Source organism: Silurus aristotelis (assembly GCF_946808225.1).
Source record: "Silurus aristotelis genome assembly, chromosome: 14".
In the NCBI taxonomy this organism is placed as follows: domain Eukaryota; kingdom Metazoa; phylum Chordata; class Actinopteri; order Siluriformes; family Siluridae; genus Silurus; species Silurus aristotelis.
The window spans coordinates 6,155,585-6,227,673 of NC_139587.1; the positions used below are offsets into that span (position 1 = coordinate 6,155,585).

At 36.3% G+C, this 72,089-nt stretch overlaps 2 long non-coding RNA genes across 2 annotated transcripts; one reads left to right on the forward strand and one right to left on the reverse strand.

The window, feature by feature from the left end:
- Nucleotides 1-16,630: 16,630 nt before the first annotated feature.
- Nucleotides 16,631-21,717, reverse strand: LOC310737281. Its single transcript, XR_014536792.1, has 3 exons — nucleotides 21,440-21,717; nucleotides 18,085-18,139; nucleotides 16,631-17,985 (listed from the first exon to the last, which is right to left on the reverse strand). It is a non-coding gene; the product is annotated as an uncharacterized lncRNA (long non-coding RNA).
- Nucleotides 21,718-26,550: 4,833 nt separating this feature from the next.
- LOC310737286 lies at nucleotides 26,551-27,652 on the forward strand. The gene is made up of 3 exons (XR_014536797.1): nucleotides 26,551-26,653; nucleotides 27,118-27,164; nucleotides 27,360-27,652. It is a non-coding gene; the product is annotated as an uncharacterized lncRNA (long non-coding RNA).
- Nucleotides 27,653-72,089: the final 44,437 nt, after the last annotated feature.

Sequence of the window (72,089 nt, forward strand, 5' to 3'; positions counted from 1 at the left end):
TTTAAGCAATAGACCATGGCTGACAACAGCTGTACAGGAATCAGGATGTAGATTTTGATCTCTAATGAGCAAGCTGTGGCACCAAGATGACACAAGGAAGGAATCTCAAAGACTTAAATGGAAATCCATCTTCTTGGTGATGGCAGATGCTGGAATTATATATTATTAGTCTTCTAGAACTGTGTAACATTTACAGAAACATTCATTTATCTGGGTTAGGGCCTTGATTAAGGGCCGGAAGTGGCAGGTTGATAATAATTGAAGTAAACTCTCAACCTTCTGAGCTGAAGGGAAACTTCTTAACCACTGAGTTACCACTTCCCTTAGCAGACTGAACTATGTTTTGAGCATAATGCAGCATGCTGTGCATGAATCCAGTATGACACAAAGTGACATTGAAAGCTTAAAGTGATAAAAGGAAAGAATTAGCCATAACTTCATTTTTTTATCCCTTTTTTTTATTTTATTGAAGAGCAAATCAGTAGGGTATTAAACCTTCCATTAGGCAATGTTAAACTATCTACAGCACCCGAAAGTAAGCGACACGTACAGAAATCTTTCAGAAGTTCTAGAGCATCAGGATGAATCACAGATCTAAGCTACAGCAGTAGAACACAAGAAATAATAATATTAGAGAGTGAAGCTGCAGTAGGAGTTATAAATACACATGAATGCAATAGAGCTAATAGTTAACATCTTTACTCCTTAATATACACTATATGGAAAAACAAACTAGGACTTTTTTTTAGCCATTTGTGATACTTCCCTGAACTGTTACTGCAAAGTTGAATCATGCAGTTAATTACAATGTCTTTGTATGTGGTACCATGAAAGTTACACAACTGTATAGCAGTACATTTTCCCTTCACTTCAACAAACCCATTCCAGCATGACAATGCCCCTGTGCACAAAGCCAGTTCCATGAAAATTCCTTTGGAGTGAAAGATCTTGAGAGGCCTGCTGTAAAGTGAAACCCTATTCTGATCACATGCACATTATTAACTTGTGCTGTTAATATCATGAACAGCAGCTACGCTAATTCCTCTCCACTGCTTCTCTTTCTCTCCCCATCCCGAGACACCCTGAGGTTTGGCCAGCTCCAGTCACCTCCCACTTCGTGATGATTACGGACCTTTGAAGAAGTAGATGCCGAACTCGCAAACATCCCGAACCATCTAGAGACGTACCAGTGCCATTTGGATCCCACTACATGTGTGGTTTTGACTTTCGACCTCCTGGAGTGTTTAAAGGCTCTGGCATGGAGAAGCTGATGCTGGATCTGTGATGATCACAAATGCTGAGCTTATAAAACTAGGAGCTACTAACCATATAGACTGTATAAGACTGCAGAAAGAACATCACTTATAATCTTATACTCCAGTACTCATGTTAGTTCTCACTCTCCAGTGTTCTGTATTGTTGAAAGATTTATGATCAAACTCTTGATGTCACCCAAATGAGGATGGGTTTCCCTTTGAGTCTGGTTCCTCTCAAGGTTTCTTCCTCATAACATCTAAGGGAGCTTTTCCTTGCCACTGTCACTTGCCACGGCTTGCTCATCAGGGACAAATTCACACCATTCACCTTAACTGTTGATTTGTGTAAAGCTGCTTTAAGACAATGTCTGTTGTAAAAGGCGCTATACAAATAAACTTGACTTGACTATTCAACATCTCTGGTATGAATGTAAACACTGACAGCACCCCAGGCCTCCACACCTCACCTACATCAGTACCTGACTTTACCAAAAGCCTTGTTGCTGAATGAACACAAATCTCGACAAGCACACTCCAAAATCTAGTGGAACATCTTCCCAGAAGAGGGAAGGTTTTTATAAGAGCAAATGGGGATTCAATGTGGAATAAGATATTCGAAAAGCACATGCGTATAATATCTCGCAGTACACTCATTTTAAAATCACTAGCAATGCATATTTGCTCTATTTTTTTTTTAAGGTAAAGCTATTATTTATACAGTCAATTCTGCAACTGTAAGACATTCATTGTATGAGACTTGTAAACCAAGTCTCCATCTCAACAACTTTATCACCATCTAGTGGATCCGAGCAGTTGTTGGATCCACAAACAACAAAAACAAATAAAAAAGAAATGAATATGCATGTATTATGTCTATATATATATATATATATATACAGTACAGACCACAAGTTTGGACACACCTTCTCATTTAAAGAATTTTCTTTATTTTCATGACTATGAAAATTGTAGAGTTACACTGAAGGCATCAAGGGCTATTTGACCAAGAAGGAGAGTGATGGGGTGCTGCGCTAGATGACCTGGCCTCCACAGTCACCGGACCTGAACCCAATCGAGATGGTTTAGGGGTGAGCTGGACCGCAGAGTGAAGGCAAAAGGGCCAACAAGTGCCAAGCATCTCTCGGGGAACTCCTTCAAGACTGTTGGAAGACCATTTCAGGTGACTACCTCTTGAAGCTCATCAAGAGAATGCCAAGAGTGTGCAAAGCAGTAATCTAAGCAAAAGGTGGCTACTTTGAAGAACCTAGATTATGACATTTTTCAGTTGTTTCACACTTTTTTGTTATGTATATAATTCCATATATAATTCCACATGTGTTAATTCATAGTTTTGATGCCTTCAGTGTGAATCTACAATTTTCATAGTCATGAAAATAAAGAAAACTCTTTGAATGAGAAAGTGTGTCCAAACTTTTGATCTGTACTGTATATAGATAGATAGATAGATAGATAGATAGATAGATAGATAGATAGATAGATAGATAGATAGATAGATAGATAGATAGATAGATAGATAGATAGATAGATAGATAGAAATATAATCAGAAAACTTCTTACATAAAATAATCCTATAATCTTATAATAATTCATTTATTCATTTCTTGTAAGCACATTTTTGATACTATATATAAACACAGAAAGCACACATAAGCAGATCAAAATCTCAGAAAACTCCAGGAGGGGGATTCTCGCAGGGATACACACTAGATGAATCCACTCCATCGCTGGAACAATTTACAAACACACTTTACCCACCTAGGTGCAATTTAACATCATCACTCCAGCTACTGAAGTGTTTTTAGGACATGGAAGGAAACTGAAGCACCTTTAGAACCAAGATGAAGACACATGACAAGGAGAAATTCTACTCAGACAGAAATCTAAGCTCAGGATTAAACATGAGGCTGTGACGAACGTGCTCAGTAAAAAAAAAAGACTGTATAGAGGTCAGAATATACAGTAAATCCAACAGTTTAATGTATATTATATTTGATTATTCTAACAGGCTTTCACAAGAATTACAGGTAAAAAATGTATGACGATAATAAAGAGGCAATTAAAGAGGCAATAATTTTGAAGCAGTTCAATTCAAAGAAGGAAAAACTGAATATCACAGGTACAATACACCCACACACACACTTTGATATCTACGGCCAATGTAGCATCAGTCGAACTACTAGACTGTTTCTAGGACATGTAGACAAAATGTAGACACCTGAAAAGGAGAAAGACATTAAGCTGAGCTGTTCAATTTGTAATACACAATAGAAAAAAGGAGGTTAAACAGGTTAGGATGACATGTAACTGTGCTGAATCATCTGCCACCATCACAGGAGAGAATACAAGTTTATAAAGGGGATATTGGTGTTATAGTGGGTTTATATATGGTATTGAGAAGAGATTTCTGGATCTGTAAGAGTGTATCATGAGTGATGATAAATAAATGTAGACAGAAGGTAAGACTGTAGGATGCTTCATTCTGTAAGTTATTAGCAGTATATTCTTTGCTTCTACCATTTCTGTAATTCCAAACTGGCAAAAAAAAAAGTGTGTGTCACATTTGGCATGTGATGTAATATTAATGGCGTATCAGTTTATCACACATTCATCTGGTCGTTCATGTGCCTGCACCTGGTTATAATAAAACCCCTAATCAGTGCGTCGTTATGGGCTCTGTTACTCCCTGCAACATCTGCAAACATGATTCATTTCACAAGCTTACGGGCAAATTAGACGATCAGCTGCATGTGAAGACTAAGTGGTGACAGACGCCCACCCCTGATGTACTCCAACCACCAGTTTCCCACTCCACAAAACCCTCCAGAAACATAAAGATCGATTTACATCCATGCAAATGAGAACGCAGTGTAGTTTGACAGCTTTAAAGGCAGAGCTATTATTCAGTGTGTCACACCGCTGTATAATCTCGCACGAGAAAAGAAGCCTGCACCATTTTCAGCGACAGGACCACTGATATTTAAAGATAAAAACAAAATCACGTTCAAAATGACTCATTTTTGATCACCAGATCAGGGATGTAAGGTTCTAGACTAAAAATGTAAAGAGAAATATTATAAAGAAATGAAAGAAATTGAAGATGCTTGCATATGAATATAATACAGTAAAAATAAAACTAAATTAAAAATAAAAACAAAAATAAAGAGAAAAAAAATTAAAAAGAAAATTTAAATCAGTCATATCTGCTCATGACTTCAAATGATAAAGAGAAATAATAATAATAATAATAATAATAATAATAATAAAAAAAGACAATTAAATGAAAATAAATGAAAGATAAACATTCATTTCAAAAAGGAAAAAAAAAAAAAATCTAAATGTCAGCACATTTTTTTTTTAAAGAAAAATAAATAAAGTTAAATAAATTAGGAGAAAGAGATAAAATGCATTGAAGTCATCTGCTCCTACCTTAAAATAATGAAAAATAAATTATTTAATGAAGATGTATTAAAACCCAAATGTCATATCTGCTTAAATAATTATTTTATACCTGGTCATATTCAATTTAGACTTTTTTAATATCTTACAGTTCAATGTTTGATCATATTGACAGGTTTCCCTCCACATTTTACTGTAAAACGTGGACGACAATAATATAAAGACAATTATATTGAAATTTTAAGAAACTCATTATTAAGGTATTCTAAATATATTTGCAGTAATAAAATACAATGGTTATATTGTATTTTAGCTCTATTCTATGTCGTATGTTGTACGGCATGTCATGTGAGGTGTAAATATATGTAAAGATGCCTAAAACCCATTTAAAATGCAGTATAGATCACACTTATTCAACAGTAAAAAAAAATAAATCAATTAGTTGAATCTGTCAGCATGAAATGAGATCAGTCCAGTGAAGAGATAATTACGAGGCTCATGTTTAAATAGCATAAAGGGTATTTTAGCTTAGATGATGAGACAGAGAGCGATTAGCAGGAACGCATCCCTCGTGGAACTGTATAGCAGTAGCATTTCTTTACCTTGTATGGTTTCCCATGTTATCAAGGGCCATCAGCCATCAGTTAAACAAAAAAAATAAAAAACTTCTGATATGAAGAAACATAGATCACCACAAGGGGTCAGTGTTGTTTTTTAAATAGACCTTCCTCACACTGCAGAGAGAGAGAGAGAGAGAGAGAGAGAGAGAGAGAGCTCCCCTGCTATGCTGCCTTTTCCTCAGGCTTACCCACTTCAGGAAGCCATTCAATGATTTAGCTGCATAGTACCCAGTGTCATTCTTTCATATCAACTGATTTTGTCTCTTTCCAACGATAACTATGACGGAAATGAAAGGCATGCAGTTCTCACACGGAGGAGAGGCGAGGGTTTACAGCTCGAGGCCTGCCATTGAGGCGCAGTCATAAATTCATATATGCGAGCTCGTTTGGCAGCTCCTGACAGCATGCTTTTGTCTATGTGTTAATGTTATTGTTGAAACGGAGCTTGTGGCTACAGTTAAACATGCAAATGGACTCTTTTCCGCAGCACGATATCCATCCTAGCTTCGTTTTCTTCCTTTTTTTTTTTTTTTTTTTTTTGCAAGCAGACAAATAAGACGGGCCAAAACCTGAAACTCTTTCATACTTTGAGAGACTTAACACAAAGTAACGAGGCCTTCCAGATTGGCTCTATTTGACTAGTTTCCATGGTCACCACTTCTTTCTTTGCACTCTTTCAAAAAAAATAAAAAAATTAGAAAAAATAGAAGCTGGCTACAAATTAACATTCGCATTGTTACACCTACACGTAGGCGTCTGGGTATTTGTAAAAGTAAAAAAAAAAAAAAAAAGCAAAAATAGGGATGTGGACTAGGCAGAGATTGTCTCTTTTTTTTTAGTTGAACCAATTCTGCCGTCAGCGGAAAGCTATAACTAATTGCCCAAAGGCACCAAACGAACTGTTTCCTCATTTTGGCAAAAGAGTGAAAGGTTTTAAATGATGGCGTTTACATGGTGACAGTTTTTTTTCTTTATGCCTTCTCGAAGCATTCAGGAACGAGGAGTTAAACGTTAGACAAGCTCAGTCCAGCTGTGTGTGCAGCAGCTGATCATAGCCCTATGCCCCATGCTAGATTGCTTGAATTATGAGATGCTAGACTGCTGGCTGTAAAAACAGCACTCAAGGTTGGTATCTACGTGTTGTAGCTGTTGCCTATCAGCTGTCCTATCAGCTGCTTCCATCCCTGCTGTAAAATCCAGCTTAGTCTGACCTGCGGCCAGAAAAAAAAAAAAAAAAACATGCAGTACCGCTTAAGTTCGAAGTCCTACAACATAACACAGAAGCAACACAAAAACAGATTCATTGATCAGTTTGATTAAGTATCATCTGCGTTTTAAAATGTGTTGCATGAGGAAGAAAGTGTCTAGAAAGGAAGTGGTTATCGCAAACAATAGTGAAAAGTAACGATCAGGGATTTAATAATCGAAACAATGCTGATCACTGATCATTCAATTGCCAATGCTGATCAGTAAGAACTGGCATCAGTGATTGATCATTTGGAACAAATCCTGATCAGTCACTGGCTGTTAGAACAGTGCTAAATCAGTAATTAATCAATAGGAAAAATGGTAATGATTGGACGTTGGTAAGTTGCCGATTTTAACTCACCACTGTCCAGCTTTTCTCCTGCGAGGAAATAAATATCGACGATTAAGTATAAAGAATGTGTTTCCTTCAAAACATCTGAAGTTAGATTGAAGCTCATGGTACATCACAGGAAAGCTGAACACACTGGGCGTATTTCATAGACACAACCTCAATAATGCCCAAGATTGGCTTAGATTGTAGTGATCAACAGGGCAGAGTAAGAATTACATCCCACATGAACATGAACAACATCGACCCTTTTGCTTGTTCTTGCTCTTTTTTAAATATTTGGTCACTTACGCTGACTGCAGAGGCACCCATTCATAAACTGACTTAAAAATAATTTTGACAGTTTTATCATAAAAGGACCATTAGATGGTCAGGCTTTGGCTTGCTATCGAGTGAAAACCCTAATTTTATGCAAAGAGGAGGTTTAATTACTAACATCATCAGGTTGGCTCCAAGGCACTGCCAGAACATGAAGAGAACGGTGTTGTCATGGCAACAGGAGATGCCAATAACGCAGTGTGTGACTAAAAAGAAAAGAGAAAAAAAAGAGAGAAAATGCAGCATATAGTGGATCACATTGAACATATGTAACATCCTTTTTTTTTTTTTTTTTAAAGAAGAAACACAAGTTTTGATAGCTAAATAACAGGAACACAGTATCTGTGCAGGGCTTTCTGTGCACGAACCAAAAAGTTTAGAAGGTCAGATTTGCTACATTTTAATATTAATATTAATACTTATTTTAGTATGTAATTCATACACATTTTGAATTTTTTCATTTTTTTTTTTTTTTTTACATATAACAGACAGATTTTTCTGTTACATCGATAGTCTTTTCTCTATCTTGAATCTTCTTATCAAAACATAGCTTCTCTCCGTTTCTCTCTCCCTCTTGCTGTAGATCATCTGAAGCTCAAGTGCTTGAGTAGGGCAGAATGATAGAAGGGTTCTGGCACTGTCTGTCCTTCACTAAAGGGGCACGTCTCAAAAGCAATTTGGTTGGTTGGAGGAAGATAGGCCTTTGTCTGCCGCGCTTGATATTCTGTCTATCGAGAAGCAGCACTCCATTCACTCATCCCTCACAGGCTAGAGTTTCTCCGTGGGGGGCGGACTCCCTGCTCATGATGCTAATCGGAATAGGAACTGCATCCCAGATGTGGCCCCTCTCAGGTTCTAATTGATTGGAGTAATAAGGCCTGGGCTGTTAACTGATAGCCATCATATTAAAGTCGCATTAGGGTTACAGTAATGTAATTGCCTACAGTGGTTGATAGCAGGAAGTCATGGACTGCATTTGATATCCCACTGAAACACTTTGCAATGCTCTGTACTTATGATTAGAATGAAGCAATAGAACAAATGAAGGAGGTGATACATTTCAGGTTAAACCACACAATTTGGAAATATAATATGGAATTCAGTAAGTATTATGAGTACAAATATAATAATTGTAATACACAATAAATAAAATATATCAATTATATAGACAACAATGTATAGAAAGAATGAAATATTTTGGGAGTTATTTTTTTTCCTTCAACTGTTTTATTCCACTTACACAACAGTGATTATTATGATTCATTTAATTGATAAAGCAACATCCCCTGTTACCCCAACCTTGAAGGCACACAATTGTATAGCATTTAATTTTTTCTTCACTTGAACTCTATGAAAATATACTTTACTTCCGTCACACAAAAAAATTGAATTGCGAGGAAAAAAACGCAATGAGGCAAACCTTTTTGTGTGTGTGTGTGTGGTGAAACATCTGGCAAATGATTTAGTTTTCACAAATGTTCTTGTATGCAATTTCAGCAATGAAATTTTTCAGTTAATTAACAGGAAACAAATTACTTCATTTTATGAGATCCGTCTTATTTTCCCTTGTATATTTAGTATTTCTCTTCAATTAAAAAAGTATTTCTTATCCGATTACTCGACTAATCGATGGAATAATCAGAAGAATACTCGATTACTAAAATAATCAATAGCTACAGCCCTACTTTTATTATGTAGAGGATCGGCTAAATCAAAAGTTGTGCAATACAATACAATATATTAGATTAAGCATGTTCATGTAATCGTATGTTTTGAATTGCAGCCACAACAACTGCTTATACAAAATAAATTGCCTTCAACACATTCCAACTAATCACAATAGATATGCTTTTACAGTGTTTTTTTAACAGCAAGGTTACGTCGATTTTAAAAACCAGAACGGATCTGCATAAAAAACATTAAAATTCACATAATTTCCCACTCAGTATGTGAGGCATTTTGCTAATTTCTAGCTTGCGGAGCAGTAAAGAATGTGAGCTAGTTGTTCACAGAGTGATGCCATTGATCGCTCTCTTCATTCCCACCAGATACAGGAAAAAACAACTAGTGAAACCCCATTGCTGTGGGCTAACACTCTTTCATTTTGAATGAGATACAACTCCATTCAACACCGCTGTACTACACAGCACCCACCCAGGCAAACGAATCCTGCATGACCTTTGAAGAAGTCTTGTTTTGTCGAATTTCATTCAAAGTGAATTTTATAAGACAATCTATCACTGTGAACTTTGCCCTTTTCTGTTGTATTAGCAGTTGTTACATTTTCATGACTCAAAACGTACAACGTAGAACTTTTCCAACCCTATTGCTTTATTTAATCTAGGCTGGACATGGTTCAGATGGAATCATTCTTTTTGAAACCGAGATCGCACAGCAAGGGAGCTCGTGTTTATCAACAGAGACTTCTTTATAGTATAAGCACCAGATTCTGTTGGATGAAGGAGGAATTGTTTTGAAAAAAGTGTCTGGATTAGCCTCTGTGAGCTAGCATGCTTCACTGACAGGCTTGTCATTAGCTAAATGGGATTGAATACTGATGCGCGAGCAACGGCATTAAATGCACCATTGTTGGGTATGATTGAGATTGCTATGCCACAGTGCAAGGGATTTATTTTTAATTGTAACTGCAGGAAGTGATCCGAATTCTTTGGGAGCAGGATTAAAGAATATACTTCGTAGCAGGTGATGTAATAATAACAAACTAATAAAGAATGTCATACGAATAAAATACATTAATCCTGCTCTTTTTTTTTTTTTGCTATTTGTCTTAAACAACTGATTTAATCACCCCTCAGTGTTTAACCCCCCCCCCCCCCCCACACACACACACACACACACACACACACACAATAAATACATGACTAAATTACTATTAGTACAAAGCAATTTTTGGCCTTTTTTTTTACATTCACGTAAAGAGTATTTCTTGACTTCTTGGCTGCAGTGAAGAGCACACCAAGGCAATAAAGATTTAATTATACCTTTGACCAGAAATTACTCTTCGAAAGCACTGACAGTCGTTCCATCCCCTCTAAAAACAGATTTGGGATCTAATAATTTCCCCATAGCAAATATACAGATGGCTATGTTCCTGCAAGCAATCTCAACAGCCTGCAATGCCATCATCATCTTTGTTATGGTAATTAGCCATGCCTTGACGAAAATATCTATGTAAATGTATCTGTTTGTGCATTTTTAAAGAATGCTTCAGACCTTCTAATGAAAGCCCTTGAATATGTGGATTTCGGTCTCTGTCTCTTTTCCTCCGTCTCTTTCTCATTTCTGTTCAAACAAGGTAATTAAGAGCCTTCCATGCCAGGAGTTTTAATGAAGTCCTTTCAGAGGAAATTCTTCTGGGGAGTATGGAGACAGGTAAGAATACATAGATCACTCTGTATGCCAAGTGCACCGTTCAATCAGTATATTACCCCTACCAGGCTCTCCTTATATTAACATGTTTTTTTTTTTTTTATTAATGTAGACATCACAAAGATTTGCTAATCACAAAGCTAAATGCATTTTCTTTGCTTGTTTTTTCCCTTGTCAAAATAAAGCCAGAGATGGGTTCAAAAAAGTAATTAGAAGTTACAAGATGTTGTCATTGACTTATTTTGGTTATCTGTCCTTTGTTTTTGGGAGCAGTGGTGATCAGAGACTGGTCATTGGAAAAATGTTTGAAAGTGATGTCATTGGGAATAATGGGGACCAGTAATTTTAGTCATTTATTAACAGTAGTGGACAAAGTACACAAACCATGTTCTTGAGTTAAAGTAGAGATACACTGGGTAATATTAATTTTACTATTTATTTATGAGATCATTACATTCTGTTTGTTTGCGGGTCCCAGTCCCTGAGAAAGATCAATCAAATAACCAATCCCTTAAAAAGTCTGGTTCACCAGTCTTCATCAGTTACTTCTGTACTCAGTATTGACATGTTTAGTCTGCTTGAGCGCAAGAGTCAAATTCAGTTTGACTGAAACCCTTCTCTTTTAGATAGAAATATTCGTATTAGTGTCTTGTTTAGTCTAAATGATATTGACTAAATTACGACCTATGGGCACTGACCAGAGAAGCTTAACAAACCATGTTCTGCTCTGTAGTTTTCTACTAATCCCATTAAAAGATTTGTGCAGTTTTCCGTATTTAATAACTCACAATGCAGCCAAATAGACTCCTCTAAATTAGTTGAGGCTTGCATAAAACCACCAGGACCTTTGTGGCATGTTTCTTAATGGGTTTTTAAAATTGCCTTTTTAACTCCTTTTTGTGTTTTCTTTCCCATTGCACAAACGTCTTCTGCGGTGAATTCACTGCGAAGCAAACTGAGATTAGCACATTTTTTCCTTTTCTCGTATATTTTTGCCATTGGAGAGTTTAAATAAAATTTGTGTACGTCTTCTATAAACCAGTTTATGGATGAAAATTAGAAATTGAATTCATTCAGCTACATGCATTCATCACTGTAGTCATTCATTCATTCAATGTAGCACAAGTTAAATTTTTACTGCATATCTGCATATCATAACATCGGAATACTGCATATCATAACAGAGCATTTGCTTAACAAAGTATTCTGCAAGTTCATGAAGGTGCTTTCTGCATACTGGGTTTAAAAGGAGCATTAATGTAACACCACTTTATAGCATTTATACAAGCTTTTATAATCTTTATAGTGCTCTAATGTCTCACATTTAAACACTTCCAGAGACTTTGCTGCCATTATGTTTTCACTGAGGGCGCAAAGACAGCAGGTTTTATAAAACCATCATCAACCCCCTCAGGAATTAAAAGACTTACTCATTTGTGTTTTTTTCTGAGGATTTGGAGCTGTAAAAATGGCCACATTTCTATATAGAATTTACTGGCAAAGAAATAATATGGAGCCTTTTTCTTCGGGTGACCTCTAGAGCCTAGTGACGCAAATTATTACACCACAGGGAGTGACAATAGGAATAAATGCTATTAAGGCTCTTTAGTGTAAATTTCAACAATGGATGCAAAATGAAACAAAGTTGGGGTTATGATTATCAAAGCTTTGAACAGTGCATTGATTACTTGGTTGTGTTTCAAGATATGTGCCATTAGTATTTTCACCAAACAATTTAAATTAAATGAAGTTAGGTCATCTGTTTGGACACTATCATATGGTTCCATCCCATAATAAAATCCTTTATACTTTATAATCACTTTAGGCTATATTAAACAGCAAATGAGCGAATAGACAATATTTTTTTTTCTCAGGTTTCTTTTTATTTTACGAATATATTTTTGGTTGGTTTAATTTTATGCTTCTTCATGAAACAAAAACTAGAGCTGATGATTTTAAAAGACTGAATTATGTTCAATTCGGTTTTTGATCTTAGCATATAGCATTAGATCCGAATGTGCTAATGAGTATTCAGTTTAGTGGCTGTTGTGTTCCTGTCAGCTCATGCCAGTCTGGATGTTGTCCTCTGACTTCTGTCATCAATAAGGCATTGTTGAATGCAGAAAATCTGTTTAATATATGTTTGTTCACAACATTCTGAAAAAAACTCTACAATTTTACAATAAAATAGAGCAGTTCTGAAGCTTCTGAAATACTCAAGTTCAAGTTCTGGCAAGTTCAAAGACACTGGCACAGAACGTCTGCCTATTTATTAGCCACATCAACCTTTGTTCATGACATGTATCTTTGATGAATTGTGCTACTACCACATGATTAACTGATTAAAAAATAACCGGTATATATTGGACATGTAGTGTCCAAATCATGCAATTTCCAATGTATGTCTGTGCTCTGTGATGTTTCATAAGGACTTTACAAACTAGACTACAGTCTTTAGTGCTAAAAAGTTTGAGAAGGTGGCACAGCAGGTGTAGTTAGCTTTCCGCTGTCACTAAAGGTCTGAAGGTTAACCAGGTACAAGACAGGAACGGTGTGATCTGGCATATGCTAGGTTTATAAAGCATCTGGTCCTGCTTCCTACGGGACCAAACTATTGACTTAAGACATGTGGCCGCAAATGTTTTGGCAAGAATAGACCTTTAAGGTCTTCTTCCCTTTTCCCTTTCTCTCTCTTGATCCCTCTTGCTCCTCCTCCTTGATCTTTCGGTACAAGCCTGTGCACGTTTCTCTCACCTGTAATTAATCTAGTAACACACTACTGTCTTATAGCAGTTATTCATGCCTATTGTACCAGTCTTTGGCTTTGCAAAGTATTGGCGATTTAAATGTGACTTCTCTGGTTCATAACTTTGCAATCATTTTAACAACTGGATGGAAGTGGCAACTATTTGTTTTGCTTACTATCACTTCACCCAGAAACATCCAAATACAGCTCTAATTCCCAAAACCTTGGGGAACTTGTGTGTAAAATGTAAATAAGAACAGTAGAACATTGAAAACATTTGCAGATTTGCAGAGCTTCAACAATCTGTGAAAGACTAATTGTGGAACAATTTTAACATCATAGCATTATTTAAAGTACATAATATCATTTAAGGTTTCAAAAAATCTGCAGAAATCTTTGTGCAAAAGAGACAGAGGCGAAAATCAATTTCGGATGCCAATAATCGTTGGGCCCTCAAGCGGTACTCGATTACAAACAGTAATGATTTTGGAAAGTTAATCAGTGCATGGGCTCTAACACAGCTAGAAATTATTGTGGTTGAACACCGTTTGCCATGTCATCAAATGCAGGTTAAATCTCCATCATGCGAAGAAGAAGGCATGCATGAACATGATCCAGAAATGCTGCCATCCTCTCTTGGCCAATGCTCATTTAAAATGAAATGAGGCAAATTTAAAAACATTTATGTTCTCAGACAAATCGAAATTTTAATTTAGCTTTGGAAACCATGGACAGCGCGTCCTCCAGGCTAAAGAGGAGAGGGATCATCTCGCTTATTATAAGCCCTTAGTTCAAACATTTGCATCTCTGATCCTATAGGATTGCATTAGGTACTGTAAAATGGGCATTTCGCACATATAGAAAGGCTCCATCAGTCTATAACTTTTCAAAATCTGAAAACTTTTGGCCCATCATGAAACAAAAACACTACACAGTGGTACGCATGATTCTGTCCCAGCTTTTTTTTTTTTTTTTTTTATCTGTTGCAGCCATCAAATTTAAGTTTTTTAATTACAGATCCAGGAATATCAGTCACACTAACACCAGGATGTGTAGGAAAGCTATCTAATGTACATGATGAACAAAAAACATTGTTAAAGGCCAAAATGTTCTAGCACTGTTCTGGATACCCATGTTAGCACCTATCATAAAGATATGACAGTATGACAGCATGACAATATGCAAGGAAAGATAATAGGAAGTGACACAAACTAGGTAAATTGCTTCTTGTAGAATAACTGAATAACCAATTGGGAAAATGACCTTACATTGCCACCTTTCTAAAAGAAGTGCAGGATTAACATAATGCAGATTGTATATGGCATGGCACTGTTCCTTGCATACTATAATTGTGATCATCTGCAGTATGAAAAAAGAAATAAGTGTCTGTGTGTTTGTTCATTGGCATGTATATAAGAAGTAAATAAGATGCCGTAAGAAGTAAACCAGAGTGCACTGAAGGGCAAAAGGATCTGATCCACATTGCTTGCTTCTGAAAGGCAATCAGCGGGTTAAGCATCTGCCAAAAGATGATGCATGGGCCTGGCTCAGCACATTGCTCATGCTGTCACCCGCTGATGTACGCAAAGGCCAGATGCAACACTGCAGTCCAGATCAACTCCACAATAACTCCCTCCCCCATCTTACCACCCACTCCGACTCGACTGAACACTGACTCAGGTGATCCTTTATCGTCTCCTATGGTCTATCCCTCAAACCCCATGTTCGCAAAGAGACATCAGAGCTCCTGCCTCCTTTGCAGTGCGGATGTGAGTGAAATTCTGAGCTGGGATCACTTGGCAAGACGAGCAACTGCCCGCCGCTCTGCCGGGGTGGATGTGATAAAGATATTGATGGTAATCTGAATTATTCATCTCCTGCTGTGAATCATTAAAGGCTTGCACTGATACAGTGCATGTCTTATTGGAAAGAATGTGGGCTGGGAAGATATGACACAAAGATTTTTTATCCCGAACTCAAATCACCCCATGTGCTGTGAATGAGCCTGCCCAAAATAGATTTAGGGAACTGCTGATTTTTTTTTTTTTTTTAACTCAAAATAGCTGTCAAGCTAAATAACTATTAATAGTCATCCTGGACATAAATCTGACGATTTTCACAGAGTCCATCTTTGGTGCTGTGAAGAAAAAAAAGCAATAGCTTTCATGCTTTCTCTGCATTTTGCATCCTAAACTGGAGATTTATAGTGAAGGACACGAATATGGAAACAGTATCATTAACTGGAAAGCAGTAACTCAGATTTGGTTTACCAACAGTTCTGAGGGTTACTGTCTGTCTAGAGCCTTTGAGTGCTCAAAGTGCAATCCAGTGTTTTTGTACTGCAGTGAGACAGGCAATAAAAACTGGAATCAGCTATAGGAACTGAACTAAACCAAGTACCCTTGATGTGCAAAAAGAGCTTAGAGCTGAATATCAGAGCTGTAGCAGTACAGAATTATGATATGTTCTGGAATGTTTAGACTGATGGACAAAAATCTGAACGCTAAATATACTGTATGTTTAACAATTTATTGATTTTCAGTGGTTTAACAAATTAAAGATTTTTATGTTCTCACCTCCAGGACAACATTTATTTTTGTTCACTGATTCACAGTTAACTTTGATATAGATTTGGCAAACAAATAACAGGTAAAAAAATCTCATGTCCTAAATGTTGCTACTATTGCTAGCGTTAAAAGACTAATATAGTTCCATTAATGCAAATTTGGTGTAGAAGATCTTCTGTTGGAGTAGAAGATCTTCTGTTGGAGTAGAAGATCTTGAGTGGCCTGCTATAATGACCTGCTAACTGCAACCACCACATAAATAGTTAGGAACCAACAGACAAACCATCAGAACAGGCCACTAGTAAGTCAATAAAACTTTGACAAAGTGAATACATTTGCAGAGAAATGTATCCAGTTTCCTGGTTTATAATGTATTTCTGTATGAATGAGGCAAAAACATAAAATCTAAATTCTGTGAACCCTTATGTTTTTATTTTCCAGCTTTCTTTCACACATCTTCAACAGTTTAATGCTGACAAAGGCAACAGCAAGAAACATTTTTTTACAGTGACAAAAAAAAAAAAAAAAAAAGGGTTGGACTGCAATTAATACAAAAACTTTTGCTACACTGGCCTTGGGTCTTTAATTGCCACAAACAGTTTTGCACGCATGTTTGCATCAGCAAACATCTGATAACCTCGACCATACTCAAATCAAATTATAATGACTGAACCCAAATGAGCTCACTCATTTTTAAGTCTGGTTTCTCTTAAGGTTTCCTCCACATATCTTCTCAGGAGGTTTTTCTTTTCTCTAGCTTCTGGCTTGCTCATTAGAAATAAGCTTGTAGGGAAATTATTTGTAATCTATTTATTTCTGCAAAGCTCTCTTTTGTTAGAAGTGCTAGACAAATAAAAGTGAATTGAATTGATTGGTGATATAATACAATATGGTCAGTCCATTTATTCATCCAGTGGATGCTTTATTGGTCTACTAAAGTGATTTTTTGGCTTGGCCCACTTGGCTTTGGGCAGACATTGTCTGTTAGTTAAAAGAGGTTTGACACCACTGGTCTACACTGATAAAGTAGACCAGATGTCTCTACATTTACAAGAAAACACACTCATTCAAAGAACAGTACAGCTGTGCAGACTAAGAAAGCCCAGATTTTCTCCGTAATTTAATCAGGTTTAATTCCCAACCATCAGCCAGCTCACCAACCAGGGAGGGTGAAAGCTATCATGTCCTTCCTCTGAAAACCAACCAACCTCATCTTTTCAAACTGTTACTCATACAGTGTCAAGGGACAGCATAACACTCACAGAGGAGAGCATTATCCAGTCCCTTCCACGTGCATGAGCTCACATACACACATGATTTTCTAGTGTCACTATGATTGATAGAAAGGAGAAAGAAAGCCAAAAGTTCTCCCAAAGCATAGCCAATTTATTTATTTTTTGCTTTTCTGGCCATAGATTGTTGTGGCATCCTAAGGATTCGACCCAAGCTCATAGGATGAAAGAAAGTTGTGTGTATTCATAATGATAAGCACGTTCTCATACATCTTATTTGCTTAAAATTAAAATTGTATAAATTAATTGTCATTTTATAATTAAAATGCGTTGCAAAATATATTCCAGATGCAAGAATTTCATCACAGTACAAGACATTTCATTCAGAGAAATGCACCATGAGAATATGGATATTTTTAGTAAGCTCTGGGACCAACTTTATTCATGAGGAAAAAAAAAAGAATTTACGAAAAAAGTGTTGGAAAGACATGACATTCTCAGTGTCTCTAAAAACCTATACCCATGCATATGGCTCTGTTATTCTGTTATTACCAGACAATAGATTTCGTATAATTAAAAAAATAAGAAAATAATAATTACTATGCTATTTCTATTTCCTGTGATTTTTCTCATAGATTGTTTCAAATTCCCCACGGCAGCACACCAGGATTTTGAAATTGACACCGTTTGTACAAGGTGACTGACATCAGAGTGTATACCATTGTCCAGTGTGAAAGGGTTAAAGAGGGTCAGGCGAGGTTAAAATGGCAAATGAGCCTATTAATCTAGAATGACGGCTAACCTCCTTCCGTCCAGAGGGCAAAGCCGATTCGCCGGCAGGTCTGCATACAGGCCGAGGCAATGAGAGCTGGCCGTGGTGATTGGAATGCAAAAAAGGAAGTCTGATTTATGCAACAGGGTGAAAACAGCTAGCACCTTACCTTACTGAGCTGTCATATCAGAAACCCCTTCTTCCCTGCTTGTCTTTATAATTGTCTGAAAGTACAAAAGAAAACTATTAGATAAAAATATGAAAAAAAAAGTTATATACACAATATAGAAAATAAAAAAATAAAAAATAAAATACAAATTAATAAATAAATAATCCTGACAGCTCCATATGCCTAGAAAGAAAGTGTAGGAGTGTGTTTGCTATGGAATCTGGGTCCTCTGGGAGGCCAGCAACAAAGAAGTAATGTAGGAGGCTTTATATTGTGCCAAACACTATTTCCTGTCGCTTGTAAAGAAGAGGCGAGATGATTTGTTGTACTGAAGTCTAAGTGACAATAACAGCCATAGAGACTAAGTCAGTCTAGCGGCTGCCAAGTCTTCCACTGGTTCTGCCTGACTGCTTCGTGTGCGTGATGTTATAGATGCCTTTCCATCACTTCGTAATCTTTGGAGATAGCATAAAAGGAGGGCAGTTTAAGTGGTTAACGGCGAACAACAGCATGCTGTTTATTCACCTCCTGCTGCTGCTTTCTCAAATGGGATAACTTTCACAACTATTGCTCCTGTTTCCTCAACAGAGACAATTCCAAAGCCAAATTGGTCTGAACAGCAATACCAATAAGGATCGATCTTATCTGAGCCTTTGTTTTTTTCTGTTTTTTTAGACCACTGGGGCGGTGAAGAGAATTTGGAGCTGGTCCTCCAAGTTTCACTCATATGAATATATAAACTGTATAAAATGACTGACTGGTTTTACTCTAACAACCATAGGCACGTATTTAAAGCTATAAATAATCAGAATTGGGCCAAATGTGTTTACTTGTTTGAAGTTCCTAAAAAAAGCTTAATCACAAAAAAAAAAAAAGCCAACATATCATTGTAGTAAGTAGTGGTTGTAGTACAAATATTGGTTAAAGTAAAATTACTGATCTGAAAATTTTGCTCATTTTAATATGTCTACAAATGACACAGCTAATCCAGAAATGTTCTCTAACAAAGATATGCAATTGTAAATAATTAGTGAACTATGCTGATTAGTGAACATCTATTATCATTAAAATGGCTAGCATAGTTAAATGCTATGGAGATTTCTGCAGTTTGTTGGTTGCTACTGTTCTTTCACACGCGGGGTGACGTCACAACCAGAAAGCTATAAACGCATTTGTGGTGGAGCCAATGCTAGCTTCTGCAATTGAATGGAGTGCTGCAGGAAGTGTGGCCTGGAGATGCAGCGACTCGTTTCCTAAGGGAACCAGGGTTACATGCGTAACCTAGCGACATTCCCTTTCAGGAATTCAAGCAACGTCAACAGTGTTGCAAATGTCTTGGAGAAAAGCTCCAGAGGAACAGGCCTTTAGAGGCTGCCACACTCCACACATCTGCTCTGACTTTTTCCACAACTCTGTCCTGTGGATGTATGCCGGTTAAGCTTCTCCTGGTCAGGGACCTGAAAGGGATGAGGATAGAATGCCTGCAGCATGACGGGTCATGTCGGATCTGAAGGCACTATAGGAACATACCCCTGTCTGGGGTAGAGAAAGCTCCAGGAGAGATGGAAAGGGCCTGAAGGTCCCCAACCCTCTTTAGGGAGGCGATGGCCAGAAGAAAGACAGTCTTGACTGTCATAAACCTTAAAGGCACCTCAGGTAAGAGCTTGAAGAGAGGCTTAGACAAAGCCTCTAAAACAACGGCCGGGTCCCACACAGGCACTCTAGGGTGCACCCGGGCCCCTTAGAAACATCACTAATAGGTGCTTCCCCAGTGACTGCTGAGCAAGCGAAGTATAATAAGCCGCAATAGCCAACACGTAGGAACTCTGAAGGAACTCCAGCACTGAACCGACCGGGCAGTTACAGTTATTTCCTCATGAAGGGGGCATTCGATTGGAGAATGGTCTCTACTACTGTACCCTCAAGGGTCACAGTCTCCATAACTCTGTAGAGGCCAGAACCACAAAGAGCGAGAGCGCCCTTTTCGAAGAGGTCCACGTGCGGCTACAGTGCGAGCAGTTGACTCCCTCGAGAATGAGAATGCTCTACTCCCAGGCAGGCTACACAAAAGCTGTGTGTGTCCCCACTGAAAAAAAAGTGGGAAAGCCTGAAAGACCGCTTGCCTTTATATATATATATATATATATATATATATATATATATATATATATATATATATATATATATTCTTCTACTCACTGATCACACTGTACTACACTGATCTCTCCGGCTGACAAAGACATACAGAGTGCTACCTGAACAACGTTGTGATATCACCCTGCCAGAGATGTTGCGCCATTCCTTTGGACAGATTTCACACGTGTTTTGGAACATGAACACCGAAGGTGTTCTCAAAGCGTATTTGACGCAGCTTGAGTTCCTGAAAGGAACTTAATTTTCCTTCCTGAGTGAACTATTACTTTAAATGGCAATTTCCAAACTAGGGCACATGGTCCATAGTTGGCCCATAAACTTTGATTTAGCCTGCTATGCTAAAGATGAGACAAAAAATATCACTAACAGATCTTCATTTCCATTTTTAAGCTGCAAAACATGCAAATTTAAATTAATCTAAGTGAATTTTGCTTGTTTTTTTTGTTTGTTTTTTTATTTGGTGTACATGCATACATCCTTTAGCTTTCCCAAAGAATGGCATCAAGAAAATTTTCTTTAATGCAACATTTACTTTTAGCCTACAGCCCAAAATTATGTTTGATTTATAGCCCTTCATGGTATAAAAATTTTGGGGACCTCTTGTTTAAATAAATGTTAACTGTAATAAGTAAAATAATAAATTAACAATTTTGCCTGTGAATATTCAGGAGAGGCTGAGCAACAAAACAACTCATCCTCTCTTTTAAAGATGCGACATTCTGCCTTTTACATATCAGTTACAGTTAAAAACAATTTTTTGGTTCAATAGAAATAGTATCAATCAATTTACTTTATTTTACCTTAAAACATTAAACAGAATTGATAACTTAAATTATATCCACTAAAATGAGTGTTTGGAAAAAGGATGGTATTGTCCTTTTCATTTTGCAGTGCATTAATGTGCCAGACAGCTGACAACTTAAACCAGGCATAGAACAACAAGAATGGACAGAGACAGAGCAGGCCAATTAAATTGCAGAACAGTGCTAACTGCTAAAGAATCTAATAACCTATGCACCTGAGATGGCCAGTAACCCATGCTGAAATTGCCTGGATGCGAGTTCATTTACATCTAAACGATCAATACAAGATAAATATGTGAGATCAATTTGTGTGCTTGGTGTGTGTGATTTGGTAGCATCATAATAAAATACCCCCCACCCGAGTAGAAGAATAAAGATATATTTATTGGTTAACTTACATTTACAGCATTTGGCAGATGCCTTTATCCAGAACAACTCACATTTATCTCATTTATACAACTTTCTCAGGTGCCCAGAAGTAGCAGCTTGGTGTGGCTGTGTCAAGAATCACCAGGCAGCAGAAACCAAGAGTAAAACTAAGTAGTTTTATTGAATCTACAAAAGTCAATCAAAAGAAACTAAGAAACTAGAGTGCAAAGAACAAAGAACTTAATTGGAACGGGCATAAGGCGGGGCACAAGGCCACACAGCAAGGAGTCCAGGCAATCTAGAGTAAGTAAAGTGATTGGACGGCAAGTGAAGGGAGAGAGAGCTCTTTTAAAGGGGCTGATTAAGCGGAAACAGGTGCAGGTGATTAATAGGAGGGAGCGGCTGATCGTGAGGGGTGAGAGCTTGAGGAGGGCGTGGCTATTGGTTCTCTGACAGGCGGGATTTCAACTCAGATCTTCAGATCTAAAGTATGATGCCTTAATGCTACCACCTTCCTACTTCCTCAAAACATTTGTGTAGCTAGCTAGCTAATGGCTAACTTATACATGTTTCCACAGCATATTGGATGTCAAGCTGTGAAATGCTGATGTAATTTATAGAGTTTATATTTATATGTGTATATATTTTGCTGGTCATTTAATGTTTCATTTGAAACATTTTAAATTAAAGTATTTAAAATTTAGCACAGTACGTCAAATACAGTACTTATGATTCACATTTATTGTATGCATCTATACATTTGCACATACTGGCTTCAGGGTTTAAGTGCATTTTTGTAGACAGAGAAATTTAAATTAAATGTATTACAATTAAATGTATTATGTATAAAAAAAATTTAAAAAAGCACTAAGCATTCATTTTTTTCTCTGTGACACTACAGGTACAGTGAACTACGTACCAGATTGCAATAAGTACACACAGATTTTTTTTATTTGAATTGTTTTAAACTGAATTATTTTATTTTTTACAAAAGAAGTAAAAAAAAAGGCTACACAGGACTGTTGAATGTGAGGCCGTGGTGTAGGTGTCAGTAGATGTAATACGCGGTCTGCAAGGATAAATTTAGTATTATTGAATTCTGGAAATAAATCCATAAATAAATAATTAAGTAAAAAATAAATGCTGTTTTAGTAACAAAATGATTACAGATCAATGTAGAGAGACAATGAAAGGCTAGGACATCATGATGAAATTCAGATAGACTTGGTTTCACAAAACATGACAAGTAATGGGGCTACATTATTACAACTTTAATTAAGGACAGGGATGAAAATATTTGACATATATTTTATAAAATATATAATACTTATGGGCAAGTGATAGCTCAGTGGTTATGGTTCTAGATTATTGATCAGAAGGTTGGGGTTTCAGGCAGTAGTACTGCCAAGCTGCTACTCTTGGGACCCCTGAGCAAGGGCCTCAACTTTCTGTGCTCCAGGAGCGCTCTCTAATGGCTGACCACAGCTTCCTAACATCACTGGGATATGCAAAGGATGGAATTCACTGTGCACCTCCCTTTAACCTTCAATTAAAGAGTCTTTGAGTCAATTGATTTTTCTCGATTAAATTTTTTTTTTAAATGTTTTTTAAAACACCACAATTTTTTTTCTGTGACAGGAAAAAGGAAAAAAAAAAAATGTGTGGAACTGTTCTTAATTCTGCTGAAGAGAACCACAGCTAGCTCACTCTTAACACCAGAAGCAGTTGTTCAAACTGACAGATTCCTTTACAGTCATCCGAGCTCTCAAATCAATAGAGCACAGCAACGAGTGAAAGGTAGAACACCACTTTGAGACGAGCTGCCATAATGTGAGCTTAATTATTAATTGGCAATAGGAGTTTGATACAAAGTGATTGATCTGAGAATTGAACACGCTCCTTCCAAAAGCCGGCTGCATTAATCATTTACTTACAATGCATTAATTATGGCAGGGCCAGAGCCGGTACTGCATTGCGGCTGCTGGATTGAGAGAAAAAAGAAGAGAGCGCCGGTATAGGCACCTGAACGATGCTTGTAAAAATCAGCCTTTGTTTTACAACGCAACATCCGCAGCCTTGTTCTCATGGAGCATGACGTGGTGAAGGGACACAGAGACATCTGCTGAACGCTGTAAACAATGACAGCAGAATGAATACATTTGCTGCGTCGTGCTAGATTTTAATTTTGCCGTTCTGCCCATGAAGTACAAACAGCAGTAAAAATAACAAGATCATCAATTATCTCAAAATAACTGATTTAACCCTAAACAGTAAGTTACTAAGTCAAAATAATGAAGAGGCTTGAAATACCAGGGGATATTTTTTTCTTTCAAATTAACAAAAAAATAGGTCAATAGTACAGTCAAAGTTAGTGGATAACATATGAAAAAGAAAAGTATTAGGTAAAAAGGGTTTTTTGCTTTCTCAAGTGTAAGTTGAAATAATAATAAATGACAGTCAACTTAAAGAATTTTGAAGTGAAATACATTAAATCAAAAGATAACAAACAAACCGTGGTTTTTTTCTGTAAGAGGAAACACTCTTTTACACCATTCAAGGAAATTCTTATGTGATGAATCCAAAAAAATTCTATGAACTCTATAAAAGATGACTCAATTATAAAAACATCATTCAACATTACATTTTCACAGATACAAACAAACCTATGCATTGAAAATTTTCATAGATAAGAAAGTAGCTCACACGTCTGCCAGCCATTGTCACATGTGTGCACCATCCGCTGCAAGCAATTGTACAGTAGTAGTAGTTTCAAAACTAATAGCACTAACTGGTGCTGTTCTGACCACGTGTGTTACCATGTCTGCGACTTCATCATAAACAGCAAGTTAGAACAAAGAGCAAACATGAAATTCTGCATTGAACTGGCATATATGCCACAGAGACATGACATGGCATACGTTTGACATATGGCGACGCTTCAATTATTTACTAGAAGTGTTTTGAGTGTCTGCGCGCTTCAAGAGCAGAAGAACATCACTGGAAGAGCACAAAAGTTCAGGAAAACCTTCAACGAGCTCAAACCCTCGAAAATGATGAAACGATTCAACAACTTTCATTTCATCTTCTCCCGCTTATCCGTAATTCGGGTCACGGGGGCAGCAGTCTAAGCAGATTCCCCAGACACTTCTCCGTGTCCAGGGATCGGGCTGTCAAGGCCCCCGCCTTCGACTGCTGCCCAATCCTCTCAGCACCGGTCCCTTACAGTCCCTCCTGTAGGTGGTGAGCCCACGGGAAGGCGGCCCCACATCGCTCCGACGTCACGGTCCTTGGTTTATTTTTCTCATAAGGGTCCCCTGGAGCATAGAGGGTTATGGGCCTTGCTCAAGGGCCCAAGAGCGGCAGCTTGGCGATACCGGGGCTTGAACCCCCGACCTTCCGATCGGTAACCCAGCGCCTTAACCGCTGGAGCCACCACTCCCCTTGATTCAACAACTTGTACATGATTATCGCCAGAGAACAATACACATAATCTTACTTCCACCCTACTCTGTAGACTTTAACCTCTTCCTGAAGATGAAGATCTAGCTCAAAGGTTGCAGTTCATCTGCAAATTGCAGTAGGTGCATAGAAAAGAAGCTTAAAAACAAAGACTTGTAGTACACATTCCAGGAGTGGCAGGAACACTGGGAGCACTGTATTGCTGTGCAAAGGGACTATTTTGAAAATGTGTAAATGTAGGTAAATTAAGTTCTTTTTTGAAAAGTCTCAACATTTTTTTATACCACCTCATAAAGTGCTCCATTAAACCCAGAATGTCCGGAAGCAAGGGAAAAAGCAGCAGTGATGTGAAGGGGACTGCTCAGAAATGCAAAACAATAACCATGGAAACAAAAGAAAATTATTGAGATAAAAAAAAAAAACTTCTCAGTGTGTGGATGCAGTATCAGCATCTGCATCAGCTTTGAGTCCAGTCAGTAACTCTCTTCTTGTCTATTTACTCCATGTCAACCACTGTATACCAGCTGTTGTACTGTACTACCATGTTAAGGTACTGCAGGAGTAAAACGATTGCATGTACAGTATTATTGTGTGTTATTATATGCATTACATTGTATAATTGTGTCAAAGGTGTATAAAAGACACTTTGTTGGATTTTCAAACATTTACAAAACAGAACTCATTTGTAATATGGGGACTTGCTGTATAGTAGTAATTGTAATAAACTTTCTTTCAGCTTCTCCCATTAGGGGTCGCTACAGCGGACCATCCGAATGTTTGATTTGGCACATGTTTTAACGCTGGATGCCCTTCCTAACGCAACCCTCCCCATTTATCCGGGCTTGGGACCAGCACTAAGAGTGTCTGGGGATGGTTCCCAGACCAGGGATCGAACCCGGGCGGCATCGGTGAGAGCGCCAAATCCTTACCACTAGACCACCAGGGAACCTATAGTAGTACTTGTAATAATAAACATATTAGTAAATAATTATTAAAAAAAATGCATGATGTTCAGTAATAATAATACCCTCCTGCAAGTTTTCTAATCCTTCTTGAAAGCAATCTACTCAGACCTGAACCAATACCACATTGGATTTTTCGATGATCACTCATGAGCCAGTGATGAAACCTTGACAAATGGCCATAAACAAGCACAATCTCTTGTGATGAATCAAACTGGCAGAGCAGAAATACAATTTCGCTTAAGTGCCCATTTTTCACCAAATTAACATTTCACACATACTGTGAACATTTGTAAACATGGGAAGCGCAGGCCCTGAACATTTCCCCTGAATGTAATAAATCAAGTGAATCAAATGTTCCCTATTCCTGCAAGCAAACAAGATTTTTTTTATCACATCTTTTTTTTTACTTTATAAGCAAAGAGATGGATAAAATGTAAATCCCAGTGATGATTTATAAACCAGGATGTTTGTCACCAAATGATAAACCAAACCCTAGTGCAGTCAGGAACACATAAAAACTAATTCAACCGTGTCTCTGTATTATGTTGAATCTTCATGAACACTTCAGGTGGGACTAAATGTATTTACCGAAGAGTTATGAGAAACCAAACTTTGCAGAAATATTTGCATCTATGATAGTCATGGGAAGTACAGTCTCATTTTCCAGACAAATGAGCGCCTTGAAGTAAATGGCATTTAAATTCCACCATGGCGGTGATAAATTACTGTTCACCTGCATATTTAACTTTTCAATCGCTCCGATATCTGTGCATGAAATATACACTCTACTCTACCACAGCGCCCAGAGTTCTCAAATCTGTAAGTGTGGATTCATTTTCTTTCCTCTGACCTTAGTGCATTTCTTTATATTAATACAGTGGGTCTAATGTATTAGTATTTGTATAGCAACAGCTTGTTCATGGGGTCTGCTATGACATGTAACTGAATGAAATTATAAAAAGATACTTTTTTAAAGCTAATAATTTAAAGTAATGAGATTGAGAATAATAGAAATTGTTAATATGGTGTATATTTTCTTTTAGATGACATCTACCATTTATGGAGTGTGGCTCTAGTGTCAAAACATTGAGTGGGCTTTCTGCAGAGAAATTACACTCGTATAAACGTCATGCAATCTTTTTAAAAACTGTGATGTTTCTATAGCAACTGCTTATTCACAAGGCTTTCCGTGGCTATGGATACATTGATTGAACTGTATTTTCTGTTGGAATGGTTATTACGGCGAAGTAATGAGGCTGAGAATAATTGTTGCTTTTTCTTAGGTGATACTCAACGTTGGTGGAAGAAGTTTCCACTGTTAAAACAGTGAGTGAGTTTTGCTCTGAGAAACTATTCTTGGGAGAATTTGGTCACTGTCACAAAATGTACACAAAATGCAAGGTTCCTGACATACCTCGGGTTTTTAAGTCACGGTTCGGTTTAATTTTGGTATGGTTAGGGGAAAGAAATGCAAAACATAGCGCAGATGTTCTTATTACACATTAAGTTCTGTTCCCTTCCCCAGATCTTTACCTCAATACAATCCTGTCTCAGACGTCTCCAGACATTTCCTTAGACTGTATAGCTTTATTTGTGCTCTGACATGCACTGTTAACTGTGGGATCTTATGTAGACAGGTGTGTGCCTTTCCAAATCATGTCCATTCAACTGACTTTACCTCAGGTGGACTCCAATCAAGCTGTAGAAACATCTGAAGGATGATCAGTGGAAACAGGATGCACCTGAGCTCAATTTTTAGTGTCATGGCAAAGGCTGTGAATACTTATGTACATGTGATTTATTTATTTATTATTTTTTTTTTTTTTTAGGTTTTTTTATTTAAAAGATTTCTAACAATTTTTATTCACAATGTCATTATGGGGGATTGTTTGTAGGATTTTCAGGAAAATAATTAATTTAATCTATTTTGGAATAAGGCAAAAACATACATCCACAAATGTGGAAAAAGTGAAGCGCCGTGAATACTTTCTGGATGCACTGTACATACAGCGATCAAGCATAAGATCATGACCTTATAACATTATGACCAGTGAGTGAATAACACTAATTATCTCTTCATCATGGCACCTGTTAGTGGGTAGGATATACAGTATTAGGCAGAAAGTTAATATGTGATGTCTAGATGACTGGGTCAGAGCATCTTCAAAACTGCAGCTCTTGTGAGATCTTCCAGCGGTGGACAGTATCTATTAAAGTGGTCCAAGGAATGAACAGTGGTAAACTGGTGACAGGGTCATGGCCAAGGCTTATTGGGGAGCACGTGGGAAACGACGGCTGGCCAGTGAGGTCCGATCCATCAGACGAGCTCCTGTAGATCAAATTGCTGAAGAAATAAATGCTGTTAATGCTTGATGGGTCAGGCCTGTTTTGGTGTATGATGTGTGTATACAGTGTACACACATTTCCAGAGCTTTCAAAGATACATTTGATGCACAGGCAGCCAGCATTCAATTAAAGGATCCTTCAACAGTCATGTGGTGGAAATTTATGTTAACTAAAAAAAAATGCTGTCTGTTTAATGCAGGTGTGAGAACGCATGCAGAATTTCTAACGATTGCATCATACATAGTAAACTGTTGCACTTCCTATTATAGCCTGTAGTAAGCAGGCACAGCTAATGCTGGCCTGTCAGATTGCTAAAAGCTCTAACAGTACTCTGCCATTAAATGTGTTAACACGTGTTTATACATTTCAGCTGTCACACTCAAGTCAAAGCCTCAGGGTTTTGGTGCTATGAAAATCGTCTGGTTGCACAGATGTTTCCAGGCATCCAGCTGTATTTTAGAGATAATTAAAAGCATCTTTTACAGGATATACTGTATGTTTGGCAATTTTATGATTGGTGGTGCCGTCTGTATCATTCTCGTGTTTAAAAAGTAATATATATATATATATATATATATATATATATATATATATATATATATATATATATATATATATATATATATATATATATATATATATATATATAAATATTAATATATTTATATTGTTGTTTTGTTATTTTGACTTATAATTAAATAATGGCAAAGTTATATTTATTACAACATAAACTCATAATCATAAAAAATCTAAATTAATCTAAATCTAAAATTAATTTGACTTAAAGTTCTTGGTGTTTGGACATAAATGAAAAAAACCCTTTATCTTTTTATCTTTGTAACAAACAGTTACGTTAGAAAAACGTACAGTTCAGCGGCCTGTTAACAAAACCCTATTGCATACATTAAATATTTGGGAAAACAGCATCATCGAAATTTTTTTGAAGGTCATTCAAAATTCATAATTAGTAATATTATTTGTTGTATTTATGACTAAAATGGAACCAATAGTATAATTTTTTAAGTTTCAGAAGCTCCAATTTTTTGTGCACACATTTGGATATGTTGATCAGTGATAAAGTGCAAAGGATGATCCAGGCACAGTTCATCTACATTTGTTAATGGCCATAAAAAAGTAACTTACCTGTCAAAAAATTAATAAATAAATAAATAAATAAATAAATAAATAAATAAATAAATAAATAAATAAATAAAATAATAATAATAATAATAATAATAATAATAATGTTGTTGCTGTTGTTATTATCCATCATCATCATCATCATCATCATTATCTTTATCATCATCATCATCATCATCATCATCATCATCATCATCATCATCATCATCATCATCATCATCATAACTGCAATAACAACAACAACAATAATAATAATATGTCAGTGCATACATTCACATACATTTAAGGTTTCATTTATTTTGTCATACCAGAATGATTCATTAATTTATATATTTGTTTTAGATAATTTTTTTTTTTTTATTCTTTTATAAAAAAAAAAAAAAAAAATGTTTTCCACAATTTTGTTTTTATAATCGATTTCGATAAACACTTTTGTACCTGGCACTAAATGAGGGTGTCTGTTAAATGTTGTAAAGCTGGCAATGTGTTCAGTATAGGATATTGCAGTAATCCATGTGAACAATATGATTAAAGTTGTTTAAGTGAAGATTTGTTACAGTTATTTATCTTATGTGATTTGATTAATATATATATATATATATATATATTTTTTTTTATTTATTTATTTTTTTTATTTTTTTTCTTGGATAAACAATTATATGGATGTCTTAACAGTCATGAAAATGAGAAAATAAGACACAACTAATAACTTTGAACATAAATTACCTATTTTAAAATAGAATGTCAAATTATAATTTAATAAAATTATAATTTATGTTTAAAAAACAAAAGTCGGCAATCGTTGTCAAAGTCTTAGTGTTATAAGTTATTTTTTAGTTTGTCTTAAAAATCCATTATGTTCTACAGTATATTTATGAAGATCACACACACACACAGAAACTACAGCTAAACACCTTTTGCCTTCAGTGTGTTGTATGTAAAAGCACTTAAGACCATCCAATTACAATGTACACTCGAGCATTTCAATAGCTCATGTGTATTCTCTTTCCTCAGGGAGTGAGCTGTCAAGATCCAGGCTTAGGTGGTCTCAAGCATGAAACTTGTTTCCTCCAAGTGACAAATGAAGTCTGACATATACAGACAAGTCCTCTTTAGCTCTCACCGACTTCGCTATAACTGCGTTTGGCTGAAGTACAGAACTATTTCACAGCTTTGAATTGTGAAATAAGTGTTCAGCACAGAAAGACACAGTCGTTATGTTCATTTCCCTTATTGTCGAGAAAGTTTACTGTGAAGAAGCTATTAGGTGAACTTTTCCCCCAATATACAATCTCAATACACTTAAAACCTTTCAAATTAAATAATGCATCCCCCTCGTATCAAGGTAATGGATCCGGGAAGCTGCATAACTCACCTAGTAAAATTTTACAGAGGCTTTACAATTACAAGATGGAGTTTTACTGGATGATTAGATCAAAGAAATGCTACGAGTTAAAGCAAGGATCAGCCAAGTTAATGCCTCCATTCAGAGATAACAGAGTCTTTGGAGGCTTCGGAGTGATTGGCGTCTCATTATATTTGTTGCCTGTGTTGCTTATGCATTCACAAAGCAGGGGTTATTTACCAGCGGGTTCTGTCTACGAGTGTGGCTTAACATTGCACTATTTGACAGGTTTGTAGAGTCGTAAGTGATTGCACAGCAAGTGACTTCCCCTCCAAAGAATGAAAGCAGAGCTGCTTGGAGGAAAAATTTACTGCAGCGCATTGAACATGATAAATGACCACTGTAAAAGGAGAAGTGCTGGGCATGAGAGCCACATCTAAATTCATCTTATCATACAGACAGTCCATTTTTCAAGGCAAAATGTCCCAGTGTTTCACCAGTAAGTCAGTGATTCTAAATCACGACATGTCGTTATTAAAAAAAAATTGCCCTTTTTGATTTACATAGTGTCCATGCACCTCGATATAACCTACAGTAGGTATTAAATAAATAACCATCACATTGGTGTGTTTTATTCCTCTTTCACCACAGTATTATCCAGATCTTTTTTTTTTTATATTTATTACTCCAAAAATATATATATATAAAATAATTTTGTGATGTTTCTGAAATAAACAAAGTTTTCAAAAAAGTAAATGCCAGTCACACTATAGGCAACCAGTTTTGTAGTTTCTCTGCCTGATGCAATGTTTCCCTGAAGCTTGTATTCAAATTCCCATGTGATTGATGTAAGCGCAGTCACGGTCATCACCGCGGAGCTTTCAAGGTGTTAGCTAAAGGCCAGTGCTTTTGGGGGTCTGTGCATGGAGCTTTAATAAAAAAAAAAAAAGTGCAGCAAATCTATTCAAAACCAAAGCCGTTTTCTTTCCTCCATAGGTTGTCAAAATGCATGCTTTGTAAAAGTAGAATGTAAAAAAATATATATTTTTTAATCAGACAAAAGTGTTGGGAAACCTGACAATTCCAGCTATGTGTTTTTTTCACCCCAAACAGTTTCTACAATATTGGAGGCACACAACTGTATAGAATGCCTTAGGATGTGGAGCATATTAATGTCACCATGCACAAAACCAGTTCCACAAATATATGGTTTACATGGGTTTCAGTGGAAGATCTTGAGTGGCCTGCTATAGAGCTCTAACCTCAACCCTACTGAACACTATCAGGATGAATTGGAACACTGACTGCACCTCAGACCTCCTCACCCTACATCAGTCCCTGATTAGTGCACTTGTGACTGATTGAGCAGAAAAAAACCTCTGTATATTCTTTAAATAAGACATTGTTCAGCTTTTAATTGCACAGTGATTATTTTTTAAATACAGGTTTTAATTGTTTTACACTGAAAATAATGCCTTCTTGTAATCAGGTAATAAAACACCTGCGTGACAAAAGCTCCCACAGTAATCACAAAACATTAGTTTATCTACAACGAAAGCTAACTCTGCACATGAGCAATTTTTTAGGCCTGTTGGTTTTAGGCCAATTACATGGAAGCTGATTAATTTTGTTGAAAATTTAATAGTCACTGAGTGAAACTGAAAAATAAGAGAGGCAGAAGATTAGATTAATTGGTTCAAATTATTAAGGACAAATTGTGTTTAGGGATTTCGAAGACTCCGGCAGCTGCTTCTAACTCTCCAGAGCCAAAAGCATGTAAAGATTTGTTCAGCATCCAAAACTCACTGACTGACAGGTGTTTTTTTTATTCATATCTTTTAATAATTTAGTATTTATTCATTCGATAATTTAGTTATCGTCAAGCAGGTGCACGGTGAAATGTTAGAATGTCTATGCACAGGTCATCAGTGTGCTGGCAGTTCATTAGAATTGTATGGGAGAAAAATACAGCCAGCATGACTGTGTCTTTAATCCGCCAAGACATGTCAATTACAGCCATGTCTGTACTGAATAATCCATTTGACCTGCAGCCAGATGCGGGAGGAATCCTGCATTGTAATAAGATGCCAGACAATCAGGCTTACGTCTGAGATAATAATTTGCTTATCATTCAGATGCCACATTGTATACAAAGTCAAGGTGCATTAGATCTTCATTACCATCAACAGAGACAAAAATATTGTGGTGAATGGAATTTTAAAGCAAAATTTTTGTGCTCAAAGCCACTTAAGTGGATAATAGTATTTGCTTAATAAATTGAAAAAAAAAAAAAAAAAAAAAAAAATTATATATATATATATATATATATATATATATTTTTTTTTTTTTTTTTAATTATAGAATGATTTCCACTTTCAGTTTCAAGCGTTGTCAATATTTTCGCTAATATTTCTAATTTAAAATGCCCTCCTAGGGATCTTAAATGTGTAAGTAGATGTAATTAGGAATTGTTCAGGTTTCTATTCTTTAATTTAGTTATTTACTTTTTCATTCATTCATACATTCATGTTTTATTCATGTTCCAAATAAGCCCTTGATTGAGGCCTTTTTTGCCGATTTATCATCTTTATTTCCACAATTAATCATAGACAATGTACCACAGTATTAATCAATACTGTCGCATATACTGTAGCTTTGTTGTGTAGTTATTCATGTTAAAGAAAATCACCGCTAACACATAATACATTACATAATAAATTAAAACCCCCAAGCGAGCAAAATGCACAAAAAACAACACAGTGGATTAAAGTTTATTAATATATTTAGAAAATACCAGTTTTGATGCCAGTTGTATCATTTTATTTTGTTGTATTTATCCGCCACACCTTAATGGCCGGTCCGTGAAAATGACATTAATCCGGTCCGTGGCGCAAAAAAGGTTGGGTACAGTTTTTCTAGACAACCATATCCCAACATTGGTTTATACAGAGAATAAATGGTATATCTGTGACATATCTAATACAGGTTTAATAAATATAACTAGAACCTCTTGCTAGAAACTTGCCATCTTATATCGTTTTAAAACACCTTAGTCATGTTATAATATATAAATGTATAGAAATATCATAAACTTTCAATATTTGGCAGATGAGTTTATCTAAACTTACTTTGTGACAAAATATAACTAAGTAGTTGAGAGTAAAAGATCTTGCTCAAAGGCCCAACAGTGGTAGCTTTGCACTGCTAGGATTTGAACTCATGACCACTCAATTTAGTGCTTTTATTTTTTTATGACAAAAGTGTTCCTGACAACTGACAGCTTTCCCAGGTAGACCAGTAAAAATGCTTTTATGCTCATATGAAAAAAATGCTGTTATGTGAGCACAGCGTGATAGCTTGAAATGTAGTTCTGGGGGAAAGAAAGCTTCAGGCAGAACAACAAAGAAAAAGGTAAGATTGCTTTTGTAGCAGGTTAAAAACAGTGCAGTAAAAAAACTAAAAAAGACAAAAAGACAAAAACTATATATTTTATATAACTTTGGGTAGTGGGGTAAGGGAGAGTGCAGACAAAACAATGTGTATTCTATATGTGACATGCATTCGTGTGTGTGTGTGTGTGTGTGTGTGTGTGTGTGTGTGTGTGTGTGTGTGTGTGTGTGTGTGTGTGTGTGTGTGTGTGTGTGTGGTGTGGGGTGGGCATGGGGTTGTTGTTGTAGTATCTTCAAGCTGCCACTCTTGGGTCCTTGGGATAGGCCCTTGACCCTCCAGCTGTGCTGTTTTATTGCTGTCCCTTTGCTCTAAAATAAAATTTGTAAATTCCAATTGTATTTATTGTCATTTTAAACCTTCCACATATTTTTTATTTTTAATTTATTTTATTTTTTTTATGCAGTTGTGTATCCTCTATGAATTATTTTGCCCAACAATTTTCATTTAGTGTTTTTTGGGATGTTCGGAATATTAAATTTTCTCATTCAGTGTTTTCCAATTATTTATCCAACTCTAAAGGAACATAACAAACATTTTCCGACATGTATTTTTGATACTGCATAGTGGTAGCTTAATGGTTAAGATAGGATTGGTGGTTAACTTTTTGAATGGAAGGTCATATGTTTAAATCTCAGCATCACTACGCTGCTAATGCTGGGTCCTTAAGCAATGCCCCTCTACTGTTCAGTTGTGTAAATGAGATAATCGTTGTTATTTTTAGTATCACAAAATGTGATTTTGTATGCAAAAAATAGAGACAAGGGCAAAATAGCACAATATTAGGCTATTAATGGTCTTTAAACAATGCCAGAATGTTCCACTATTTGCTCATTTACTTTTGTTGCAGTTTGGGTAAAAGCCAGAAACAGGGAAAATTACAGTTTTTTGTACACAAAGGTAAAATCATGATGACGAAAATGTTTGACATGAAATTCAACACTTTTCTGGGTTCACAACATTTTTCAGCTTATCAACATTGAATGGAAAAAAATCTTCTTTCCGGAATAAAAAAAAAATAAAAAATAACCATAAGATTCCCTCAAGGCTTAAACATTTAAAAACCAAAGATGTGTCTATTATAGCTAAACAAATATGTTTAATTTCCTGAACAATGATTTTAGGTAAATACAATTAAAAGTTATATTTGTAAATTTGTCTATTGGGAGCTTGGACCTTTTTTTGAGGAATGCATACAAAATCACACTTTATGATACTTAGTAGTAATATTATATATACAGTTCAAACATATATATAGTCCAAAATAGGCTAGTGTTAAAGGTCAGAAAAAATTCAGTAGATGTATAGCTTTAAAATGTAATACTCTGGGAAATAATCAGTCATATTTAGTAACCAGCCAATATATTTGGGATTGGAGAAGTTGATACCAATTTTTGTAATACAAGTAACGTCTCATCTTTACTGCTTTAATTATAGATACTTTTTGGAACGAGATCCTGAAAAACCTACCTTAAAAAGTTTGGACAGTTAAAGAATATGATAACAATACCAAATCCAAGGACATTCAGAACATGCTTGTGCATATAATGAATGCATTTAAAATGCTCCCTATTTTACATTAGACCTAAAATGTCTATGTAAGATTTCCTGATCTTAGCACAGAGGCTTTTGCTTGAGTTAGAGGACAAAGTTAATCACTAATGGCATGTACTTTGCGGCAAATCTGGCAGTATAAAAAAAAAAGAAAAAAACAAAAATATATATACTGACAGTATTCTCCTGAAGGCACTTTACAGCTTTTAAAGGACAATGGGGCATTTTAACTTAGAGAGAAGTTTTAACTTTTATATAAATGTTCATTCATAAAAAAGATATAAAGATATATGCGGTGTAATGGTAAACGTACAACATTTTTTGGTACAGGGCTTTGCACAATACAATCTGTTTTACGTGTAGAACATAGTTACAATTTGAGTTCCCTCAGGAACGTATTATTATGTGGGGGGCTGCAGGCTTGTTTAGTCTCCACCTTGCAATTTAAGTGCATTTTTTTTTTTTATTATTAAACTTAAAAAACACAGAAGTGCCACTAATCTTTATAACTCCCTGCTCTCCCCTTCAGCCACCACTCACAACCTTGGGGTAACTATGGACAATCAACTGTCCTTCTCCTCACATTTTGCTAATGTGACTAGTTCTTGTCAGTTCCTTCAGAATCATAAGGATTTGACCCTTTCTGTCGACACAGGCTGCCCAGGTGCTTGTTCAGTCTCTTGTCATTTTGAGACTGGACGACTGCAACTCTCTACCTGTAAAGTCTATTTGTCCACCTCAAATGTTTAACTTGCCCAAGTTTTTGCACACCACCCCGCTGCTGTGCTCCCTTCACTGGCTTCTGGTAGCTGCACGCATTAGATATAAAATAATAAGGCTTGCCTACAAAGCCAAAAATGTACCAGCACCCTCTTAAAGAGACCTTATCTCTCGCACTACACCATGCTGCCTGAGATCTTCTAGCACTGCTTAAATAGTTCCACCTTCTCTCAGGGTAAGAGGTAAGTATACCTCAAGGCTCTTCTCTGTTCTGGCACTGAGGTGGTGGAATGAACTTCCCCTAGATGTCCGAACAGCAGAGTCCCTGGTTATCTTCTTGCGATGAGTGAAGACCTACTTCTTCCTGAAACACTTAAAGTAACACTTTTCCAGGTTTGCTTTGCCTTTTAAAAAATTATCATTAATGAAAAAGAGCCGCTCACTTTTGTACATCAATCTGGACAAGGGAGTCTGCTAAATGCCATAAATGTGAATGTAAATGATTCTGTTAGTGGGTATGATATATAAGGCAGCAAGTAAACATTTTGTCCCTAAAGTTAATGTGTTAGAAGTAGGAAAATTGTAAGGATTTGATTGAGTTTGACTAGGGTCAAATTGTAATGAATAGACAACTTGGTCTGAACATCTCCAAAACTTCAGTTCTTCGGGGTATTTCTGGTCTGCAGTGGTCAATATCTGTCAAAAGTGCACTTATGACAGGATCATGGGCTACCAAGGTTTACTGATACACGTGAGGAGCGAAGGCCAGCCCGTGTGGTCTGATCCACTGTGAGGCAAGTATCAATTTCAGCCTGGAACTTATTGAATGATGATACGTATTACATATGATTTTTTCCCCTCAGTGTATATTTAAGGCTTTGTTTTACTGTAATCGCAAAGAGTTGAATTTTGCTTTGAAGTGAATCCCATTTATGAATATTTCATCACTTCAAATAGCAATGTTAATTTCGCTGTACTCCCTCCTGTTCCATCTGCTCAGACACAAAAAAAACCTCAAATCTAATTTGGATCGTATTGCTTACCACTCTGACATTCTGACTCTTGGATATCAAGCAGATTCACTAATCACCAATGCCAAGTTAAATGATCACTGTCTCATGCCTGCCCATCTACATCTGACACAAAGCGGCATGGAAAACCAACGAATCATGACAATAGTGGTCAATTTAAATTGATAAAATACAATTAAAATGAAACGTTTGGCAATCTAATACCCTGACTAGTTGAAAGGGTCAATGGGAAATCTTTTTCGTGTCAATAATGGCGAGATAGTAAAGAGAATTCAGGGATTGACATAAATATCTTATTATAAGCCATGAAATTGTCCATGCAGTTTTCCAAGAAAAGGGATTAGCTAAAAAATAATTCGCTCCAGCACGGTCTGTCTGAAGGCCAATAATATATTTGATGTGTTGTGACAGGTACGTGTTTCTTGATGGTAAAAGCCTTTAAAAGTTCATTCTGAAGTTCTAAAATGACAGATTAATGATCTGAAAAATATTGCTGATGAAATAGTTTTTAAAATAGTCTCTAATTAATAGTAAATATGTTTTATTTTGTATTTTTTTTTAATGATTGCCTACTCAAACATATGTTGATCTCTATTTAGCTGCACTATTATGAACACCTTTTGGATTCCAATTGTGTCCTGCTCTCACAGCAGGACCTGCCATAGTTCTGTTTTGATCACCAGCTTTGAAACCACTGCAGAATAATAGCATAGCTAATCATCTGTGATCTCTTTATGTCAGGATATATAGTCTGTCCCTGATCTTAAAATCTATTTCTGTGTCTCCTTTTGCCCTCTGGACATGCCTTGCCTCATTCTGATACATTTGTTTGGAGCTTCTCGCTGACTGCTGATGTGGACACCCTAAAGATTTGCACCTGCCATAAACAGTTAATATCCAAGCTGCATCCTTATTTTTTTGTCTGGATAATCTTACTGGTATAGCCTACCCCTGGAGTAGTGTGGTGATTTCAAAATTCCAGTATCAAGTGTGACCCAGAAAGTGATGAATTTGCATTTGGATAAAAGAACCATAAGCACACCTACAGTACTGTATGGCTAATGCGTGCGCAGACCACACAGTCCACATAGTTACAGTGTACCTGAGCACTTTTCCTGAACAATACACCATGGGGTTTTACTATAGAACGCTACATAAGGTGAAAGCACTCTCATTCAGAGCAGAGCAACTCCATGGCCATCAACAAGAGCAACACTATCTTGATCGTAGCGGCACTATGTGAAAGTAATTGGGTACAGCAGTCAGTCAGTTTAGTTGCGTATGAGAGGATCCAAATGAAAAATCTTGTCCAAACTCTGTAACAAACGTGTTAACATACTGTATGCCCTCAATGTCACACTATATCCTTTTATGACAGACCTGTGATTAAAGAAAATGACTGCATTATGACATCAGTGTCATCAATAACCACAGTCCAGGGCACAGAAATGCAGTCTAAATTTCATACATTATTGCCGATACCATATTCATTCCTGTCCGGTGAGTTGGTGCATCATTCTGCTGGTTTTGGGAGAGCAGTGGTCACTTATTTGAATTAATACTCTGACACTTCTAACTTTAGCTATTATTGGTCACAAGGGCACTAAATTCCTTTATAATATTTAATTGACTGAGTGAGTTTTTGTGTTACTGTTCCTGACGGATCAGTTTTAAAATAACAAAATGTGAAATTGGCTTGTTTAGATTCCAGAAAATACCACCAAGATTCCCTCCACAGTCCCAGGCCTAGTTAATTCATATACTCTCGGTTGTTTGCTTTTTTGATTTCGCAAATAAAAGTGATGGTGCTACTGAGCATTGTGAAGATATAAGGCTTTCATTTTAAGTGTATTGAAAAGGGAGTTTATTACTTTTGTTTTTTTACAGCCCCTGGTGGCAAAGAGGATCAAATCAAACATCCTTCTTTATTCTAGCAGATGCAGCAGTGGGTGGAAGGTTACAAATAATACTATTTTTTAAAAACTTTATTTTAAATCAACACGTACTTTGGATAATGAAGTTTGGTGCAAGTGAAACATACAGTCAGGTGTCCACAAATTTTTGCCTCTCTCTCTTTAAATAGATAGTGATAGGCAGGCATGCAGGCAGGCAGGTAGCTAGAAGAAATGTACAGTATATTGGAAACATGTGGTTATTGTATATGTAATAAGAAATAAGTAGACTAGAACTAACAGATGTGTAATACTTCTTATTTGTTTTCTGCACAGTAAAGCACCACCCAGCGTTGTATAAAATCATAGGCCTATATATAATATTCATTAAATATTGTAACTTTTGTTTCAATAATGTTTTTATAAAATTGTTTTATAATGTCTCATTATTATTGTAGTAACAAGAAAATATAGCTATAGTGACAGCATTATGGGTTAGTTATGGAGCGCATTAATCATTGGGATAGCAGTAGCACTTATAGGGTTTATTTACTACACTCTGACAACTTGCAGCACTAGATTAACTTTCTTAAGGTGGGATTGAGTGTGTTTATGCGTTTGTCTTCTTCCTTAGTAAAGGCATTCGGTCAGAAACCCACCCACCTATATATTTATTTATTTATTTATTTATTTATTTATTTATTTATTTATTTATGTATATAAACCTGGTAGTGTATCAAGACTGAAATGCATCTGTATATCAAGGTTAATAGCTAAAATCCATCCAAGAGCAGGAGCTACAGGAATGGCCTCTAACACCATGCTATTAGTATCTATATCTATAATCTAATATTTATAACTGATTGTGCTTGGAATAGCTGTAGCTAAAATAGAAATAGCTATTGGAGGTGAGGTGAAAGAGCTGCTGCAGGTAATGAGGGAGCTTCAAGCTCAAGTCCACAGGTCAGAAATTGGGCATGGTGTCACCCAAGCACTTACAGGAGGAAAGTTTTATTGTGGCTCAGGAGAACAAAAGGCAAGAACTTAAAAAAAAGAGCAAAACCCAAACCACTTATCAACATCAAATCCAGACACTAAGTGACATATTCCCTGGCCAATCAAACAACGTGTTGTCCGGTTAGTACCTGTCCTTACTGTTTTGCATGAATTTGAATGTGTCCCTGAATTTTCTATTGTATTTAAGAGTTAATTTGAGTGGGTTATTTTTTCCCTGGTAGAAACACTCATTTGTTTCAATAAACCTCTTAAAGCTTAAAAAATGAAGTACACATTAAGCAAACTGGAAACTTGCCGTGACAGACATTTGCAACATTTAATCAAACCCCTAGTGCAAATTTCTGGCTGTTTTCATAAAATGCTTAGTTGTTGATGCTCAGGGCCAAGTCATTATTCATAACTATTATATTAGAGATACTTAATAGCAATGTTTAAGTAACAAAAACATATTCTACTATTTTATACAATTCACTAAACCTTCAACCATTCCTGAGTCACCTCAAATATTTTTTCTGTATATTTATGTTCAAGAGAAATAACCCTACAGAAGTTCACGATTTATGCTGATACTTTGTTTACTCTCTTATGTCATATTTATTATCACAGTTTTAAAATATACCATTTACTTTGTTTGTTGCACATCAGAATTCCATCAGTCTAGCTTCAAAAGTAATGGCTTTTTCGAATAAGTTTTCAGAACTGTCATGTGAAAATTTGACAGGCAAAATAAATGTGATTCATCAAAAATATACTGAAATTAAAAAAGAGAAAAAAAAGCTCCACTATAATTCACTTATCCATTTTTTTCTTCTTGTTTCTATTTCTTTTTTGCCCATCATGGATTAACTACAGTGTGTATAATTCAGTACACACAAACATGCACTGCAATGATTCAAGAGAGCAAAACCATTCTTGTGTCGCAACGCAGCAGACAAAATAGGCCATGAAGATGAGACACTCGCAAACAGAGGCATAAATTAGAACAACATAATGCAATTCAATTTCCAGAGGCTAGTCAACATGCTGTTTTTTTCCCCTTTCCCTCTGTCCTCATACCCCTTCTTAATTAAAAAGCAGTGAGCTGGAGAGCAGCCGTGGGGAGCACACTCCAACCTTTCATCATCCCTGGTAAAAAAACTCACCAAGAACTTATGACTTGACTAACAAGACTGTAAAATGCTTTCCTTATTCTTCTTATTCAATGTCTACTTTCATATTACCACCTTATACTGGTGTCCTTGGTGAACTCTATGAGGGACAAATGTAAAGCAAATAACAAATGCTCAGGCTCAGCTTGTTCTTCATTATTTGCTGTTACACCTGTAAAGAGACAGGGGTCAGACATGACGGTAAGTTTGAAAACGAAAAAAGATCTCTTGAGAACCAGGCTTTAATGATTCCCACAATACAAGCTTTCAAATGAAGATAGTAAGGAACTCGATACGAACAACTTACCTGAATTCTGACATGAACCCAAACTTATTTTGAATTCTAGGTGGGTATTGGATAAATGTTTGGAATGGAGAATCCATCTTAGTCCAGTGTATTATGTCTGAAAGCTCTTTAGATGCAAATATATACAATTTTGTACTGCAGGCATAACATTGTCTAAGTTGTAGCAGTGATACCTTTTGTGAGGACATTTCCATTTCCACTGGTAGCACTGACAGGCATACATGGCTACTTTTGCTACAAAAAAAGAAAGAGGTATACAAGGTTACTAACACCAGCAGAGCTATCTCTTCTAATACACTTCTCTCCTAATGCACACTATTGCACTATTTTCCCAACACCAACTACTGCTTACCTAGCTCTGTGCCTCCTAGTTTCCTAGACAATTTCATACAAGCCCCATGGCCCTTGCCATGGCCCCAACGGGAAGTGGATTGTCCAACTCAGCGGGTCAGAGTATTTATATGCAAGCTGAGATGTGTTTGAAAACGGTGTGGCTGAAATAAAAAAGGCCCATCGGGGGCAAGGTGAAGGAGCTGCTGCAGGTAATGAGAGTGCTGCAAGCTCAATCCCACAGGTCAGGAAGGGTTAGCTTGAAAAGGCTGTAAATACATGGACTTGCAATAGAAGTGTGTACACACACACACACACATACATACATACATACATACACATACATACATACATATATATATATATATATATATATATATATATATATATATATATATATATATATATATATATATATTTATATATATATAAATTTTATTTATTTATTTATTTATTTATTTTATTTATTTTTTTTTTTCACACACAGCCACAGGAGTAGTTTTGGCACAAATTATGCTTACAACTAGCTTTTTTTTGCAAGTATTTCCATTAATATGATTGCCTTGTTAACAGTGAATTGAAATCAATGTTTGTTTCTACAAAGCTCATATCGCTTCTAAGATACATGATGATTTACAGTAATAATGATGCAGCAATGATAAAGGATGGGATGATAAAAATAATAAAATCTATGATATAAAGGCACACCAATTTTTTGGAGGATTGAGAAAAGATGTTTTGCAGATTTCTGTGAGCAGCACATCATCTTGAAGCCTGTATATTTATATTGTCAGTAGTGCGTTTACACTACAAAGACCCCTGTATTGATTAATGCTTACAGAGTTCATGACTAACTGCCACTTTAAAAGACTTAATCCAGAGACTTCAACAAGAACAACTAAAGTTTTGTAAAAAAAAATATATAAATATATAAATATATATATAAATATACAGAACGCAATGTTCTGATACAGAACATTGAGTGAAAAACAAGTGCTTCTTATTTGTGGAAGGCTACTATTTGTGTAAAAAGAAATGGCAGGCAAATTAATGTGTTGTAGTGTGGGCCCTTTCAAAATCTGCACACATAAGGCCAAGGTCATTATGTTATGAATCCACAAGAATATTTCACTAGTTCTGAAGGAAGCTACCTTGGCAGTCCTCCGCTTAGAATAATTGTTACATAAACTGTTTTCGTTTAATATTCTAACGTTTTTTTATTTTATTTTATATTCTATGATTTTCTCTAGTGTGCTTAGCTATTTTTGGCTAAATTTTCCCTAAACTTTAAAAGAGTTTCTTCAGAGTTATCCATGGGCTCCTAGATGTTTCCTTTTGGACTTGGCATGGTCCTGCTCGTCCAATCATAGGCTAGGATTTGAATTATAGAAATATATGCATGCTAGCAAAGTAAATATGGTCCTAGCAAATGATTCTATATAAATTCTATATATTCTATATATAGTCCATTGGATACATTGTTATTATATGTTTAAATTATAATTTAATAGTTTCATTATAATTTATCAAACTGTTGCACTATAAGCAGTCTAACTTTTGTAAGTATTGATAGTCATTCATATTGTGGAATAATTCTTTTGATTAAACATGGCTCAACTCAGCTCAGGGGATGTCAATTTTCTGGAAAGATTAATTGCTTGAAAATCACCAAAGCTCGTAGAAAAGGAAAAATCATCAGGATAATCTAATCGCTTTAATGTTCAACAATCTGTACTGACTTGATTGGTGAATCATTTCCCTATTTAGATTAAATTTCTTACCCTTTGCAATTGTGTTACTGTCAAGGGCTCATTTTCTAATCAGAGTTGTTAGAAGGTGTAATAGGTGGAAACGCATTTCATCTAAAGACATCAGATCTGTAGAGATGTATTTAGATGGTATTATTTGAAGCATGAATCGTAGGAACTGCCCTGAGGTACAGCACAGTCATCTATCAGATAAAAGTCATTCGGCAAAACAGCATGTGCTACGGAGGCAAGGTGAAGGACTGAGATATTGAGCTAATGCTCTAGTTTATATCGTGTGCCCTCATTCGCTGTAAGATAATATTGAATAGACCCCCTTCAATACAACCATTAAAATGAAGATAGTATAGATCCATCAGGGCAACTAAACGAAATAAAATCCATCAAAATGACAGTGGAAAATATTTACCTCTTTTATTTCATTCAGGTTAAAGTTTTTATTTTTCCGCGTCAGAACATTTCCTCATATCACCTGTAGCATAGTAGCATTATATAGAAGCATATATTATTAACCTGTATGTTGCATACTTATATTCAGATACATATTTTCCTCATGATGTATACACAGTATATACCTGTTAAGGCTTTTGGCTATACATTCACTAAAATCATACATATGTACTGTATGTAAACATGTACAGCTTATTTACTAATAAATGGATATAATGTAAGAGGTGTGCTTTTAATAATGCATGAACATTTAAAATCTTCAAAAACTGCCATTTAGGAGCATTAGCTTTTCATTTTGAAGCTTGAACTCACTTTTGTTCACAGTTAGTATTTGAAATGATTTTCATAGCGTATGCTCACATTAGCAAATCATAACAACCCATCAGTAAAACACGCTGGTGGTAGCATCATGCTGAGAGTTACCCTTAGACTTCTCATACTAATGCACTCCTTTCCTAGTCACTGGAATTTGTTGGACATGCCTCATCCTTCTAGTTGTGCCAAGTTCTTTTCTCTTTTTTTTTATTCATTTAAAAAGATTGATTTAATCATTGCACACAGCTGGACTCCATTCAACTAATTATGTGATTTCTGATTGCAACACTGATTAATTTAGAAGTTTCTAAGGGGTCATGACCTTCACTTCAAATATCTTCGCTTAGTAAGATATCATTTTAGCAGCACAGCCGAAAGGAGAGGTGTGGTTGGAATGTATGTTTCCATGTTTGTATATATATATATATATATATATGTATTTACATGCAGAAATTAATCTTAAATCATATACAAATTAGGGTGAAATGAGGTTATATAGAGAGCACACCTTATAATCACATAAATGAATATTATGCTACAAATACAACATGTGCATTTTATTATAATTGTCATTCTGCTGCATGATTTCATGATAGATTGTAAGAGTGTGAGCTATAATTAGGTTATTTCATAAAATGAAAAGCCTTTGATATGCATCTGGTACATTAAACCACAAAAGAGGGAACTGTAATCATGCCTCTGAAGCGAGCTCTCTGTCTGGAATCGTTGAAGCAGAAACCCTGTTTGTGTAGAATGACCTTGATTTGCTGAGGACCAATCAATGGCCAGTGTCATTAATTTTGACCATGTGTTCAGGTATTCTAAATCGGAGATACATCGAATGTCTAGCCAAACCGCCTCTGACGTCAGCGGCAAAACGTTTGTTGTGGCGCATTCATATGAGATGCTTGTACTTGTTTCAGCTTTTCATTGCGGAACTTTCATCTCGGCTCAGACCCAATTTCAGCTGGCAAGCTTCCAGTTCGCCGTATTATACGCTATCCAACTCAGGAGGTGATTTCACTGTCCACTGAGCCAAAGAAACATTTTCATAAGTTTGTGACTACATAAATGGAAGTCAATTTTATTATGGTTTTGTATAAGAAGAGAAAAAAAGCAGGATAAAAGGTGCAATAATGCATCCGGTCTAATGAAATATATGTCAAATGTGTCTGCCTTCTCTGTTCTGCAATTACTGCCATAGCAGGTGACCACAGCAAGTCGGAATGAACACAGCAATTAATATTATCCAAAATAAAGGTTATATTGTATTCAAGAATATTGAGAAAAAAAAAACAGATTCAAATGAGTCATACTAGGGGTGTAATTGTGCTCAGTGATTAGCTGTTTCATGCTTTCTTGGGTAAAAGCAGTACAAATAATAAAATTGTTCACTTCTATGTACAGTCAGAATTTGTAGGTATCTGCAGGATAAATCCAAAATCAATCAACATCCAAATGATTCAAACATTCTACACGTGATATTCTTTTTTCTTTTTGTGCTTTTATCTGGTACATAGATTGTGGTGAATAATTAAAATCAACGTATTATTTAAAGCCTGGAGTGTTTAGGAAAGAGATTTTTTTTTTCACTTGACTGTCCAAATGCAAGGGTTATGCCACTGTTTACAACCTTCTAGATATAAAGTTCAGCTGTTGTATTGAGCAAGACAACAACACTGAATCCCAAGAGCATACAGTCATGAGGGTTGTATTATTATAATGCTTATTGTTTTTTCTGTTGTCTGTTTCTTATTAAAGGAATAAAAGCTACCAAAAACAATGTATTAAATTACAATAAATTTGGTAAACCTGTATGTAAAGTTTAAACTGAATTGAAAAAAGGTAATTCTTTTGTTCTTTTATAGCTCATTTCCATGGGTTTCAACCACTCTGAAAAACATTTCCAGATATTGCTCAGGACTTTTGTTATAAAAAACTAAAACAATATTAATAATAAAATGGAACAACCATTAGTCTACCTTGAGGATGTCATCTGCCATAAACTTGTTATTCTGAAAGGAAGGGATTAGACAATGCTAGAGGCTATTTCAGCACAATGCCTCCACCAGCATGCTTCAAAGATAGCTGGGTTTCTGTTAATGGATTGTGACAAGTTCCTCCAACACACACACACAAAGTATAAAAGAAGGAAATGTAGAACTGTTGGTTTTCGAGACAGTCCACAAATCTTGTATTGCATCTCTTTTCCTTCATTGTGTTCTTGCACCAACATACACACACACACACACACACACACACACACACACACACACACACACACACACACACACACACACAGCTTTTATACTTAGCATTATGCTCTGTTAGATGCATGTGGTGGGAGACTGCAGGGGGGACATTTAGAAGATACGCTGACATTATCAAAGGTCATGTCAAATCAATAAGTATGCTGACAAAGTTCAAATTGCTCCCTGGAACTTCAGCAGGACACAGTGTTCTTCCAGATGGTGTGTGTGTGTGTGTGTGTGTGTGTGTGTGTGTGTGCGTGTGCGTGTGTGTGTGTGTGTGTGTGTGTGTGTGTGTGTGTGTGTGTGTCTCTATCACCTCACTCTCCCAATAGAGCAACAATCATATCTGGCAGCTGACTTCTTAAAATGCACATTTTTAACCAGTGTCAGCCAGAAATACCTGTACAGTACAACTCATGTGGGATTATATTTAGCATCGCAGCATCATTTGTTGCATTTTTTCAGGGACACTGAACAAAATTAGTATTCAGATTGAGAAAGTAACGTGATGGAAGAAAAGAGAACTGCTGCGAAAACATCTTTAAATTCACGTTTTAAAAATGGGCATTAAGGAATGTGACAGTGTGTGTCATGGGAAAATAAAAAATAATCAACAACATGATGGTTTGGTGCACTCTTTAATTCGTTAATTTCCTATTATCACATGTCTACCTTCTTTCGGCTTCTCCTATTAGGGGTCGCCAGAGCGGACCATCCGCATGTTTGATTTGGCACATGTTTTTACGCTGAATGCCCTTCCTAACGCAACCCTCCCCATTTATCTGTTCTTGGGACCGGCACTAAGGCTTGTGCAACCCTTAATGGCTGGGGTTGGTTCCCTGACCGGGGATCCAACCCAGGCCGCAGCGGTGAGAGCGCCGCATCCTAACCACTAGACCACCAGGGAACCCCTATTATCACATGTCTAATTGTTTTTTATTCATTTTATACCACAGCCAGCAATTATACCACAGGGCTTGGATGCTAACTTGTTTTTGCTATTTCAGACTTGGTTCTGAGCAGGAGTTAATAAAAGTGATTGTTTACACATAATAATAAAATAAATAAATCGGCACATACAAATTACATATGCAATGTTTTTCTTAGTTCCTTGTCTCACAGTGGAACAACAAACAAAGAACATACACAGATATAATATAATATAGAATATAGTCAAAATGATAAACATAATGCTAAAATATAATTGCCATGCAATCTACGAATAGCTGGAGGGGCGAATGTCCTGAGCATGCAGGAAAGATGGGAATGTTTTATCAAATGAAGAGTAGCATAAAAGGGGGATAATTCTCTTTTAGAGAATGCAGCCTAATTGGAATCAACCTTAACTTGATATCAACCCCTTCAGTCACTGTCATGACAATGTTCCAGAGATGTCTTGAACTTGACTGTGGCTTTAGTTAGCAGCTGATAGGGAAGGTGGTAGCTCAGTGGTTTACTTATCAGAAGGTCAGGGATTAAACCCCCAGTATTTAACCCCCAGTATTGAGGCACTTTATTGAGGCACTTTAGCAAGATAAATAAAAAGCTAAGCAAATAGCTTTTTGGATTACTGAGAAACTGGAACGTCTACAGCATTAAAAGTTTCTCATGTAACACCACGTTACAAAGCTTGCATGGATCCAGAAATGAGAATTGTCATATTGGTCATGCCAACTTCTTTGAAGAAAAGGTCACATTTTTATCCGTTTCATTGAAGCATGAGCTCAGATGACAGTCAGATAGATTTGATCTAACATGGATCATCAGGTTTTATACAATCTTCTGGAGTCTGTGCCAGCTTTAATTACAGCACACTGTCATTAAAGCAAAAAAAGGGGGACATAGAAATAACTGAAAGAAGAAAATCTGAAAGAATTTCTGAAATTTATCTTTGGGGAAGAAAACATTTTTGTGTTAAATTGAAAAAGAATGCCAAACAGAAGCATCTTTAGTGGTGGTCTTAGACTATTGGACTACTGTACAGATAGATTTGTAGTGCCAGCGCCAAACCAATAATGGACCTGCATGTGCAAGACTAAATAAAGCTAATCCAAAAAGCAACACTTACAACTTGTGCACAGCTTGACTTATACTAGATAGCATGGTTACTCCAAAACCCAGGTACATCTTTTATCACAATTAGTTAGTGGTTGATAATTGCATAGGTGACAACAAACCATAGGTCAAAACCAAATAGATTGTATACTGCAAAACAAAACTATAGGAGATCTAATGAGAGACAAATTAGCTTTGCTGAATTTTTTTGTGGTAAATTAGCCCATATGTGTTTGGGGTTTTTGACTTGACCAGTCATAGCATATTACCGTATTTTTCGGACTATAAGCCGCTACTTTTTTCCCCCGTTTTGAACCCCGTGGCTTAAACAACGAAGCGGCTTATTTATAAAATTTTCCTGGGTTTTTCCCGGTTTCACAAACTTCAAGCCAAAAAATAAGACCCATAACATTAGACCAATAAAATTTCCGAACGGAAATGAAAAAATGCACCTCACCTGTGTTCTGAGCTGCACGGCATCGGGAGAAAAAAAACTTTTTTTAAAACGCACGACGATGCCAAAAAAAAAAAAAACTCGAGAGAGAAATAGTTGTGAAAGGTAAAAGGTAAGAGGAAGACAGTGAACAATGACTTTCTTGGTCGGCTACTGTTTAGATACAAGCTGTTGTAACTCGTTAAGTCTGGGTCATGGGATAGCATGCTAACTCCAGTTGCAACAGAAATCATATAAGCACAGACAGGTTTCCAAAACTCATGCTTTTTTATTTTTCTTGGCAACAGCATTAGTCAAAGAAACTTAGAAATGAGCATCAGAAAATAATAAGGACATATTCCTTGGTCTTGCACACATGCAGCGATAGCCTTAGCAATGTCAAGTAGAGCAGGGGCTGATGCAAGTGCAGATATAAAGCTCTTTCAATATAAAGCTCAAATCTAAACAAAAAGAAAACCAAAACAAACAAAAGAAATTAACCCTCTGGAGTCTGAATTGCCGCCGGCGCCCAAACGTGGGTTTTTTTTCAGATGCCAGCAAAAATAGCTAAAAAAACCCCACTAAATATCATGAACTATGAAACCAAAATGAAAGACAAACATGAGGCAAAGGAAGCTGTGAAAATGAATCTATACTAAGAGCTAAACAAGGTGACAAGAAAAGGGTGTTGGTAAATATTGACATGCGGAAATGTCACAGGTTCGAATCGTTTTAGGTTTTGCTGCTGTGCAGTACAAGAACGTAAGTGTTTTTAAACATATTGTAAATAAGCAACTTTTTGGAAACGAATGAAAACCAAAAAATGTGGATGCTGATCAGTTTTGGATAAAACACGCCTTTTTTAAATATATCTAGATTAGTGTAGACATAGAAACATCACATTTTGAGTGCTTTCTTTACTCAGAGAATCCATTGGCAACAGTAATTTGGCAAAGATTACATTTTTACAAATAAAAGAATGTCACATTACATTGTTAAGCCATTCTAATTACATTAAATGTTGTGGAATGTCTGCAAAACAAGATGTGACCAATAATTTAGGCTCTTCTTTTAATAATAAAGTGGTAATATCACGTATTTCTATCACTGACTGACACTATTTCCAATTTTTTAAATGGTTTTAGCAGAAATTATATATATATATATATATATATATATATATATATATATATATATATATATATATATATATATATATATATATATATATATATATGTATATATATATATATATATATATATATATATATATATATATATATATATATATATATATATATATATATATATATATATATTTTTTTTTTTTTTTTTATACATTTTACACAATATTTTTATGAACATCTGATTTTTCTTGAGACAGAACTACTGTTAAGATGTATTGTTAAAAAAAACAAAAACAAAGAGTCAGCAAAGTTTTAATCAGATTTAACAATTCAGGTGCACATTTACAGTCTATTTTCAGAATGGTTAAAAGTTATGCATTTACATTCAAAACAGTTTTTAGCACAAGTTTTATTTTGGCTATGTGTAAAACAGTGTTTTATGTGTTCTTTTATAATGAAAGCATTTAAATAATTTATCTGACCATTGTGAGGTTTGGTGTGCAGAACGGCTGTTTAAAGAATAATTTCTGTAATAAAGAAATAGTTAAATTAAGAATAATATGGTAGAAAAAAAGGTTTGCCTACCACATTGGGTCAGCATATTTATCACTAAAAAGACACCAGCTTGCATTCTTTGGAAAGCTATAAGAGAATGTTAAAGTCAGCTGAGTTGATAGAAGTGTATAAACACTGTTTGAAATTTATGATATTGTCAAAAGTCCATAACCTTGATCCTCTCTGAGAGCAATATGTCGCAAGGGCTTTATGACAAACCAAATTTGATTACCCTGTAGAAATATGAAAGTGCTTTTGGTGCATACATAATGGCCTTCCTGTCAAGCATTGGACTATAAGAACTGTTATCTTCTAAATGGGGGATAAGCAATGCTTTGAGATCAATCATATGCTTCGGCCACATCTCATGAAATGAGAGGTGATTTTAAATAAGCAGTCAACATTAACATTGAATGGATGTCAGTTTTTTTTTTTTTTTTCTCAATAGTGAACATAAATGACTGACTGCTATCAATCACAAATGATAAGAAAATAAACAGCCATACATAAAGAGCTCACTCTGAAAGACAGGACCTGACATTTAAATGAATGCCCTCTAAAACTATACCATAAAGATCATATAGGAAATGGCTGGAAGGCATTTGATGAGATCCTGTCAGGGTTGAGCAAAAGGAGCTTAACCTTTTGCTTTTCTTTGCTTCAAGTTCTCCATCATGGCAGGTCATAAAAAGGACAAGTGACAGCATATAGAAAATAGATCTTAAAATTCAAAGCTTTAATCTGACTTAAAGGCAAGAGTTTGGCTTTATTGGTCTAGACACTATTGATGTTTATCGACACTTAGATGTTTCTAGACATTTAAAAAAAACGTGACAGCTTCTGATGCTTCTGGGTCATTTTTTTAAATTTACTAACTTTGAACATAAATATTGATGCGATTTTTGCCAAGACATTGGCAACACTAAATTGTTATTCATGAAGACAGGTTCATCTTAAAGAAGCATTTTATAGAACATCCATGTCTGCGCATGAAAACATTTCTGGCATTATTCTCAATAATTGCTGCCTTGAAATATTTCCAGATTTCAATGCACCAATCCGCCATATGGCCCGATTTGTCTGGCATGTTTGCCGGCACATGGGGTTTGGTCAGAACATAGTGTGAATATTACCCCAGTTTGGTGCTATGTAGATATAACAAGACTACAAGAAGGAGACTTCATGCTGTGAGCCTACGAGCAACTGCTCTGCCAACAGGTTGTCCCAATAGGGTAGGCAAGAAAGACAAGCAAGAGGCCTGGAGTACATTATTCAACACACAGAGGGAGCAAACACAGTGCCAGGCTTTAGGCCCTAGGCCTCAAACATGGGCAATGTATCAGTGGGAAAGAGGTTATGTAAATCTGTTCCTGCCCACACTAAGAGTTCTGGGAAAATATTGAGACTGGCCCGAAATAATAATTGTCTCAGGGGGATCGGGAAGACGAATTGAAAGCCAGAGAACAGCATGGACATGGAACAAATTACAGATTGCACTTAATGCTGGTCACTCTAATGCATATTAACACTTTTTGCAGTAATGAGTGTAGTTATGAAATGAGGCAACCTTTGGATTGTTTTGTACTTTAAAGCACATTTGTACATCTCTCAGGATAAGGACATCTGCTAAATGGCGTAAAAGTTAATAGTAGGATTAATGAAGTTGATTTTGGAATCTTGCTTATACAGTCGATAAAGGACACATGTCTAAAACATTCCCCTAGAAACATCATGCACAATGTTGAACTACTTTGAGGACCGACATTTTATGTTTGCATTAATTTATTCATCTTCTGTCACCATTTAAATCATGACCTGGTCTTGAGAACACTGCCCACTAGATTGGACTATAGCTGGGACACCAGTACATTGCAAGTCCCACACACATAAATACGCTAAACCACCTACACACCTGTTTTTAAAATGTGGGATAATACTGGAGAGCTTAGAGAAAACCCACACAAACACAGGCAGAAAGGAAACTAATCATGATCCTACTAAGAATGCTTTAAGATCCCTGGAGTTTTGAGAAAATAATCATGTCCACTGAATAATAATATTACTAAACTGTGCCTAATGAAAATTTATTCCTGGAAATATTACTAGCATTAATAGGTGTGTGTATATACAATGTGGCTTCTAAATTCTATAATAAATGTACAGTATGCTTCCATTTCTAGTGCTGCTCAACTCAACAAGTTATCCACAAGTGAGAAAAGTTGAATCTGAGCTGACTTAAAAAAAATAAAAAATGAATAAATTATTCAGCTCATGAACTGCCTTTGTCCTCTTCATGCTCCACTCTAAATGGCCTATCTGATGTCTTTAGCCCAGGAGGCAATGGACTGTGACATGTCCAGGTGGATGTCAGCTCCTTATTGCAGCATAAAACCTGGTCCCTGTCCATATCCCGCTGAGAGGGAGCGTGTTGTGTCCAGCGCCCTTTGACAGAGCCTGCTGGGCCAGAAATTAGTAGTGTCCCTCATCAACCTTCAGCCCCAGTAGGATATTTTGCACAAGGGATGAGATACGCTAATGGCTGCTTGACCTCCAAGTGCTTCTTCAAGGTGGAACTTGGCTCCTCTGATGTTGGGTGTTTGGGAGGGGAAAAAAAAAAGCTAATTCTTTCTTAACAGTGCACTTGCCTTTAGCAAGTTAAAAAGAATTAAGATGGTGGCCGGATAAAAGCAAAGTCTTGTCTGGCTGACAGAGTAAGTATCTCCTGAGGGCTTTGCAGCTGAAGAAGGAAAAGAAATCTTGGTAAGACAGATAAGTTGTGTGATTACAAAGAAGCACACTGCAGAACTGTGGGTCTGTATAAATGTATGTTTTGTGACTGTGTTTTTTCTGTGTGTGCATGTGTGTGTAAGAGTCGGAGATACAGTACAGTAGATACAGAGAGATGAAAGACTAATGAAGGAATTTGAAATATAGCACTTGTAGGTAGTGTCATATAATTCCTTTTGCCAAAGTTTTCTTGAATGCTTGATTCTTAGTGGCCTGAAGATGTTAATTCATTTTCTATAACAGCAAAAACAAAATCTACATATTAAAATGCATTTATTCTTTTCTTTCATATATAATCATTAGAAACTTACACAAAGACCCGTATGCTGGATGCTCATTATGAAAAGGTTAAAAAAAAAAAAAAACATTCAAATCATTGATATAGTAAAGCTTTCTGTAAGGCAGTGGAGGGCTTCTCTAAATCACTGACTTATGTTTTAATTTATGTTGCAAACATCACTTTTAAAAAGGCTCATTAAAGGGAGACATAAATTAACATAAAGGGACACGTAAGTCAACACAGGCAGTTTGACTATTTATTACAGAACGACTCACGTATCACACTCTGCCCAAGCAACAGATAAAATGAATATAAATAGCCACACGAAGAAGAATAATAGCCTTTATGATTAAAATATATTATTCTAGTTTCACCTGAATAGTTGAAACCCCCAAAACATCTCAGCATCGGTTCATTGCATAAGTCATTGAATGCAAAGTGGTTAAACCAGTTGTCATCATCTGTCATCCAAAATTAAACTTTTTTTTTTGTAAATGTGACTTGAATTAATTAATTGTGCAGACAAATCTTGAAGTTCAATAATGAAGGTGAGTGTATGGCATTAGATCAATCAATGATCAACTAGTTCTCTAAAACAGGTCAAAGGTGAATCTTGTGAACCTTCATTTGGCAACAGAGCAAAACACAGAATTGAAATTTCTGAAAAATGGATGAACAACCAAGAAATAGAACGACTAAACATTTTACCCATGTTTGTTTGTGAACAATGACAAAGAGACTTTTTATTCTGATGGCACTGCCATGTTCATTGACACAAATACTTACTTTTAAACTAAGGATTTTAATAAAAGTACAGATTCTTGCAAGAAACACAATGTGTTGTTTGCTGTTTGTACAAACTTATTTTTTTAGAATACACTTACTGGTTTGCAAATATTTAGGATGATTCAAGAAATGCTCCAAAGCAGCAGAGAAAAACAATAAATGAATGTACTAAACCATTCAGAATTTGATCAGAGCAATGAGAAATGTTTGTATTATGTGCACTAAGTGACTAAATGATGTGGAGGTTAACCAAGGCATTTTGAGAATTTCATTTCTAAACTGAGAAACGCTCCAAAGCAACGGACAAAAACTGTAATGTTGGGCGGAGAGGATAAACCCTGCGGACTCTTTCAGTATACAGTTCATGCTGCTTGAAAACTGTTCCTTTAACCAAATAGCTTTGTGACACTTAGGCCATCTAGAAGGCATTCAATCACGTCTGCGTTTTCATGTTTTTGATTGGATGGTCAGAGCGTGCACTAGTCATAGCCCATAAACTGCATCTGCTGTAAACTGCACAAGCTTAAATTGTTTTTTTCATTTTAATAACTGACAAAGAAGTAGAAATTGATTTGGTCACAGATATACTTACAACGACATTTATAATACAGACTCAAAAAAAAAAAAAAGCTGAACATTGTGAAGAAAAGTTACCCAAAACAGTTCAAAACAGTTATTAATCTTTTTTTAATGAATGATTTATACTTTAGCATTCATCTTTCCCATGAAAAAAAACAGACAATTTTATTTCATTTCAAATCCCGAGAAAAAATATGCATACACATAAAAAATGCTCTAAAATGCACCAAAAAACCCTGCATGGTATACCAGTCTGTGATGCGACACTTGCATATTCTGCACTTCTGTATAGTGTTACTGGTTTTAATTATGATATTAAAAGGTGGATTTTTTTAGGTGGAGAACCGCTGAAGCCTATGTGTGAAATGCATGGCCTGCCACAGCTATAAGAACATATTTAGTCTCTAGAGTCAATGCTTCATAATAAGGATTTAAAGCTGTTCTGAGGAAAGTCAGATTGATGAAAATCTACAACTGCATCCATGATAGCATGACAAATGTCTCTAAGTTACGTAGATAACCCTATTCCTTGAGAACGCCCCGCATTTTCCACGCTCTGAATCACATGTCAAATCCAGCCAATAGGTAAGCCGTGACATCATCGGCGGGCGACTTTGCTGCAGGGATGCAGGGAGTATGGCCCAAAGACTCAGCGTCTCATTCCTTCAGGGAACTAGGTTTACATACGTAACCTAGAGACGTTCCCTTTCAGAAACTCGAGCTGTGTTAAAACGCTTTGGGAACAAGTGTCCAGTGACACCATACTGCCCAGTCCCTGCCCAGTGTGTCTGGGCACCACCAGCGTGCAGGACAGAGGAACCGGGAGCATGTTCCTGCTCCAGAACTGGAACTTTCTTCTGCTAGGTCAGCCTGCGAGCCCCACGACCTTTGGCGCCGATTTGCCTTGGCGAGAGCGGGACCTGAGCTGCGAGGGAGATCACTCTCCTCGAAGAGTGATCTCGGGGGCAGAGAGTGCGTATAGCCATCTCGCGTATGAGCATGCTCCACTCCCAAACAAACAACAAACAACACAAAGCTCACCAAAGTTTATTTGTTTCCTAGCCATGCTGCACAGATTCACACACAAAGTGCTTACGTGAACAACAGAAGCTAATGTTGCTACCATCACTCAGCCAGTTTGTAGCTTCCTACATGTGATTCAGAGCGTGGACAACGCGGGGCGTTCCCAAAGCGTTTTGACGCAGCTCGAGTTCCTGAACCGCATTTGTTTCATCCACTTAAAGAAAAAGGAAAAAAACTGAATGGTGAAGGAATGTTTGCCATAAAATATTATAACATTAGCCATTACAACAGCTTTAAACTTTAAGTGCATCTACAAATAGATAAAAAGCAGGGCATTTATTTAAGATAATTAATAAGAAATTGTCTGCAGATTAGTGTGTTATAAACAATAATTAACCTTATTTTATTTTATTACCAGACAAAAGCCACAGCAGACCATGTCTTGTTCTATTTTTTATGTATACAACAGCAGTGTTTAATACTTGATTTTGATTGGTTGACAGAACTTATCTTCTAGACACAAATTTTAACCCTCAACCATGGGACATTTGTTAAAAAAAAATAATTGTTTATGTTTTATGTGTTTAAAACACTTGACTCCTAAACGTGCCTTGGGTTTAGGAAGTTTAGGAATCATGCTTTAAACAAATACACACATCCAAATAAAAATAAATAAATAAATAAAAACAGACAGACAGACAGACAGACAGACAGACAGACAGACAGACAGACAGACAGACAGACAGACAGACAGACAGACAGACAGACAGATAGATAGATAGATAGATAGATAGATAGATAGATAGATAAGTCTTTATATAGGTTAAAAGAAAGTTTAACATTAAGTCAAGTCAAGTCAAGTCAAGTTTATTTGTATAGCGCTTTTCACAACAGACATTGTCTCAAAGCAGCTTTACAGAAAACAACAGTGAAGGTGAATGGTGTGCGTTTGTCCCTGATGAGCAAGCCGTGGCAACAGTGGCAAGGAAAAACTCCCTTAGATGATATGAGGAAGAAACCTTGAGAGGAACCAGACTCAAAGGGGAACCCATCCTCATATGGGTGACATCAAAAGTTTGGTCATAAATCTTTCAACAATACAGAACAATTTGTGATCATCATAGATCCAGCATCAGCTTCTCCATGCCAGGGCCTTTAAACACTTGGCATCTACTTCTCCATGATCATCCATAGGTCCATAATCTTCACGAGGTGGGACGTGACTGGAGCTGGCCAAACCTCAGGATGCCTCGGGATGGGGAGAGAAAGAGAAGCAGTGGAGAGGAATTAGCGTAGCTGCTGTTCATGATATTAACAGCACAAGTTGATAATGTGCATGTGATCAGATGTTCTGGAGCACAAGGTTGTGATGTGATGTGTGTGATGTGTGTTATGTGTAGGCTTTGCTAAAAAGATATGTTTTTAATCTGCACTTAAACTGGGAGAGTGTATCTGAACCCCGAACACTGTCAGGAAGACTATTCCAGAGTTTAGGAGCTAAATGTGAAAATGCTCTACCGCCTTTAGTGGACTTTGCTATTCTAGGAACTACTAGAAGCCCAGAGTTTTGAGATCTCAGGGAGCGTGACGGATTGTAGCGTGTTAAGAGACTGGATAGATACATGGGAGCCAAACCATTTAGTGCTTTATAAGTGAGTAGCAGTAGTTTGTAGTCTATTCGAAACTTAATAGGAAGCCAATGTAGGGACGATAAGATTGGGGTTATATGATCGTATTTTCTTGACCTAGTAAGAACTCTTGCTGCGGCATTCTGAACTAACTGAAGCTTGTTTATTAATGATGCAGGACATCCACCTAGTAATGCATTACAGTAGTCTATTCTAGAGGTCATAAACGCATGGACGAGCTTCTCTGCATCAGATATAGATAACATATTTCTTAGCTTAGAAATATTTCTAAGGTGAAAGAAGGCTGTTTTTGTAACTTGATTGATGTGATTTTTGAAAGATAAGTTGCTGTCTAAAATAACTCCCAGGTCTTTTACCGTTGAACTAGTAGTTACAGAACAACCGTCTAAATGCAGGCTGAGATGCTGGAGCTTCTGTGTACTATTTTTTGGGCCGATGAGCAAAATCTCCGTTTTATCAGAATTTAATAGCAGAAAGTTATGGGTCATCCAATCTCTTATTTCTTCAACACACTCAGTTATGCGAGCTAATTGAGCTGTATCGCCTGGTTTGGATGAAATATATAGCTGGGTATCATCAGCATAACAATGGAAGCTAATTCCATGCCTTCTAATAATATTTCCTAATGGAAGCATGTATATTGTAAAAAGCAGGGGTCCCAGAACTGACCCTTGTGGCACGCCATAATTTACTAGCATTATCCTGGATAGCTCTCCATTTAAATCTACGAAATGGTAACGATTGGACAGGTAGGATTTAAACCAGCTTAATGCCTGTCCCTGAATACCGATGTAATTCTGTAAGCGATCGAGGAGAAGATCATGATCTATAGTGTCGAACGCAGCACTAAGATCTAGTAAAACTAATAGGGAGATGAAGCCTTGGTCTGAAGCTAAAAACAGGTCGTTAGTGATTTTAACTAGAGCAGTTTCTGTGCTATGATGGGGCCTAAAACCTGACTGAAACTCTTCAAAGATATTGTTCTCCTGCAAGTGGTTACATAGCTGGGCAGCGACAATCTTTTCTAAAATCTTAGACATAAATGGGAGATTTGAAATTGGTCTGTAATTCGATAGCGTGCTTGGATCCAGATTAGGTTTTTTAATGAGGGGCTTAATAACTGCTAACTTGAGGGATTTAGGGACGTGACCTAACTATAGTGAGGAGTTAATAATATTTAAAAGAGGCTCACCAGCTGTATATAACACTTCCTTCAGTAGTTTAGTGGGAATTGGATCTAACTGACATGTTGTTGATTTAGCTTTCATAATAGCATCATACAGCTCTTCCTGTCCTATACATGTAAAACAGTGTAGTTGTGGGGTTGTAAGTACGATTGTGTCGGGAGATGCTGTCAGAGGTTGAACTGCCACAATTGTTTTTCGAATGTTATCTATTTTTTCAGTGAAGAAATTCATAAAGTCTTCACTACTAAACTGTGATGGAACACATTTTTCAGATCCCTGATTTGTTGTTAATTTAGCGACTGTACTGAAAAGGAACCTGGGATTGTTTTTGTTATTTTCTATGAGTTTGCTCAGGTGTTTAGCTCTAGCAGCTTTTAGCGCCTGTCTGTAGCTAAGCATACTGTCTTTATACGCAATTCTAAATACCTCCAATTTAGTTTTCCTCCATTTTCTCTCCAGATTACGTGTTGTTCTCTTTAGGGCATGCGTATGACTATTATACCAAGGTGCAGGTGCTTGTTCTCGAACCTTTTTTAACCGGATGGGGGCAACAGTGTCTAAAGTGCTAGTGAGGATAAGGTCTATGTTGTTCGCCATCTCATCAAGATGATCAGCAGTTATGGGTTTAATGTGAAACTGAGATAAATCAGGCAGGTTATTTATGAATCTGTCCTTAGTGGTTGGAATAATAGTCCTACCAAGTCGATACCGTGGTGAAACACGGTTAATCTGCTCTACCGGTAGTGTGTACAGTAGGAGATAATGGTCTGTGATGTCATCACTCTGGGGTAAAATATCTATATCAGTGACGTCTGCTCCGTGGGATATTATTAAGTCTAGTGTGTGGTTAAAACGGTGGGTTGGTCTGGTGACGTTTTGTTTAACTCCAAAAGAGTTTAGTAAATCGACAAATGATAATCCTAGGGCATCGTTTTCATCATCTACATGAATATTAAAATCTCCTACAAGCAGCACTTTATCAAAGCTGATCAAGAGGTCTGAGAGAAAACAAGCAAACTCATGAAGAAAATCAGCGTAGGGTCCTGGGGGTCTGTACACGGTGACCAGAGCGAGTTTTCTATGGATGTCTGAAAGTACAACTTTAAGAACGAGCACTTCAAATGATTTAAAGCTGAATCCTAATCTCTGACTAACATTAAGAGAAGCACTATAAATGGTTCCTACACCCCCCCCACGACCAGTCTGACGAGGCTCATGCTTATAAACATATCCTGACGGTGTCGACTCGTTTAGACCCATATAATCACCTGGTTTAATCCAGGTCTCAGTGAGACAGAGTGCATCGAGATTATTCTCTGTGATCATCTCATTTACAATCAGTGCTTTGGGTGCAAGTGATCTAATGTTTAAAAGACCGAACTTTAGAACTTTGTTGTGTTTGTTTATCTGGCATTTTTCAGTTTTAACTGCAATAAGATTATTTCTGGATCTTGTGTATGTAATTCTTGGTTTTACTACCCGAGGAATAGATATGGTTTCTATAAACTGGGCTGTGTGTGAACTTGTAACTATTTGGTCTGTAGTATGCGTGTTCTTATAGTTGAAGATTTCTTGATGTCTTACCAGTCAGATGGTGTGTAGTATCCTAGAGATGTTATCTGATAGCACTGCTGCTCCAACTCTGCTGGGGTGCAGGCCATCAGGGCGGAAGAACCTAGGACGCTCCCAGAAACAGTTCCAGTTATTAACAAAGAGAAGTTTATGTTCTCGACACCATGACTGTAACCATTCATTTAGTGCTAAAAGTCTACTAAACTTCTCAGCACTTGGGACTCAGGGAGACATCTTTTACCTCAGACCTACAGGTACTGTTAGTTGTACATATATTTTATTTATTATTCTGTCTTTGTACAACTGTCTTATTTATGTTCTTACACTAGAGACATGATCTGAGTGTTTTGGTATCTTGACCATGTCACTTAAAATAAATAAGGTTAATACCTGAAACCTTCATCCATGTATTGTGGTTGTTTAGATCTTTTGCCCAACAGAACCGAAGAAGAGAAGGACAACTATTCAATAAGAGTTTGAAATCCTTCTGTGAAATAAATGTGACGATAGTGAACTATTTGGGCTTGTGTCTAACGTTACCGAAGTAGAACATGCATTGATAAATGCTAATGAACAGAACAATGAATATATGTTAATGAACAAGAAACGTTCTCCACTTACCCCTGCAGCACTTGAGGGCATCATGTCGAGGTGTAAATTTAAAGTGGGAAAATCAAAAGGAAATGACATGCATTCATGAGACCGTCTCTGTGTTACGTATGTAACCCTGGTTCCCTGAGGGAACGAGACGCTACGCCAACAACGCTTTGAGGGAGTTCTGACCCCGAAAGAAGCAAGGCGACCTCCTCGGAGGGCCATAGCAGACAAACAGTTGCTCTGACTTTTTCCACAGACTTGTTCTGCGGACACAGTCAGTTCAGCTTTTCCTGATCTGGGGCCTGAAAAGGAGGAGGAAAAATGCCTGGACCATAACAGGTCGTGGGATGACCAAGGGTATCTTTGGAACATACCCTGTTCTAGGGTAAAGGGAGGCACTAGCCAATCCTGGAGTAATCTCCAGGAAAAAGAGGGCCACAGAGAGGGCCTGAAGATCTTCCACTTTCTTGTGAGAGGAAATGGGCAGAAGGAACACAGTCTTGATTGTGAGGAACCTGTAAGGCACCTTGGCCAATGCCATGCTATGAATAGGAGCCGGAAGCTCTAGATTGGAGAATGGTCGAAAGAAAGAAAGAAAGAAAGAAAGAAAGAAAGAAAGAAAGAAAGAAAGAAAGAAAGAAAGAAAGAAAGAAAGAAAGAAAGAAAGAAAGAAAGAAAGAAAGAAAGAAAGAAAGAAAGAAAGAAAGAAAGAAAGAAAGAAAGAAAGAAAGAAAATTGTATAGAAAGTAGAGTGTGTTTTATCTGATCTAAAGCCAATACTACTATAATAAAGTCAAACGGGACACTGTCGCACCTTAAACATTGGCTAAGATTCACCAAACTGTATTTTTGGTAGATTTTACCTAAACTAATAAATGGAATTACAAGATACACTGATTGGAATAATAAGTTCATCAACAACAATCTACAACATCAACACCCGAACTGCAGCATTAGAGTGCTTGATAGCTTAGTGGTTAAAGCATTGGACGATGGTTTCAAAGGTTGTGAGAAAAATTTCACACCATTGGGTTAACCCTTAATCCAGTAGCAGCTCAACTATATGATCAAAATAAATGTTAGCTGTCATTTCACAGTACTGTACATATACGTGTTACGACCGGTCTGTTGTTCCCAATAAGTCGATGACTACCTGTATTTGAACAATAATTTATTTATATTTGTTATTTATGAGGACATTTTTACACTGTATTAAAATCTATCCCTGTGTGCTTAACAGATAAGTGCATTCGCTGTTTAATATATTTGTACTTGATATTCTGAAGGTGTTGATACATTTTTTGTGACAGTTGTGCATCTGGAAGGCAAATTGCAGGTATATTAGTGTTCTTGTTCTAATGTTTTATCATTTCAGTTACACCTACTATTATGATATGTCACAAAGAAAAGTTAAAGATTTACAGCTGTAATCTAATTCATTTTGCAGATTTAACAATGGTTGTATTCTAATTATGATGTGGTTAATAATTCTAATAATTAACAGTTATACTGTACAGTGTTGCTTTACTGAGTTATTAGAAAATGAAATCACTTTTAAATGTAAAATAATTGGAAAATAATTAACTCTAAGCTATACGCATAGTCCTACATGTTGCTATACAATATTCTCTTAATATCTTATTTAGTATCTGTTTGTTTTACTGATAATCATAGCACATTAATCTCAAACAACATCATGGTAAGATCTCAGAATGCAGACTATTAGTGTTCCAGATTGCAGATCACATGGCACTCATGACTGTTATGTAAAATTTATAAGCAGTGAAACACTGGAGACACTCTGAAGTCTCAAGTGTCTCACAAATGCTCGCCAAAAAAAAGGCAACACTTATATTTTCTAACAAGTCAAATTTGGAGTAGGTACAGCTTCAAAAGAATAGCTGGTTGTAGAAAATGTCTTGACTGAGAATAATGAACGTGGGCAGCTGGAGAGACATGGACTGATGCCCTCAGGACCCTGTCACCTCAGCTCACTAATTGATGCCTGATGTGTAAGAAAGCACTGTATGCTGCTAGCATCAGAGTGTGAGTTGCAATTTCACTTACAATGGCACATTTGGATCTAAAGTTTGTGGTCTGTTTTCATTTGGATAGGCTGCCACTTGTATATGTGTCCTCATGTTCTCTTAAGTTTCAACTGCTGTTTACTTTCTTTTTGAATTTTTAGAGCTAATGAAAATGTTCAGTCGTTTTTATAAAAGGAAAAACTAGACAGAAAATAAAAGTTATAAATGATAAGTTACTGTATTTATCATTTGCTGTGTGTATGTGTGTGTGTATGAGTGTGATGGGGCATTCACACACAAATGCCTAACTGTAGGGCGCAGTAAAAATACATTTTCTTTACAAAAATACATGTATTTTGTTATTGCAGGACATGCAGGTATATTTATTTATTAAATATTTCTCACTGTAAACCAGGCATTGTACGTGGGTTTAAAAATTCAGCTCAAATCTGCTCTTTCTATGTTGAAAGCTTAATCCTTTATAAATAATAACACTTCTTTTTTTTTTTTTTTTTTAATACCATAAATTGTAGAAAATTACCTTGAAGTCCTGATAATCTTTTGGGGTCCCATGGGATGCAACAAAAGATGTTCAGATTCAGATATGAATTCATCACATTATGTCAAGCTTATTGAAAAAATAAAACCTACTACATTTAAAAAAAAAAACCTGTTCAATCAGGAGGAGAGGAAAAAAGCTAAATGATAAAAGCAAGAAATATATCGGAGGTTGAGAAAGAGTCAGAAACAAAATTTACATATACAGTATTACTGATACTGGTAGAATATTAGCCTCTGTTTTTTAGAGTTTTAGGGGACAAAGAGGTAACATTTATTAAAACTTAAGAACAGATACACTGTAGATATTTGAAGCACTATAAACTGATGAAGTTACAGAATTTACACAATACAGAGGCATTCTGCGTAGGGTGCGTTCAACTAGGTAAAAGGCAAAAACATAAAAATTGGACAGTGAATGACTAAAAAAAAGTTTTTTTTAGAGGTGAGTCCAAATTTGACATTTCTGGCTCTAATAGAAGACCTTATATAAGATTGAGAACAGGAAATAAACTGTTACCCAACTGACTCACACCTACAGTCAAAAATTGAGGTTTAATCATAAGGAAGCTTAATGGTTTTGGGTTGTTTTGAAGCAGATAAAGTTGGAGACTATAGTTGGAGTCAATATGGCTACTATTTCATCCTTCAGCTAATTGGATTCGATTTCAACATACAACAAGACAATGAAATGCATATTTCCAAGCTCTGTAAACATTATTTACTAAACAAACAGTCATCTATCATGGAATGGTCTGCTCAGTCCACTCACATAAATCCTATTAAACTGTTCTGGGATGAACTGGATTGCAAGGTCAGATAGAAATACTCAACTAGCGAATCATATTTTAAAGAGACAATTATATGTCGTACTTTAATATTGTGCTATGTGTGGTCTATTCCACTATCTTACCTTTAAGAAAAAATACACAGATCAAATCTAAACATTTGAGTTGTATGTTTTAACAGTTACACACACACACACACACACACACACAAACAAACACACACAGAAACACAAGAAAGATATGCATTTCTATACACAAGTTTAGCAAGTGTCACTCAATCTACAATGTCAGCAGTGACAGAATTCCGACTTTCTACTATATATGTCGTATAAAAGCACTCTATATGAAAATGAGCCAGTGGCAGAGTTAGTTAGTTATAAAGAGAACTCAGCCTAGACTATTTGCTATTTTGAGTTTGCTATGAGAAGGTTGACATGGCTGAGTGCTACTGGAGTATTTCCAAACCATCGTCATTTCTCTTAGATGGGCTGAAGTTAGCAGCGTAAATGGCGGTGCGTCAATCAAATACCCTCCTATCCCTATACCAACCAGCCAACCTCACACACATCTCCTTCGACAAACACACCTCGCTAAGGAAATATATAAATGATTTTGCAGACTGGATTGGTTGGTTCAGACTTCTGAAGTGAACCTCGACTCATAAGCTTGAATAAGTCCGGCCTGGCAGCCTTACAGTACACACACACACACACTGCATGCAATTTTGCCATTCAACATTTTATGCTCATTTCCAATAGGGAGTCCTGAATAAATGTGCAAGGGATTATGAGATGGAGAGTGACAAGAACCTGATTCGTTGTGCCGTATTGGGATTGATTCTGCCTTGTGTACATTTAGATGCAGTGATGTTCTCTGAATGAAAATGGCCATGTGTTCCTCACAAAAAAAATTGATGAAATGACCTTAAAAAGCATTTTAGAAGAATGTTGTGGTTCTCAGTAATGAAAAGCCCAAGAAAGTTATCTTTAATAAGGTGATGTCTTGGTTCTCTGTGTGACTCTCAGGTTCTCCATAATAAATAACACCAATGATTTTTCCTTTTATATTTGTTCCCTCTAATGGATGAATAAAAGACCTAGTTATCGCTATAATCTTGGTTCTCTGTTTAAAGAATGAACTAAATATATTATCTAAGGCAATGTATCTCTTCTCCACAATGAACAGCCTCCCAAAATACACCTCTTCTTGAATGAATGAGTTCCATTTGTTCGTGGTACTGAATAGCCCCAGCATATCAGTTCTCTATAACGAACAACCCTAAAAAGTTCTTTAAAGCAGGAGTTTCTGCGTTAAATAACGTTTCTGAAAGAACTCTGCTAACTGTTCACAAACATTTCTCGAATTAATTCCATTCTTCGTAATGACTGAGCCCAAAAAGTTCACATAATCTAGGTTCTTTGTAATAAATGACCTTATACTGTAGTATCTCTACAGTAGAGTTAGTGAGAAGATACAGTACAATCAATTCTCTAGATTTCTCTACAGTAGTGTCTCAGTTGTTTGCAACGAATGACCCCATAAGTTTGAAATATTGTTCTTTGTGCTGACTAATGCCAAAAAGTTGTTTTAGTAATGAATGAACAACCCCAAAATGAAAGACTCGGAACGTTTTTTTATTGTGTTGGTTCTCTTTAATGAATGACTTCAATAAGTTATTTTTGCCATTAACACATTTCTTAACTCCTGTGCCTTAGTTTTCTTTATGCATGAGCTCAAAAATGGTTTTAGCGATATCTTGGTCCTTAGTATTTAATGACTCCATGATTTTTAAGCTGTAATTTAACCTTTTTTGTGATAAATGACATTAAAAAGTTAACTCTAGAAATGTCAGTTCTTAACAATAAATAATCCTAAAAAGTTATTTACAGTGGTATTTAATTTCACAGTGGGGTCTCGGTTTCTTTTGTAATAAATGACCCTAAACATGTTCAATAGTGTTAGTTATTAGTTATTCAGTTCTCTGAAAAGAATGACCTAGATCTATACAATTTGAAAAGAAAAAAAAGAAGAAGAAATTAATTTGAAAAATCCTTGTGTCTTTTTGTGAGTTAAAAGCAACTGCTGAACTCGCTTCACCCCTTGAACTCAATACATGGAATTTGCACATATTTGTGAAGCCTTTTGTATTTTGTCTGGTCTATTACTCAGAAATAAGACACACCAATGAAATCAGAAGGGGTTCAGCTATTCAAAAAAAACATAATACTTTAACTCTCAAAAGCTAATAAAGATAAACAGATGAGAACAGACATGTCACTCAAATCTCAGTCTGCAGCAACTATTTCACCAAGTCTACAGAAGCACATATAATTGCTGCTACTTTCATTTATTAATTTGAAATGTACACATTTTCCTGATGTGTAAACAAAATTTTTAAGACGTACTAATTTGCTGCTTTGTTTGCGATCATTGTCCTCTACCTGACCGTATTTTGTCCCAGCTTAAGCTGCAGGCTAAATGGCTTCACATTTGTCCCAAGAATATTCTGATATAAAGTGAAGTTCATTACGTTCTTAATTAGTGTACGTTTCTCCAGTCCAGTGGCTAAAAAACAAACCAAATCCATTGCCAAGCTTGACAGTTGTTATGATATGTTTGTTGCAATACACTGTATTTAAGTTTCAAATGCTTGGTCAATGCTAAGCACGACCAAACACTACAACCTGGGTTACAATCATTCCAAGGTACAGTGTATACGGAAAGTACTCACAGCGCTTTACCTTTTCCACTTTTTGGTATGTTACAGCCTTATTTCAAAATGGATTCATTTCATTATTTTCCTTTAAATTCTACAAACAATACCCAATAATTACATGAAAAAAAAAAAAAAAAAAAAAAATATATATATATATATATATATATATATATATATATATATATATATATATATATATATATATATATATATATATATATATATATATATCACATGTACAGTACATAAGAATTCACAGCTTTTGCTCAATACTTTGTTTAAGCTGAAACATTTTGCAACAATTACAGCTTCAATTTTTTTGGACTATGATGCTACAAGCGTGGTACACCTATTTTTGAGCAGGTTCATTCCTCTTTGCAGAACCTCTGAAGCTCCATCAGGATGGATTAGGGAGTGTTGGTGCACAGCCATTTACATATCCTTCATAGATGTTCAATTGGGTTCGAATCTGGGCTCTGGCTGGGCCACTCAAAGACATTCACAGAGTTGTCCTGTCCTATCCTATCCTATCCTGTCCTATCCTATCCTATCCTGTCCTGTCCTATCCTATCCTATCCTATCCTGTCCTGTCCTGTCCTGTCCTGTCCTGTCCTATCCTGTCCTGTCCTGTCCTGTCCTGTCCTATCCTATCCTGTCCTGTCCTGTCCTGTCCTGTCCTGTCCTGTCCTATCCTATCCTATCCTATCCTATCCTATCCTATCCTATCCACTCCTTTGTTATCTTGGCTATGTGCTTAGGGTCGTTGTCCTGTTGGAACTTGAACCGTCACCACAGTCAAAAGTGTAATGACAGAAGAGATAATGGACAACTAACATAAGAACTGCTTTTAGGGCAGTAAAGCATTGTGCAATCATTCCCTGATCACCTTAATTGTGCTCCAGTAATGCTCATGAGAAACAAAATAATTTGATTAACATCTCCTGGAAATGTCAGCTTTTAAAATTATGTTGTTTTTGTTGAGCTCGCACACCTGCAGTTATCTAACAGGTTTAATTATTAGATATTAATGTGTTAATTGTGATCATAATGACTTGTATTAAGACCACTCCACATTTCTATGCTTGATAATAAACGGATTGACAATGTCATTTATTTAATAAAGAAACATGTAGAAACCTGACTCTAAACAATATGATTTTCCACCATGAGAAAGTCTTCAAAATAATGCACTGGTTCTCTGTAACATAGCAGTGTGGCAGTGTGGCCGTTTTAATTTCTTCTTGATCTTGTTTTTCTCCTTTTGTTTTGCACCCGTTATGGGTCTTCACAGCAGATCATCCGTCTCCATACTACCCTGTCCAACTACCTGCGAGTCTTCTGTCACCACATCCATAAACCTCCTCCTTGGCCTTCCTCTTTTTCTCTTTCCTGGTGGGTCCATCCTCAGCATTCTCCTACTGATATACCCCATGTCCCTCCACTGCACATGTCCAAACCATCTCAATCTCGCCTCCCTCACTTGTCTCCAAAACGTCCTACATGCGCTGTCCCTCTAATAAACTCATTTCTAATCCTGTCCATCCTCATCACTTCCAATGAACATTTCAGCATCTTTAATCCACACCACCAGCTCCGCCTTCTGACTTTTACTTAATGTCACTGTTTCCGAACCATACAACATCTCAGGTCTCAACACAGTCCTCTAAACTTTCCTTTCACTCTGGCAGATACCCCTTTTTATCACAAATCACTCCTGCCACTCTTCTCCACCCACTCCACCCTGCCTGCAATCTTCTCTTCATTCCTTTAACATTTAATTCTTCTTGTTCAAAAAAGGAAAAGCGAGGCTCATAATAGAATGACTGTTTATAGCTGTTATAACTGATGCAAAAAAATCACATCATGTGCTCCTTTTGTAAAATAAAAATTCTTATTACATTTAATAATACCATGTTTTATTGCGTATTGTTTCTTAAATATCCATTGTCTCCTGACATGACATATCCATTAGCTTCTTATCCTTCAAAGATAAATTGGGGACAGGAGAATGAAACTATTAAACGTCCCCAAGATTCCAAACTTTGACTTCTCCCCGCCAGACATAATATACTGGAAAAGACAAAACATATGCCACCTTTTAACACAAAACACAGTAACCAGAGTTTAGTGCAGGAATATAAACCAGCTAATGATAGAAAAATATTAGAATTACTTTACTGAAGATGCTTTTATTTCATTGGCTTTATTCACTGTACATACTATTTATGATTGACTTACAGTATTATAGCTTCTCCAAGGTTTAGGCATGAAGCACAAGCAAAAGGATAAGTTGAATTAAGTTTATACAATTAAACAAACTTCTATTAAGTGAACATAACTAACATTGAATAGAGACATAACGAAATCCATGATTTTCATTATTTGGCAGTGACAGGGTGCCTTTAAGGCATTATTATAAATGGCACTAAATAGCAGTAATTAAACATTAAAACAGTGACAATGTGCTCCTGTTTGACACATTTATACAGTACCTGGGGGCTCTTTCTACTGCTAACTGATTAATTAAAACCCAAAACTCTAGACAATAAGTGCCAGCCTTAATATAAAGCTGGAAAACAGCTCGTTCTTACACTGCATGGAAAGCTCAGGATTTTTACAGGGCTCGGGTGAACTTTTGATGTATTCCACTATTAGAGATTCAAGGCACTAAGGTTTGTTGCATTTGTCATCTAGGTGCAGAAGTCTGGATTCTTTACTTTCTCTTTAAAAGGCTCATTATCTTCTTTTCACCTCCTGACTAAGGGGGCACACCAGCTTCTTCAAGAACCAGCTTAAAGTTAAATTAGTTCCAAACTGGATTCCTCCGATTAGACCCGCCATTTTGTAAATAGTGTATGTTGATCATTGGTTTTGTTTGACCTTTACATAGGACACTGGCACCTTCTTGCCATTTATGGTTCAGACAAGAATTAGATATTTATTTTTAGGAGGCATGTTTGAAATAGGAATTTTTGTATGTGCATATTTTTTTTTTTTTTTATATTATTATTTTGTTATAGAGATGATCTGATACATTTATATCAGTATTTGTTCATAGAGCAAATACAAACATGAACTAGAGCTCTGCATCAATAGAATGGTGACATATAAAGAGTTGTATTTTTAGTAATTCTTTAGTCATCTTTAGTAATTGTCTTGTCAATGCCACCATCATTTTTTTATTTGATGAACCTACTGTAATTTGTCTATATTTTCCTAAAGCAGACAGGGCAGGACATGACCTGAAATGATCTGATGTTGTAGCTTGTCTGCCTCAAGCTTGTCTGCCTTTGTGCCATATTTTGTGCATTCTGGGATGCTTTCCTACTTACCATGAAGTGGTTATTTAAGCTGCCATTAGTTGAACTATTGGAACCAGTGTGTTCACTTACAGTATCTCTGATATTTCTTTTCAATAAGTCATTTTTGTCCATTTTTGCCTTCTATTTTGTATACCATTGTATGTAAACTATAAAGACTGTGAATATCTCTGGAAATCACCTTCCATGCATGGATGGTATCAATTATTTTTTTAATACTCAAACAAACCCTTCTGGCACCAAAGCCATATGACTCACCACAAGTCAAGGTCACAATTGTCCCCCATTCTATTGTTTGATAGAAAATTTTACTGAAATTTTTGTCCTGGGTCCTCATGATTTTGTACATGCTGCTGATAACATGATAAGCAGATGAAGTGGTTTACAGATGATCCAGCAGTTAGAAATATTATCTGAGTTAAAACATTAAAGAAGTTTACATGGGTTATCAGAATGTTTGTGATATTAACTTTTCCCTCCAAGAAATACAAACAGGGGTTTTATTTGTGACTCAGCATTGGAGACACCAGTACTTGTTAATATTCAAACAAACAATTTTCAAAAATAATTTTCATGCTCATTGATGTGTCCAATATTAATATAAATGCTCTTTAGCGTTTCTGAGCAGTCTCAAAGATTCAAACCTCATGCTATATCTTAACACTGCTAGACCAAGCATTAGCACCTATTCAATAGATGCTTTTCAGTCTATGTAAAGCATTAATATAAAGCTGCTCCTGAAACCTCTGAAAAGAATCTTCTAATAGCCCTTGTCATTTAACTGACTGCCATTTGCCCCCCACCGAGGAACCTCAACCAGGCCAGACGTGAGACAAATGCTAATTCTGTCTGACATATGTAAGCTAAAAAAAAAGGAAAGAATGTGGAGGGAGAAAGGAGATGTAACGCAACCTTTTTCTGCAAAGAAGACATAACTGTCAGTAACTGAGGCAGTTTAATGGATTGTGGATACGTTTCTAAATGCTGTGTCAAAAAGCAGATGATCTAAGGTCTCTGGAAGATTGTCAGTTTTGTGCAGTGATACATAAACTGCTTGCAATCATGGCAGATGTGTTCAGAATCTTTTTGCTCGTGCCATGTCTTTATTTACAGTTTTAAATCTTATGGAATAAAAGGGAATACAGTAAATACGAAG